A 72089-nucleotide genomic window follows, 5' to 3' on the forward strand; every position below is an offset into this window, starting at 1 on the left:
CAGAGGCCCCCGGTGACAATCAAGCCCAGAAATGAACAAAGATTTTATCCAGTAAGGCAGAGAGTGCTTAAAGCAGGAAGTGGATTACTCCCCAAGTAAGGAGACATCCCCACCCCTGTTATTATTAATAATAATAATTATTATTATTATGGTATTTGTTAAGCACTTATTTTGTGCCAAGCAATGCTCTAAGCACTGGCATAGTTACAAGGTAATCAGGTTGTCCCATGTGGGGCTCACAGTCTTAATCCCCATTTTACAGATGAGGTAACTAAGGCACCGAAAAGTTAAGTGGCTTGCCCAAGGTCACACAGCAGATACGTGGCAGAGTTGGTATTCATCATCATCATCATCATCAATCGTATTTATTGAGCGCTTACTATGTGCAGAGCACTGTACTAAGCGCTTGGGAAGTACAAATTGGCAACATATATATATATACATATATAGTACAAATTGGCAACATATATATACCCAACAGTGGGCTCACAGTCTAAAAGGGGGAGACAGAGAACAAAACCAAACATACTAACAAAATAAAATAAATAGAATAGATATGTACAAGTAAAATAAATAAATAAATAAATAAACAGAGGAATAAATATGTACAAACATATATACATATATACAGGTGCTGTGGGGAAGGGAAGGAGGTAAGATGTGGGGGTGGAGAGGGGGACAAGGGGGAGAGGAAGGAAGGGGCTCAGTCTGGGAAGGCCTCTTGGAGGAGGTGAGCTCTCAGTAGGGCCTTGAAGGGAGGAAGAGAGCTAGCTTGGCGGATGGGCAGAGGGAGGGCATTCCAGGCCCGGGGGATGATGTGGGCCGGGGGTCGATGGCGGGACAGGCGAGAACGAGGTATGGTGAGGAGATTAGCGGCGGAGGATCGGAGGGTGCGGGCTGGGCTGTAGAAAGAGAGAAGGGAGTTGAGGTAGGAGGGGGCGAGGTGATGGACAGCCTTGAAGCCCAGGGTGAGGAGTTTCTGCCTGGTATTAGAACCCACATCCTCCGGCTCCCAAGCCTGTGCTCTTTCCACTAAGCCACACTGCTTAGAACCCTGATTTATGTAAGCTTCCTCTATCTTGGTTTATTATGGAAAAACCAAGATGAGTGGTTCTCCTGCATTTGACTTGTCTTGTTCCTGAGCCAATTCCATGACTGTTCTTTTCCGGGCAGCCTTGCGGCCAGACCTGATTGATTTACAGACTGCATGGAGCAGAGAGATGATATTTCCTGAAAGTCTGTCAGTGGTTCACAGGGGACTGCAGGGAGCAGCTGGGCTAGTGGGCAGGCCAGCTCTAAGAGCCCACAGGGTCTCATTTCCTGAGCAACCGTAGCCCTGGTGTCTTCAGGTGTGCTTTCTGCCCATCACATCGGCTTGGCCATGCTAGACAGAGACCCTAGGGCACCCACAGTCTTGCTCTAAAAAATCGGCCCACCCTTTCTGCTGCAATCCAATTGGTGTGCCCCTGCTTAATTACCACTTCTGCTAGGGGTCAGAGTTGTTTTCTGCTCCTGGGGAATACTCTGTGCTTCTGCTGTTGGCATCCGGTGTCTGCTTTTCTGAGCAGAGTTCACTCAGTTTCTGTTGGAGAGAAGCAATTTGGTCTGCCCTCGGAAGAGAGGTAGATAATAATAATAATAATAATAATTGTGGTATTTAATACTGATGGTATTTGTTAAGTGCTTACTATGTGCCAAGCATTGCCCTAATTGCTGGGGTAGATTGCTGGAGAGAAGCAATTTGGTCTGCCCTCGGAAGAGAGGTAGATAATAATAATAATAATTGTGGTATTTAATAATGATGGTATTTGTTAAGTGCTTACTATGTGCCAAGCATTGTCCTAATTGCTGGGGTAGATACAAGATAATCAGGTTGGCCCGCATGGAGCTCACAGTCTTAATCCCCATTTTACAGATGAGGTAACTGAGGCACAGAGAAGTTAAGTGACTTGCCCAAAGTCACACAGCTGACAAGTAGATGAGCTGGGATTAGAACCCATGACGTCTGACTCTCAAGCCCAAGCTCTTCCCACTAAGCCACACTGCCAAGCATGGTACTAAGCAGTGGGATAGATACAAGATAATCAGGTCACACAAGGGGGTCACGGTCTAAGTAGGAGGGAGAACAGGTATTGAATCCCCATTTTGCAGATGAGGGAACTCAGGCCCAGTGACTTGCCCATCGTCACATAGCAGGTACATGGTGGAGCCAGGGTTAGAATGCAGGCCCTCTGACTCCCAGATCTGAGCTCTTTCCACTAGGCCACACTGCAAGTTGTTCTAAGTCAGAAGCAGCTGCAGACTTGGATACTGAGAGGAGCACTTTGACAAGCCATGTTTGAGGTTTTCATTCCAGATGAACTTCCTCTGACTCTTTCCGAGGCCCTTCTTTGTCCATGCTGGCTTCCAGGGGTTTTCAGTATGTGGCTCAGAGGCAGTCAGCTGTCGGGGGCAGCTCATCCTAGAGCCCTGCCCACATTCACTCCAGATAACTAACCAATCTGGTGAAAGGGAACAAACACCAAACTGGAAGAGCAAAGAAACAGTTGAAAGTGTTGAAAAATCCTAGATAGTCATCAGCAGAACTTGATGAAATGCCCTCAAGGGCAGAGAGCAGCACAGGGACCACATTTAGCCACTGCTCCGACCCAGGTTGCACAGAGGTCTATCTGTACTTGCCAGACCCGCCCTGCAACTCAGCTGCCAAGAACCATGGGTGAACTGAGAGGAAGTGAGCTGGTCTGGGTGGCAGGAGTGCAGGGAAGATGGCAAGTTACCTACCACCAGGTCTCCCCGACCTCATGTGACCCCGGCCCACTGGCTAGGTCTCCCTACTACATGTCTACACAAAACCTCTTCCTCCACTACCTCTCTCTGGCTACCTGTACCTCTGCTACTTCTCCCAATACATGTCCCCTTGCTGTATGTCCCCTGACACATGCCCCTCTGCTACATGTCCCCAGATACATGTCCCGCTGCTACGTGTCCCCTTGACACATGTCCTCCTATGTGTCCCTCGGTATATGTCCTTTTGCTACATGTCCCCCCAATACATGTTCCCTTCATCTTCACTCCTTCAAAGCCTTATTGAGGGTGCATCTTCTCCAAGAGGCCTTCCCAGACTAAACCCCTCCTTTCCTCTTCTCCCATTCCCTTCTGCTTCACCCTGCCTTGCTCCCTTTGTTCTTCTCCACTCCCAATCCCAGAACACTTATGAACATATCTACAATGTATTTATTTGTATTGATGTCTGGCTCCCCAACTCTAGACTGTTAGGTCATTGTGGGCAGAGAATTTGTCTGTTTATTGTTATACTCTCCCAAGCACTTAGCACAGTGCTCTGCACAGTGTAACAGTTCAATAAATATGATTGAATGAATGAATGAAAACATGTCCTCCTGCTACAAGGTCATCGTGCCCCCCCCCACCCATATGTATTCCCCTGCTAAGTGTGGCTCAATAGAGAAGCAGTGTGGCTCAATGGAAAAGAGCATGGGCTGGGGGGTCAGAGGTCATGGGTTCAAATCCCAACTCTGTCAATTGTCAGCTGTGTGACCTTGGGCAAGTCACTTAACTTCTATGTGCCTCAGTTACCTCATCTGTAAAATGGGGATTAAGACTATGAGCCCCACGTTGGACAACCTGATCACTTCGTATCCTCCGCAGCACTTAGAACAGTGCTTTGCACATAGTAAGTGCTTAACAAATGCTATCGTTATTATTATTATATGTTCCCTTCTCCTGGAAACATTAACTAGTAGTGGGAAGGGAATGTATCTGTTATATTATACTTCCCTAAGTGCTTAGTACAGTGCTTTGCACACAGTGAGCTCTCAAAACACGACTGAATTGAATTGAATTGAACTAAGCACTTGCTAGGTATCAGGCAATGTTTTAAATCTTGGGGTAGATACAAGTTAATCAGGTCAGACACAGTCCCTGTTCCACATGGGGCTCACAGTCTAAGTAGGAGGCAGAACAAACAATTGGATTCCTCATTTTCAGGTGAGGAAACTGAGGAACAGAGAAGTGAAGTGACTTACCCAAGGTCAAAGAGCAGGCAAGTGATGGAATAGAATTAGAACCCAGCTCCTCTAGCTCCCAGGCCTGTGCTCTTTCCACTAAGCTGCACTGCTTCATGGCTTCTCCTCCTACCTCTGTGTCTGCTCCTTCTCAGTCTCTTTCACAGGTTCCTCTTCTTCCTCCGAACTGTGAGATTCCCTCATGGCTCAGTTCTGGATCCCCTTCTATTCTCCATCTACACTCACTGCCTTGGAGAACTTCATTCATTCACTCATATTTATTGAGGCCTTACTGCATGCAGAGCATTGTACTAAGCACTTGGGAGAGTACAATATAAAAATAAACAGACACATTCCCTGAACTTGATGATGATGATGATGGTATTTGTGAAGTGCTTACTAAGTGCCAAGCACAGTTCTAAATGCTGCAGTAAATAAAAGGTTATCAGGTTGTCCCACATGGGGCTCACAGTCTTAATCCCCATTTTACAGATGAGGTAACTGAGGCCCAGAGAAGCTAAATGACTTGCCCAAAGTCACACAATTGACAAGTGGCAGAGCCAGGAGTAGAACCCACAACCTCTGACTCCCAAGCCAGTGCTCTTTCTACTAAGCCATGCTGCTTCTCAATCAGCCCCTCAGCTTCAACTACCATCTCTAAATAGAGGACTCTCAAATCTACCTCTCTAGCCTCAGCTTCTGTCCAGCACTGCACACTCACATTTTCTCCTGCCTTCAGGACATCTCCTCCTGGATGTTCCACCATCACATCAAATTTAACATGTCCAAAACTGAACTCCTCACCTTCCTATTCAAACCCTCTCTTCTTCTCTCCCTGACTTTCCCATCTTTTCTCCATCTACACCCTGTTGACACTGTTGATGTCAAACCACCATCCTCTCTGCCTTACAAGCACACAAGCTTGGCAATAGAGGGGGAAATATGGAGGGGAGATGAGTGATTTGTCAGGGACAGCCTCCTGGAGGAAATGGGATTTCAGAAGTTACTAGAAGATGGGGAGACTGGTGGTTTGATGACTATGAAGAGGGAGGGAGTTTCAGACAGGAGAGAGAGGGAGCACAAGAGGTCGATGGTGAGAAAAAGAACAGGGCAGACATAGTGAGTAGGTTAAGATTTAGTGTGAAAATTTTATATCGAATTTCAGGTTTGGAGATGTTTATATACAGGAGTGTGTTTAGAAGAGGCAGTCAATCTGGAGTAGGAGAAATGAATAAACAGGTGGAGATGTTTGGGGAAAGATACTGTTGCATAAATCTGCATTCAGAAGGCATTCAACAAGCCAACAACTCTACAGTCTAAGGCGGTGTCCCATCCAGCAGTCAGCTGGGCCCTGAATTCACTGCCCAAAGAGTGTCTGTGGCCTAATCTGAGGTAAACTGAAAATCAAAACAACAGTTTTTTATGCTTTTGCAACTCACTCTCCTAGAATAATATTAATAATAATAATGGTATTTGTTAAGCTCCCCCTTCTAGACTGTGAGCCCACTGTTGGGTAGGGACCGCCTCTATATGTTGCCAATTTGTACTTCCCAAGCGCTTAGTACAGTGCTCTGCACACAGTAAGCGCTCAATAAATACAATTGATTGATTGATTAAGCGCTTACTATGTGCCAAGCACTGTTCTAAGCGCTGGGGTGGATACAAGGTAATCAGGTTGTCCCACGTGGGGCTCACAGTCTTAATCCCCATTTTATAGGTGAGGTAACAGGCACAGAGAAACAGGGGTCGAACTCATGGCCCTTAACGCTCCCAGATTTCAAACTTGATGGGGAGCTTGTTCCATCGAATGGTCCTAAGGCAAATCAGGGTCTGGGTCTGGAAAGGGTTAAGGGCTCAGCACTGCAGCAAAGGAGTGCTGGAAGGGCAGAAATTGAGTCCTGCGTCTTTAACAGGGCGCGCCCACCCCACTTGCTGCAGTCTGCTGCAGTGAGCTGCTGCACATCGGCCCGCAGCCATGCAGGACCTGCCAGTCAGGACGGGGCTTTACAGAAACCTGCTGGGTCAGAGGCAGATCCTGGAGCCCTCTCCCCTGCCATGAAGGCCAGCTCCCCATCGATCCTTTGTTCCTATCAGTGCCGCAAAGGGGGCTCCTCATTTCACACGCCCAGGAGATTAATCTCTGTGCCCCTGCTAAAGGGGAGGAGTGAGTGCTAAAGCAGTCCTCAAACTGCTCATCTTTGACCATGCTAAATTCTTTTGATAATCAATCCATAAGGGGCTTATTAGGAGGGAATCAGTCCCCCAAGGGGAAAGGGGTGAGAGCCTTCAGAATAACCTCGGGTGCAGTGGACATAGGTACCTGCAGATCTATAATGATCAGGATGTGACCCAGTTAAGCTTGCTTGAAATAGCAAAGTCTTTTCCAGTTTTTCTAATGTGGCTGCAAAGTGTTACTTTCTTGGACTTTGGGGCTCTGGAGAGAACTATCATAATGCACCCACGACTGCATTGGGTAACCACACAAAGTACACCCACAGTGTTATTCATACAGCTCTTTTCCCATTTTATCTCAATTCTATGAGGTCCCACGTCTTGAGAAACAGCTGAACACCACAGTCTCTGCTCCTTCTGCCCCTTAGGTCTTTCAGGGTTCCCAATCTGACTCTGATTGCCGGGAAGAGCACAAGGAAGCCTGCAGTCAAATGTGAGGACGCCAACTTCCATTTCATTATGGCCTTTGTTGCCAAAGGATGCCTCTTAGAGACTGACTGGTGCCTCTTCCGCGCCAAGGGGAGAGAGTTCGAGGTGACATGAAGCCTCCTCTGAGGCCTGTTTTTCCTTTGGGCTTCGGTTCGCTACTGCCCCCCTGTGGTCAATATAATACAATGCAATGCATCATCAGCTGTATTTCGGTTGATTTCTTTGCTTTTCGGGGACGAACAGGGGAGGCTCCTGTCTCTGGAACTGGAAATGAAAAAACCTACTATGAAATGGAAGAAAGCATACTTTCTTCTGCCCGGTTACCAGATATCTTGTGAGGAGGAGTGAGGGAACGTCGGTGCAAGCCCCGTGAGGCCTCGATAAGGAAGAAACGATTGCTAGTGTTTGTGGTTACAGAAGTCAGTGTTACAGAAATTCCAAATCCATTATTGTCATCATGATTGTCTTAGTATTGGTAGTAATTAGGAGAACTCTCCTATTTCTGGAATCAAGTGATGGGATCAGAAGGTAAAATGCAGGCTTTGAGCTCTTACTTTTGAGTATTCTTTAACTAGTTAATGAGGAAACCCAAATACCCAGAATCTGAGGTTGCAGGGTAAGCAGTCAGACAGCCCCGGACCCCGATCTGAAATCCTTTCGGACTGCTGAGTTTCAGTGGAAGGACATCAAGTATTAGGAAGCACAGGGACTGTGGCCAGGAGCTCAGAGTCCGAGGCTGCCCAGCCCAATCTTTGTGAGATTTGGGGCTTCTGATCAACCGGGTGTTTCCCACCATGGTTGTGGTGAGTTGCAAAATGCCCTGTTTGGTCCTGGATTTTCGGAGCTTCTCAAAGGACAGGGGGCTGGGCCGTGGGCCAGGAAAGCTGAAGGTTATAATGGATGAGGCAATGTTCTTTTCCTGGAGAATCCCTGCCAAGTCTGCAGTCATTAGAGACCAAACCCAGCTCCTCTGTTACAGGTGGGAGGGCCCTTAAAGGCTCAGAAAAATTCCCTCTGACAGAACCATTTTCCCATTTGTTCTTTCCTGTTCTATCGGTATAGGGGTAGAAAGGGCAATTTGTTACTGCTTAAACACTTTGATGTTCGCCCCCCCCCCCCCAGTACTTATGTTCAGATCCATCTTTAATTCGTTTTAATGTCCATATTTCCCATTGGATTGTAAGCTCCTTGTGGGCAGGGATCATCTTTTCCAACTCCATTGACTCTATTGAACCTCTCTCAGGTTTTCTGCACACAATAAATCCTCAAGAAATACCATTCACTGATTTCATTCATTCATTTGTATTTATTGAGTGCTTACTATGGGCACAGCACTGTACTAAGCGCTTGGAAAGTACAATTCAGCAATAGAGACAATCCCCGCCCACACCGGACTTACAGTCTAGAAAGGGGGAGACAGACATTAAAACAAGTAAACAGGCTGTAAACAGGATTTCTTCCAAAGCCATTTTATTCCCCTCTACCTTATACAACCAATCTCCCAAGTTACCTTTGCTGAGACTCTATCCCAGATCACTATGGGATCACTGCATCATTGTGGCAAACGCTCCCAGCATGCTCCCCCAACCAAAATCCCATAATGCACCTCACACCTGTAGAAATGACAAGGAAAAATGATGCACTTGTTTTTTTCATGCTATGAGACTAGGTGTCAGCCCAGCACAACTCCCTCCAGCCCCATCTTTTTGTCCCTGACCAAATTCAGAGTAGCTGGGGCTGGGGGAGTAACTCTTCCCTCCTAAACTGGTCTCTTTCCTTCCAGCTCTCATGTTAAATAGTCACTTAGTCCAAACTACTCATGAACCAGGGATGGGGAAGACAATGCTTCAAGATGGCAGTCTGACTATAACAGGAATTGCTATTTTTGTAAAGTTAAATACTCAAGTGAACTGCCATATACGGCTAAGGGGTTTTTTAGTTAATCTGGGAATGCCCCGGTTTGCATGTCACTAGAATAAATGTGCATACATGATTCAAAAGGCCCTAAACTAAGACTGTAAGATAAATGAAATGACAGTAATTAATTTGCTCCGTCAAATGCAATCATATTCAAACATGATATTCAGTACTTGAAACACCTGAGTATGAAACAGATTTTCAAAGAGCCAGTAGAAGAACAGTAGCAGAGCAGAGTAAGATGCTCTCCCTTTTCACCCTGTCCCTTGCAAAGTAAAAATGCTTTTCTTTTTTTTAATGGCATTTGACTGGAGGCAAATGCTTGGCTGGAGCAGGAGCCCAACAAGATGAAGGCCAAGGCTGTTGTGTCCTTCTTTCCAGGCTCAGCAGGGTAGGCAGGGGTTCATCCTAGCACCTGAAACAAGTGGATGCAGGAGGATGAATTTGGGGCAAGAAAAATTCCCATTTTGGCTCAAGTAAAACAATCTGAGAGTCCTACCTGAGACAATTGCTGTAGCTGAGCTGATGAACTCTACCAAGCACTTGGCACAAAGGTTAGGACCTAGTAAGTGCCTAGGAAATACCGTCATCATCATCATCATTCTTTCAATCGATCAGTAGTATTACCTGAGCACATACTGTGTGCAGAGCACTTGGGAGAATGCAATATAGAGTTAGAAGACGTAACCCTTGCCCTCAAGAAGCTCACAGTCCAGTGGGAGAGACAGACACTAAAGTACGTTTCAGATAGGAGGAAGGAAGAAAAGGAATCTGTAGAGGAGTTAACATTTTGTCCTGTTTTGTTACCATCCAAAGATGAAGGTAAGGTAGCGCAGGGATAGAAATCCCGATAAATGTCTGGTAAACTGCGGACCAATTCCTGACCCGAATCTAAAGGGCTCTGGGAGGCCCAGCCTTCAGAGGGGGCCTTGGTTGGCAGCACAAACTCAATCCTCCCTGACTTTTTACCTACATGAGAGCAGGGCTGACTAGGGCCCCAGACCTCTGCCAGGAAGGATGCGGGCAGCTGCAGTTAGCTCTGCAGCAAAACAAGGGCTCGGCTACAGACTCACCACACCTCTGTCATCATCTCCGTGATCCCAGAGTGACATCTAGCGTTTACACAGTGCAGTGAGCCACACCTAGGGTTTACAGAGCGCAGTGAGCCAACCCTAGGGTTTATAGAGTGCAATGAGCCACAGCATTTAAGGAGAGGAATATAGGGTGGGTAGATGAGAGATTACCCCTCTCGGGGTCGCACCTGGAGAGTTTCCATTACTCTACCAGTCTTGACTATGGGAGGGAGAGTCAAGCAGAGGCCTACCCATTCCATTCTTAGCTTGGGCAGTGTTTAACAAGTGGAAGGTAATCTGCTACAAGTCAAAACCCACCTGTGCTGGGCAGCAGCGGCACTGGAGAGAGTCAAGGATGGATACTCAAGTTTACTGCACAGAAGGAGCCAGTGGTAAAGCGCTTCCATATTTTTACCAAGAAAATTCTATGGACACACTACCAGAACGACTGCAGATGGAGTTGGGGCATTCTGGGAGAGATGTGTCCATGATGTCACTATGGGTCAGAGACGACTCGATAGCAAAAGACAAAAAAGACAAGATGGGAGATTATTCAGGTAAGGCCTCCTGGAGGAGATGTGATTTCAGAAGGGCTTTGAAAATGGGGAGAACAGTGATTTACAAAATCACAAGTGACTGCTTCAGGAGGAGGACCTGAACTCTGACTTTTAGCTACAACAAGGTGGATATTCAAAGCTAAAAGTCCAAAGGAAAGAAGTTCTCGCATTTCCTTTTGGTGACAATTCACAGCAAAACTCACATGGCACCAAGATTTACACTACTGAGGGCTTGTCTGAAAGGCTGGCAGTATTTGTGTTTAAGAGTCTACAGAGAACTGAGAAATATAGTCACAGATTTTTGTGAAGATCTAAATTGGGAATTAGAAGGGCAAGCAGATGAGAAGAAATACATTTTAGGTTCAAGCATTTTCACCAGTTGCTCCTCTAACAAAATATTGAAGAAGATAGGGTAGCCCTCAATCCATCAAACAGCATTGAAAAGCAAGTTGCTTTTCACTGGGGAAACTAAATCTAATCAGGTTGGACAAAGTCCCTATCCCACATGAGGCTCACAGCCTTAATCCCCATTTTATATATTAGGTAACTGAGGCCCAGAGAATGTCTCACATGAGGCTCATAGCCTTAATCCCCATTTTATATATTAAGTAACTGAGGCCCAGAGAACTGACATGACTTTCCCAAGGTCACACAGCCGACAAATGGCGGAGCCAGGATTAGAACTCGGGTTCTTCTGACTCCCAAGCCCATGCTCTATCAAGTAGGCCACACTGCTTGTAGCATCATCTTGCAGTTAAGAAGCAGGGATGTTCTAGAGTGAATGGGGCAATACCCACTTTACAAAATTTACCTATTCTACCCATGCAATGGGCTGGGACTCAGGAGGCATCCACCTCGTTTTTTTAAAATGGTTTTTGTTAAGGACTTAGTATATGCCAGGTACTGTTCAAAGCACTGGGGTAAATACAAGGTAATTAGGTTGGACCCAAACCACGTCCCACATGGGGCTCACAGTCTTAATCTCCATTTTATGGGTGAGGTAACTGAGGCATGGAGAATAATAATAATTATTATATTATTTGTTAAGCCCTTATTATGTGCCAAGCACTGTTCTAAGCACCAAGGTAGATACAAGATAATCAGGTTGTCCCATGTGGGGCTCACAGTCTTGATCCCCATTTTACAGATGAGGTAACTAAGGCACCAAGAAGTTAAGTGGCCTGCTCAAGGTCACACAGCAGACAAATGGTGGAGATGGGATTAGAACCCACATCCTCTGACTCCCAAACCCGTGCTCTTGCCACTAAGCCACACTGCTTCTCCAAGATATGTCCACAGAGATGTGGGGTTGGGGGTAGTGTTGTGGGATTTGCTGTTGACCCAAAGGCAACCACTTCAATCAGTCACTCAATGGTATTTATTGAGAGCTTACTGTTGTAGAGCACTGTATAAAGCGCTTGGGAGAGTACAACAGAGTTGGTGGACATGTTTCCTTTCCACAGACAGCTTACAATCTAGAGAAGAATCGGAACTCACTGGAGGAGGAGGAAGAAGAGGGAGAGGAGCAGGAGGAGCAGTGTTAAGTGTAATGTAAAGAGCTCAAGCCTGGGAGTCAGAGGACCGGGTTCTAATCCTGGCTCCACCACTTGTGATAATAATAATTGTGGTATTTGTTAAGCACTTACTAAGTACCAGGTACTGTACTAATCGCCGGGGTGGATACATCAAATCAGGTTGGATACAGTCCATGTCCCATATGGGGCTCACTGTCTTAATCCCCATTTTACAGGCAAGGTAACTGTGGTACAGAGAAGTGAAGTGACTTGCCGAAGGCCACACAGCAGACAAATGGTGAACTGGGATTAGAACCTAGGTCCTTCTGACTCCCAGGCCCATGCTCTACTCATTACACCATGCTGCTTGTCTGCTCTGTGACCTTGGACAAGTAACATCACTTCTCTGTGCCTTAGCTAGTTCATCCATAAAATGGGGATTAAGACTGTGAGCCTCATGTGGGGCATGGACTGGGTCCAACCTGCATCCATATACTCCAACACTTAATATAGTGCCTGGCACAGAGTAAGCACTTAACAAATACCATAAAAAGGGAGGAGGAGGCCATAGACCTGGCCAGAGCACAGACCTGGCCCTGGAGCAAGATGTGCCCTGTGAATGTTGGGGGCTCCGAGGCTTTGGGAGATCACAGTCTTCAATAACTTGACCAACTGGATCATTTGTTGGGGGGTGGGGGGTAGATATGGGATGCATAAAAAATCAATGATTCCTTCCTAAATTTGGGTTTCTGATTGTATGGCAATATAATTCCCAGCAAACAGTTCTTTCTCTTTCCACTAGATGACCAAGTAACAGCCCTGGGAACCCTACCATCCTCATATTACAACAACCATGTAAGTCACTCTCCGCTGCCCTTACCAGGTGCCCTGCAGTAACAGTGTCCCTTCCCCATGCCACCGGGGCACTCTGCCCTAGCCTGGGGAAGAATCTGACCAGAAACAGCCATGTGAGCCGGCCACCACTCCTCTTACCCAGGACAACCCCTGGAACCAGAGTGCATGGGTAGGATGCTGCCAATCTCCCATGCCACTGAGGTGCCCATCTCTCAATAAATCAATGGCATTTATTGAGTGCTTACTGTCAGTCAGTCGTATTTATTGAGCACTTAAAACTGTGTGCAGAGCACTGTACTAAGCACTTGGGAGAGTACAATACAATAAACAGACACAGTCCCTGCCCACAATGAGCTTACAGTCTAGAGGGGTAGGGAGACAGACATTGATATAAATAAATTACAGATAAATTCATAAGTGCTGTGGGGCTGCAAAGGGAGATTAATAAAGGGAGCATGCCAGGGTGACATAGAAGGGAGTGGGAAAGAGGAAAAGAGGGCTCAGTCAGGGAAGATCTTTTGGAAATGTGCCTTCATTGCAGAGCACTGTATTAGGTACTTGGGAGAGTACAAAGGAGTAAAGAGACAAGATCTCTGGCTTCAAGAAGCTTTCAATATAGCAGGAGAAAGACAGAAAGAGAGAGGGGACATTAAAATAAATCATACGTAGGGGAAGCAACCGGATATAGAGTCTTACATCAATACATATACCTGTACATCTCCCATCAATCTCTACTACACCCTGGGAAAGGACTGGACTAACAGCAGCTGTGGGAGCCAAGCACCACTCCCCTTTCAGCCGACATTCAGGGCCCAGTTGCCCAGGTGAGTCACTGCCCTTTCCCAAGCCCACCAGGACTCCCATAAACTCCTGCTTCAGCCCAGGAAGGACTCATCCAATGGCAACGTAAGACCGTTGGGAAGGTCCCCATTGGAACTGTAGCTCTGACTTCGGTAAATATTGGTCCGAGCCATGAAGAGCCTGAAATCTGTTGCTTCCTTTGTGTTTGTCCTCATCTGTATCTCCTGTATCTTTGTTCAGCTTTCTTTAAGTGCCTGTTTCCAACCCTCTCTCCTGCCCCACCGCCCTCCCTGTATCACCCTTAGATTGTGAATGCCTTTGGAGGCCATGTCTATACCTCATCTATATGCTCCTTTCTCAGTGTTTAGTTTGGTGCTTTGTACACACTAAGTATTAATAAATAATAAAGTCCCTGTCTACTAGGCTTAATAAATGTTATTACTCTTACTCCTAGGTACATGATCTTACTGCTAGGTACATGATAGGGTGTATCTTGCTAATATATGACTCCCTTGACAATGAATAGTTTTCAAGCAACTTTTGTTTTTCATATTCCACCAATTGAAAGGTTGATTGATTTGCCATCTTCCTTTCCTGCCCTCTCTTCTGATTGCTTCCCTCAGGCCGGATTTGATTGGTGAGCAAATCTGCCTGCCGAATGCTCCCCACACTTGGGTTGAATCTGAGTGGTAGGAGAATCTGCCTATTGAGTCACCTGCATCAGGGATGCAACCCCCTGTGGTCAAGTAGTGGAGGAGGTGTGGCAGATGGCAGTGGGGTGGGGGGCAGAGGATGGGACAACTTATACCAGGCTTCCAGTGGCTCTTTCTTTCACTCTCACAGACTGTCCCCTTAAATGCCCTTCCCTCAAACAAACATATCGGGACTTTATTCTGGCCTGCCCTCTATTATACTTAGCACCCACTAAGTCCTGCTTCTCTCAGTGGCAGAAGCTGTCAGACTCCCAAGTCTCTTCCCTGCCAGTCTTCTCCCTGCTGGTTCTATGCCCTCTCTGAAGGACTTCCAAAAGCAAAAACTCTGGAAAAAGGGACATGAGGAGCTGTGGTTGCTGGGGTAGGGAAGCAGACTGGATAGGATCACTGGAATTGGGGTTGAAGGAAGCTCTTGTTAGGCAAGAGGGACCGGAAGGTGAGTCTGAACTGAGTCACAGTCATTCAGGACCCAGGCTTCCAGGTTCAGGTCAACTGGGGGGAAATGGGTGGACTCTGGGGAGGGAAGGGCAAGGAGGCAACAGCCCTGCGGGTGGTGGGGAGCTGTTTTCCCTCCATTATTCCCATGACTTTCCCATCACTGTATCAGAGATATTTATTGAGTGCTTACTATGGGCAGAGCACTGTACTAAGCACTTGGAAGGGTTCAGTATAACAGAGTTGGCAGAAACGTTCATGCCCACAACAAGCTTACAGTCTAGAGGGGGAGACAGATATTAATATAAATAAAAATGAATAATTTATAATATACAAGCTAAGAATACGTACATAAGTGCCGTGAGATTGAAGATAGAACCATCATTCTCCCTGTCTTTCATTGCCAGTTATCTTAGACTCATCTTTCATTCCACCCACATATTCCATCTGTCACCAAATCCGGTTGGTTCTACCTTCATAACATCAAAAAAGTCTGCCCTTTCCTCTCCATCCAAACTGTTACTATGTTAATGCAAGCATTTATCCTTATCCTTAATCCAGGCACTTAGATAGCAGTGTGGTTTAGTGAAAAGGGCACGGGTTTGAGAGTCAGAGGACGTGGGTTCTAATCCCAGCTCCACTACCTGTCTGCTGTGTGACCTTGGGTGAGCCACTTAACTTCTCTCTGCCTCAGTTACCTCATCTGTAAAATGGGGATTAAGACTGTGAGCAGCACATGGAGCAACCTGATTACCTTGTATCAGTGAGGCCTGGAGATCGGGCAGAGGCAGTTTAGGGAGAAGGGTTAGAGAAGCAGTGTAGCTCAGTGGAAAGATCCCGGGCTTGGGAGTCAGAGGTCCTGGGTTTTAATCCCAGCTCAGCCACTCATCAGCTTTGTGACTTTGGGCAGGTCACTTTGCTTCTCTGGGTCTCAGTTACCTCAACTGGAAAATGGGGATTAAGACTGTGAGCCCCACGTGGGACAACCTGATAACCCTGTATATATCCCAGAGCTTAGAACAGTGCTTGGCACATAGTAAGTGCTGAACAAATAACATCATCATCATCATCATTATTGTTATTATTATTATTATCTACCCCAGTGCTTAGAACAGTGCTTGGAATACAGTAAGTGCTTAACAAATACCATAATTATTATTATCCTATCCCATCTTGATTACTGCATCAGCTTCCATGCTGACCTCCCTGCCTACTGTCTCTTTACACTTAAGTCCAAACTTCACTCTGCTTCTCAGATCATTTTTCAACAAAACTGTTCAGTCTGTGTTTCCCTATTCCTCAAGAACCTCCAGTGGTTGCCCATCCACCTCCCATGGCAAACAGAAACTCTTCTAGACTGTGAGCCCACTGTTGGGTAGGGACTGTCTCTATATGTTGCCAACTTGTACTTCCCAAGCTTAGTACAGTGCTCTGCACACAGTAAGTGCTCAATAAATACGATTGATTGATTGATTTACCATACACATTAAAGTACTCAATCATCTTGCCCCCTCCTATTTTACCTTGTTGATTTCCTACTACAACCCAGCTCGCACACTTCATTCCTCTAATGCGATCCTACTCATTGTACCTCAATGTCATCTATCTTGCTGCCGATGCCTCGCCTACATCATCATCAATCGTATTTATTGAGCGCTTACTGTGGGCAGAGCACTGTACTAAGCGCTTGGGAAGTACAAGTTGCAACATATAGAGACAGTCCCTACCCAACAGTGGGCTCACAGTCTAAAAGGGGGAGACAGAGAACAAAAACAAACATACTAACAAAATAAAATAAATAGAATAGATATGTACAAGTAAAATAAATAAATAGAGTAACAAATATGTACAAACATATATACATATATACAGGTACTGTGGGGAAGGGAAGGAGGTAAGATGGGGGGGATGGAGAGGGGAACAAGGGGGAGAGGAAGGAAGGGGCTCAGTCTGGGAAGGCCTCCTGGAGTAGGTGAGCTCTCAGTAGGGCCTTGAAGGGAGGAAGAGAGCTAGCTTGGCGGATGGGCAGAGGGAGGACATTCCAGGCCCGGGGGATGACGTGGGCCAGGGGTCGATGGCAGGACAGGCGAGAATGAGGTACGGTGAGGAGATTAGCGGCAGAGGAGCGGAGGGTGCGGGGTGGGCTGGAGAAGGAGAGAAGGGAGGTGAGGTAGGAGGGGGCAAGGTGATGGAGAGCCTTGAAGCCCAGGGTGAGGAGTTTCTGCCTGATGCGCAGATAGATTGGTAGCCACGAGAGATTTTTGAGGAGGGGAGTAACATGCCCAGAGCGTTTCTGGACAAAGATAATCCGGGCAGCAGCATGAAGTATGGATTGAAGTGGGGAGAGACACGAGGATGGGAGATCAGAGAGAAGGCTGATGCAGTAGTCCAGACGGGATAGGATGAGAGCTTGAATGAGAAGGGTAGCAGTGTGGATGGAGAGGAAAGGGCAGATCTTGGCAATGTTGCAGAGCTGAGACTGGCAGGTTTTGGTGACGGCTTGGATGTGAGGGGTGAACGAGAGAGCGGAGTCAAGGATGACACCAAGGTTGCGGGCTTGTGAGACAGGAAGGATGGTAGTGCCGTCAACAGAGATGGGAAAGTCAGGGAGAGGGCAGGGTTTGGGAGGGAAGACAAGGAGTTCAGTCTTCGACATGTTGAGTTTTAGGTGGCGGGCAGACATCCAGATGGAGATGTCCTGAAGGCAGGAGGAAATGCCAGCCTGGAGAGAGGGGGAGAGAGCAGGGGCAGAGATGTAGATCTGGGTGTCATTAGCGTAGAGATGATAGTTGAAGCCGTGGGAGCGAATGAGGTCACCAAGGGAGTGCATGTAGATCGAGAACAGAAAGGGACCAAGCACTGAACCTTGAGGAACCCCCACAGTAAGGGGATGGGAGGGGGAGGAGGAGCCTGCAAAAGAGACTGAGAATGAACGACCAGAGAGATGAGGAGAACCAGGAGAGGACGGAGTCTGTGAAGCCAAGCCTCTGGCCTGGAATGCCCTCCCTCTTCATATCTGACAGACAATCACTCTCTCCACTTTCAGAGCCTTATTAAAAGCACATATCCTCCAAAAGGCTTTCCCCAACCAACCCCTCATTTCCTCTTCTCCTACTCCCTTCTGCATCCCTCCTGCAATTGGATATACACCCTTTATTCACCACCCACTTCAGCCCCACAGCACTTATGTGCATATTCATAATTCATTTGCATTAATTATTGTCTCCCCCTTTAGATTCTAAGTTCCTTGTAGGCAGGGAATGTGTCTACCAACTCCATTATATTGTATTCTCCTAAGCTCTTAGTATAGTACTCTGCACACAGTAAGCCCTCAATAAATATGACTTACTGATTGATTGAAGGGAACCTAGAACAAAGCCTTGAGGTACCCCCCGCAGTTAGGGGATGGGAAAGCTAGGGAGAGGCAACAAAAGGAAACACAAAGGAATAGCTGGTGCTCTGGATACAATAGGAGCTTAATAAATACGACTGATTGATTGACTGATTGGCCAGAGTAGCAGGAGGAAAACCAGGAGAGAACAGTGTCAGTAAAACCAAGGTTTGATGGTGTTTCCAAGGAGAGTGGTCCACAGTTTCAGAAGCAGCTGAAGTAGAATCTACTGGATTTTCCAAGGGTGATGTCACTGGTAACTTTGGAGTGACCAATTTTAGTGGAGTGGATGAGGCGGAGGCCAGACTGCAGGAGATTGAGAAGGGAGTTGGAGGAGAGATAGTGGAGGCAGCAGGAACAAAAACAACACTTTTTAGGAGTTTGAACAGGGACGGTAGGAGGGAGCTGGGGTGAGGGCTGGAAGGGACAGTGGGATTGAGGGAGCGATTTTTAGGATAGTAGACACAGGGGCATGTTTGAGAGCAAGACAGGAAGGAGCCGTTGGAGAGTGAGTGGCTAAGGACAGCAGTGACAGAGGGAAGAAAGGTGGGTGCAAGTGTTTTAATACGGCCCAAAGAGTTGGGTGGGAGGCACAAGTGGAGGAAGTAGATTTTGGAAGGATTGGGAGATGGCTGGGAAGGAAGGACAATTCACTCCTCAGCACTGACAATAAGAAAGGAGGTTGAGAAGGATAGCAAGGCAATAATGATTTGAACTTTTCCGCTCAGCTTGCTTGGGGATTTGCTCTAGTGAGAACACAGTTTTGTCCAGAAGGCACAGTTCCACAGAAGGGTTTATGAGCCCAGAAAGCAGCTGCGGCTTCCCTGTTCTTCCTTCCCAAGGGAGTCAGGAAGAAGAGAAATGCCTTGTGCTGTGTTGGTGATCGGTCAGGGTAAGGTTACCCCCAGCCGTGTCTTCAAGAACTTCCAGATGTCAAGCTGGAAAGGGCTTCACATTTCTGTGGAATTCGAGGGGGTCACATAACTGAGCTATTTGTAACATGGATATTAGTTTCATTGCTCAATACAGTCGTGTTTATCCAGCTCAGGTGGTCAAGAGCAAAGGAAATCCAAACTATCCCGATACACTGGAAAGAGCCCGTTGTTGGGTAGGGACCGTCTCTCTGTGTTGCCGATTTGTACTTCCCAAGCGCTTAGTACAATGCTCTGCATACAGTGCAATTGAATGAATGAATGGATGGATGGATGGATGAATGAATGAATGAATGAATGAATGAAAGGGCTCTCCAACAGCCAACCTGGACAATGTGCTTGAGTTACATTGCATGGCATCTACAGCAACTTAGGAACAAACTCCATGTCTCACCACCTTTGCTGTGAGGAAGGAAGGTTAGGGTGAACAAAAGCTCAAGCAACTTAGAAAACAGACACAAACAGTGATATTTTCATTCCATCAAAAACCTGAATTAGCACAGAGTTTTTTGTTTACATGTGCAACATTAGCAATTCAATGCATTAAAAAAATGCATTTTGTTGCCGAATTGTACTTTCCAAGGGCTTAGTACAATGGAATGCCCTCCCTCCCAACATTCGCCGAACTAGCTCTTTTCCTCCCTTCAAAGCCCTACTGAGAGCTCACCTTCTCCAGGAGGCCTTTCCAGACTGAGCCCCCTTTTTCCTCTCCTCATCCCCATCCCCCCGCCCTACCTCCTTCCCCTCCCCACTACACCTGTATATATGTTTGTACACATTTATTACTCTATTTTACTTGTACACATTTACTATTCTATTTTGTTAATGATGTGCATCTAGCTTTACTTCTATTTATTCTGATGACTTGACACCTGTCCACATGTTTTGTTTTGTTGTCTGTCTCCCCCTTCTAGACAGTGCTTTAAATTGCCTGGTTGTTAATTACCTTCACCCCTCCCGCGGTCCCCCCGCCCCCCCCCCCCCCCCCCCCCCCCCCGACATATATACCTTATTGTGGGCTTCTAGACTGTGAGCCCATTGTTGGGTAGGGACCGTCTCTATATGTTGCCAGCTTGTACTTTCCAAGCGCTTAGTACAGTGCTCTGCACACAGTAAGCGCTCAATACGATTGAATGAATGAATGATCTATACACAGTAAGCACTCAATAAATACGATTGAATGAATGAATGAAAACAGCTTTTAAAATCTGTAATAAATATTTTGAGCAGCTGATGGTGCTCAAACTCTATTTCCAGAACTTACCCACTGGATGGGATCTAGCCCAGAACAGAAGTTTTTTCTTGGAATAGTAGGTCTTTTTTCCCCAGTAGAAAAAAGAAAATCATTGTTTTATACAACCTACAATGATTTTAAGAAGCCTACTAGGGCTTTGAAATCCAAAAAGGGGTATAGAGAAAAATAGTGCAGTGATTTTCAGTGGGTTTCTTTACTTGCAGGTCAGTTGTATTTTTTAAACGGTATTTGTAAGCACTTATTATGTGCCAGGCAGTGTATTAAGCACTAGAGTAAAAAAAAGATAATCAGATTGGACACATCCATGGCCCTCATGGGGCTCACAGTCTTAATCCCCATTTTACAGTTGAGGTAACTGAAGCACAGAGAAGTTACGTGATTTGCCCAAGGCCACGTGGCAGACAAGTGGTGGAGTCAGGATTAGAGCCCAGGTCCTCTGACTCCTAGGACCATGTTTTATCCACTAGACCATGCTGCATTCATTCAATCACTCACTGTGTGCCAGGCACTGTACTAAGCACTTGGAAAAGTACAATACAACAGAATTGGTATGCTCAATCCCTGCCCACTAGGAGTTTGCAGTCTACAAGGGAGACAGAAAATAAAAATAGTGATAGGGGAAATGGAGCATGGGTCTGGGAGTCAGAGAACGTGGGTTCTAATCCTGGCTCCACCACTTGTCTGCTGGGTGACCTTGGAGAAGCCACGTCACTTCTCGGTGTCTCAAGTGTTTCATCTGTAAAACAGGGATTGAATTCCTTTTCTCCCTCCTACTTGGACAGTGAGCCCCAGGCAGGACAGGGATTGTGTCCCACCTGATTGACTTGTATCTGCCTCAAAGCTTAGGACAGTGCTTGACATATAGTGAACACAACAAATACCATTAAAAAATAGTAGTCTCCCTGCTCTTTCACATTAATTTCTGATGGCAAAGTCTTATTTCTGGTGACAAGACCATATGGCTAGGAATGGTCACACTTTACAGGACTGGGGAAGAAGTAGAAGCCAACCAGATACCGTGATCCCCAGGAGTAAAAGAGAAACATTTTCCTGAAACTCTTCTCCCTCCGTGAATTCCTTTGCAACTAGTATATTGTGTTGAGTCATTATAAAAAAAGAGTTTCACTAAACTAGGTTGTTCACACTTAAAGTGTCAGGTGCACTAGGCAGCATGGCCTAGTGGAAAGAGCACAGGACTCAGGAGACCCCTGCCCCTGCCCCGCCCTGGTCTCTTCCTGGCTTGACTAAATCATTTAACTTCCCAGGGCCTGGGTTTCTTGATGAACTGCTCTCCCACCCTCTTAGATCCTCTTAGATTGTGAAGGTGTGTAGGACAGGAACTGTTTATCCTGATCTAACCAATCAGTCAACCAATGGTACTGAGTGAGCACTTACTGCCTGCACAGCACTGTATTAAGAGCTTGGGAGAGTACAATGCAACAGAGTTGGTAGACATGTTCCCTGCCCACAGCGAGCTTACAGTCTACAGTCAGAGAAGCAGCATGGCTCAGTGTAAAGAGCATGGGCTCTGGAGTCAGAGGTCATGGGTTCGAATCCCAGGTCTGCCAACTGTCAGCTGTGCAACTTTGGGCAAGTCACTTAACTTCTCTGTGCCTCAGTTACCTCATCTGTAAAATGGGGATTAAGACTGTGAGCCCCCGTGGGACAACCTGATCACCTTGTAACCTCCCCAGTGCTTAGAAAAGTGCTTTGCACATAGTAAGTGCTTAATAAATGCCATCATTAGAGGGCGAGACAGACATGAAAAGAAATTACAGATATGGACGTAGAGGGCAGGGTGACTATAAAGTGCTTAAAGAGAAGCAGTGTGGTTTAGCGGGAAAGAGCACGGGCTTGGGTCAGAGGAAGTGGGTTCTAATCCCGGCCCCGCCACTTGTCTGCTGTGTGACCTTGGGCAAGCCATTTAACTTCTCTCTGCTTTAGCTACCTCATGTGTAAAATGGGGATTAAGATTGTGAGCCCCACGAGGACAACCTGATTACCCCAGCACTTAGAACAGTGCTTGGCACATAGTAAGTGCTTATCAAACACCATAGTCATTATTATTATTATACAGATCCAAGTGCATAAGCAACACAGAAGGGAGAGGGAATGGGGGAAAAGACCTCTTGGAGGAGATGTGAACTTAACAAGGCTTTAAAGATGGGGAGAGTGGAACCTTGGATCTAGTCCAGTGCTTAGCACCAAGCCTGGAATCTAGTATGCACTTAGAAAAATCATTTTTATTATCTTATGATTTTTCATAAGGATTAATAACTCCTTAATTGGGAGCTGCTTAATCTTATATTTCACTGTTGCTAACAAACACAGAAGCAGTGTAGCCTAGTGGAAAGAGCATGGGAGTCCAAGGACCAGGGTTCTAATCCCAACTCTGCCAATTGCTAGCTGTGTGACCTTGGGCAAGTCACTTAACTTCTCTGTGGCTCAGTTCTCCTGTTCTCCTCCTACTTAGACTGTGAGCCCTGATGTGGGCTAGGGACTGTACCCAACCTAATTAACTTGTACCTACCCCAGCATTTGGCACATAGTAAGTGCTTAACACATAATTTATGAAAAAAAATTGTATCCACTTTTCACAGGGAAAGAGGGAAACTTTGTTGCTACCCAGATGCTGTATTTTTAGACATTTTCTTAGTACTGTTATACCACTTTAGCTATTTCTAGCCATCAACATCAAAACATTTTGATAGATTTCTCTTGGGGAGGAACTGTTTGTAAAGGCCAAGTTCATGGGCTATTACAAAATCTTTTCCAATTCTTGACTCAGGAATAAGAGATTAATCAATCACTGGTATTTATTGAGTGCCTACTGAGGGCAAAGCACTGGCTTAAGCATTCAGAAAGGTATAGCAGAAGCAAAGCATCTGTTCCCTGTCTTTCAGAAACTTATACTCTAGTGGATGCCGAGAGATGCTATCAGGCAATCCATTTCAACTGTTCTTTGGTCTTTAGTTATTGAATTTCAAAATGCATAAGAATCCTTATTAGATTGACTCCCTCCCTTCCTTTCCCCACAAGGCTCCTCTGCTGTGGTCTTTCTCTTTGCCTCCTCCCAGTGCCCTTTTCCTCCTATCTCTCTGGCTCATTTTCAGCCTCTTTTGTGGGCACCTCCTCTGCCTCCCACCTTGTAACTGTGGATGTCCCTAAAAGCTTAGTTCTGGGTCCCCTTCACTCTAGCTACACCCACTCCCTTGGAGAACTCATTTGCTCATATGGTTTCAACTACCGCCTCTATGAGGATGATTCCCAAATCTGTATCTCCAGCCCTGATCTCTCTCCCTCTCTGCTGTCTCGCATTTCCCCCTGCCTTCAAGACATTTCTACTTGGATGTCCCACCGTCACCTCAAACTTAACATGTCTAAAACAGAACTTCTTATCTTCCCACCCAAACCCTGTTCTCCCACTAACTTTCCCATCCCCGTAGACGGAACCACCTTCCTTCCTGTCTCACAAGCTCATAAACTTGGTACTATCCTTGACTCCTCTCTCTCATTCAACCCATGTATTCAGTCCATCACTATATCCTGTCAGTTCTGCCTTTACGACAGCACTAAAATCCACCTTTTCCTCTCCATCCAAACTGCTACCACATTAATCCAAGCACTTATCCTATCCTGCCTTGATTACTATATCGGCCTCCTTGCTGACCTCCCTTCCTATGGTCTCTCTCCACTCCAGTCCATACTTCACTCTGCTGCCCGGATCATTTTTCTACAAAAACGAATAGGCCATGTTTTCCCACTCCTCAAGAACCTCCAGTGGTTGCCCGTCTACCTCTTAACCATCGGCTTTAAAGCACTCAATCACCTTGCCCCGCCTATCTCACCTCACTGTTCTCCTACTACAACCCAACCCACATACATTGCTGCTCTAATGCAATCTTCTCACTGTACCTCGATCTCATCTATCTTGTCACTGACCTATTGCCCACGTTCTGTCTCTAGCCTGGGACGCCCTCCCTCTCCATATCCAACATACAATGACTCTCCAACATCACACCGCGTGGGCCCCTGCTGCTCCTGGAAGGATCCTCTCCTCAGAGCGCCGCCACAGACGCCCGGGACTCCATCCCCAAGAGGCCTGGCCGCCCGCCCGCCATCACACCGCACAGCTTTGCTGCTCCCGGAAGGACCCTCTCCTCAGAGCGCGCCGCCATAGACGCATGGGATTCCGTTCCCGAGAGGCCCGCCAGCCCGCCCGCCATCACACCAAGCGGCCTTGCTGCTCCCGGAAGGATCCTCTCCTCAGAGCGCCCCTATAGACGCCCGGGACTCCGTTCCCGAGAGGCCCGCCCGCCATCACACCGCGTGTCCCCCGCTGCTCCCGGAAGGCTCCTCTCCTCAGAGCGCCGCCACAGACGCCCGGGACTCCGTTCCCGAGAGGCTCGCCGCCATCACACCGCATGGCACCCGTTGTTCCCGGAAGGATCCTCTCCTCAGAGCGCCAGAGAGGCCCGCCATAGACGCCCGGGACTCCGTTCCCGAGAGGCCCGCCCTCCCGCCATCACACCAAGTGGCCCCCGCTGCTCCCGGAAGGATCCTCTCCTCAGAGCGCCGCCTCGGATGCCCGGGACTCCTCAAAAATCTCCAGTGGCTACCAATCAATCTGCACATCAGGCAGAAACTCCTCACGCTGGGCTTCAAGGCTGTCCATCCATCACCTCGCCCTCTCCTACCTGACCTCCCTTCTATCCTTCTACAGCCCAGCCCGCACCCTCCGCTCCTCCTCCGCTAATCTCCTCACCGTGCCTCGTTCTCGCCTGTCCCGCCATCGACCCCCGGCCCACGTCATCCCCCGGGCCTGGAATGCCCTCCCTCTGCCCATCCGCCAAGATAGCTCTCTTCCTCCCTTCAAGGCCCTGCTGAGAGCTCACCTCCTCCAAGAGGCCTTCCCAGACTGTGCCACTTCCTTCCTCTCCCCCTTGTCCCCCTCTCCATCCCCCCATCTTACCTCCTTCCCTTCCCCACAGCACCTGTATATATGTATATATGTTTGTACATATTTATTACTCTATTTATTTATTTATTTTACTTGTACCTATCTATTCTATTTATTTTATTTTGTTAGTATGTTTGGTTTTGTTCTCTGTCTCCCCCTTCTAGACTGTGAGCCCACTTTTGGGTAGGGACTGTCTCTATATGTTGCCAACTTGTACTTCCCAAGCGCTTAGTACAGTGCTCTGAACATAGTAAGCGCTCAATAAATACGATTGATTGATTGATTGATTGATTCCCGAGAGGCCCGCCCGCCATCACACCGCGCTGCCTTGCTGCTCCCGGAAGGATCCTCTCCTCTGAGCGCCGCCATAGACGCCCCCTGCTTCCAATCAATCAATCAATCAATCAATCGTATTTATTGAGCGCTTACTATGTGCAGAGCACTGTACTAAGCGCTTGGGAAGCACAAATTGGCAACATATAGAGACAGTCCCTACCCAACAGTGGGCTCACAGTCTAAAAGGGGGAGACAGAGAACAAAACCAAACATACTAACAAAATAAAATAAATAGAATAGATATGTACAAATGAAATAAATAAATAAATAAATAGAGTAATAAATATGTACAAACATATATACATATATACAGGAGCTGTGGGGAAGGGAAGGAGGTAAGAAGGGGGGATGGAGAGGGGGATGAGGGGGAGAGGAAGGAAGGGGCTCAGTCTGGGAAGGCCTCTTGGAGGAGGTGAGCTCTCAGCAGGGCCTTGAAGGGAGGAAGAGAGCTAGCTTGGTGGATGGGCAGAGGGAGGGCATTCCAGGCCTGGGGGATGACTTCCACCCCCCCCCTCAACTTAAGCGACCTTCCTTATAGTGCCCCCCAACCCCCCTTCCCGGTCCAGTCCTGACTGACTTCCCCCAACCCCAACCCCGGGAAAAAGGCCCTTGTTATCACCAAGTTACATCAGCGACAACCTCATTCGCACCTACTTAGCCGTCCTGTCCCGCCATCGACCCCTGGCCCACGTCCTCCCCCGGGCCGGGAGTGCCCTCCCTCTGCCCATCCACCAAGCTAGCTCTCTTCCTCCCTTCAAGGCCTTACTGAGAGCTCATCTCCTCCAGGAGGCCTTCCCAGACTGAGCCCCTTCCTTCCTTTCCCCCTCGTCCCCCCCTCCCCGCATCTTACCTCCTTCCCTTCCCCACAGCACCTGTATATATGTATATATGTTTGTACATATTTATTACTCTATTTATTTATTTATTTTACTTGTACCTATCTATTCTATTTATTTTATTTTGTTAGTATGTTTGGTTTTGTTCTCTGTCTCCCCCTTCTAGACTGTGAGCCCACTTTTGGGTAGGGACTGTCTCTATATGTTGCCAGCTTGTACTTCCCAAGTGCTTAGTACAGTGCTCTGCACACAGTAAGCGCTCAATAAATACGATTGATTGATTTCAAAGCCTTCTTGAAGACACATCTCCTCCAAGAGGCTTTCCCTTATATTTATATTATATGTATATGAATATACATTTATATATACATATTTGTATATTTATAAAGTCCTCCTTTCCTCTTCTCTCACTCCCTTCTGTGCTGCCTTGACTTGCTCCCTTGATTCATCCCCCGTCCTAGCCCCACAGCACTTAAGTACATATCTGCATACATATTTTTTAATATCAATGTTTGTCTCTCCCTCTAGTAGGCTCATTATGAGCAGGGAATGTCTGTTATATTGTCATATTTTGTACTCTCCCAAGGGATTTATACAGTGTTCTGCACACACTGTAAGTGCTCAGTAAATACAATTGACTGAAGGACTGACTGATTTTTCCAGTCCCTCCCCTCGCCCGGGCAGGGCAGAACAAATTTGTTCCAATAAGCACTGCTGTCATGGCTGGCTCTGAAGATAGTCAGATCTCGGGGCTCGGAGATGGGCAGAGGTGAGGGTGTCACTACAGCCCAACTCTCTCACCACCCCAAGTCCCATTTGTCTCAATGGAATTGGTCTGCCTCTATTAGGCTGTAAGCTCCTTGAAGGGTGGGATCACATCTGCCAACTCTATTGCACTGTACTCTCCCAGGCACTTACTACACTGCTCTGCACACACTAAGAACTTGATAAATACCATTGATTGATTGATTGACTCAAATAAAACAACTTCTCAAATCTGCCCTATTGAGTCCATCTTTTCCACATCCCGCTACCTCAGAACGCTACCCCCAGAGAAGTGGCATGGCATAGTGGATAGGCCATGGGCCTGGGAGTCAGTAGGGCATGGGGTTTTAATCCCACCCCCTCCACTTGTCTGCTCTGTGACCTTAGGCAAGTAATTTCACTTCTCCGAGCCTCAGTTACCTCATCTGTAAAATAGGGATTGAGAATGTGAGCCCCACAAGGGATAGGGAATGTGTCCAACTTGATTTGCTTGTATCAATCCCAGAGCATAGTACAGCGCCTAGCACACAGTAAATGCTTAAAAAATACCATTATCATCATCATCATTATTTATCTGCTGTATGATCTTGGGCAAGGGACTTCATTTCTCTGTGCCTCAATTCATTCATCCGCAAAATGGGTACTTAATGCCTGTTTAGCCTCCTGCTTAGCGATAAAGCCCCATGAGAGGACTGTGTTTAATTCACACCTGTGTATTTTCTCCTAGTGCTTAGTGCAGAGCTCTGCAAATAGTAACTTCTATTATTACTATTGATGATCTTGTATCTAGCCAGTGCTTAGTACAGAGCTTGACACATAGTAAGTTCTTAACAAATACTATTATTATTATTATTGTTAATAATAATCTTAATATAGAAGAGCTATGAGCAGGGGCTGTTCTGCAAATGGAAGATTAGAGCAAAGAGCTGGAGAGGAGTGACCAGATATCAATGGCCTTGGAGAGATTGGGCAAGAGAGTCCATTTCCACCCCCGCCTGCCTGAGTCTGACAGAGGGACTGGCTGCCCAGGGTCAAAGACAACAGCTGAGATAGTTTCAGAACTAGGATTGTGTCTGGGAAGAACACAGGAATTGTTCTCCTTGGGGAGGCTTGCTGCACTGAGGGCAGAGGAAATGGAGAGGCCAGGTTTTAGTGAAGGGCTGGGCTGGGCCGTTCAAACAGGAAGATTGCACCACGACAATATGACTCAGCAACGATGCAAGAAATGAACCCGGAGGGAAGCTTCTCCACCTGGAACCAAATGAACCCCGTGACCAGTACAACGTGTTCAAAGGTGCAGTGTCAGTTAGCTCAGGCTATATAGAATATATATAGAATAGAATTTTCAGACACTGCAAATGTCTCAGAGCTGAGTTGCTTGGAATCTTACCCAAGGAAGGAAAGCCTACATGCAATAAGGAAGTCACTTTTAATTTGGCAATAGAACTACTATCTTAAGGGAGATTTTTTATTTGTTTGTTTTAAAGGATTCAAGATCTCAATCAATCAATCCTGTTTATTGAGTGTTTACTATGTAAACAAAGGAAGGACTTGACAAATACTTTGGAAATTTGATATTGGCTCCATAGCACTTATGTACATATCTATAAATTATATATTATAAATTATTTATTTAAATTAATGTCTGTCTCCCCCTCAAGACTGTAAGCTCATTGTAGGCAAGGAACACGTCCACCAACTCTCCCAAGCACTTAGTTCAGTGTTCTGCACACAGCAAGCGCTCAGTAAATACCATTCATGATTGCTGATGATTGCCACAATTATTATTGGTTTGCACATAGAAAACTCATAATGAATACCATTATTATTATTATTATTACAATTATTATTACTTGTACTCCCACTAAATTGTAAGCTCCTTAGAAACAGGTATTGTACTCACCCAAGTGCTAAGTACAGTGCCCTGAATACAGTAAATTCTCAATGAATACTAGTGATTGATCAACTGTGGACTGACTGAAATCATTGAACGTGACTGCAACAGTCCAGCCTACAAGGAAAGGAAATGGTCAGTAATATCAATTTATGGTGAATTTGTGACAGGGGGAATCTCTCTCTCTTTCTCTCTGTCTCTCTCCTTTCTTTCCTTCCTCCCTCCCTCCTGGATACTGAAAGCTGGATGTCATCATGTGCACTGGAGTCACTATCTCACACACAAGAAATCACCTTGATTACTGCATCAGCCTCCTTCCTTCGGTCTCTCCCAACTCCAGTCCATACTTCTCTCTGCTGTCTGGATCATTTTTCTACCAAACCCTTCAGTCCATATTTCCCCTCTCCTGTAGAACTTTCATTGGTTGCCCATCCACCTTCACAACAAACAGAAACTCCTTACCATCAGCTTTAAAAAACTCAATCACCTTGCTCCCTCCTACCTCACCTCACTACTCTCCTACTACAACCCAGCCCGCATACTTCACTCCTCTAATGCCAACCTACTCACTTTATCTCAATCTCCTTTACCTCACCATCTACCTCCGGCCCACATCCTGCCTCTGGCCTGGAATGTCCTCCCTCTTCATAGCTGATGGACAATCACTCTCTTCACCATTGAGAAGCAGCATGGCTCAATGGAAAGAGCACAGGTTGTGGAGTCAGAGGTTATGGGTTCAAATCCCAGCTCTGCCAATTGTCAGCTGTGTGACTTTGGGCAAGTCACTTAACTTCTCTGTGCCTCAGTAACCTCATCTGTAAAATGGGGATTAAGACTGTGAGCACCCTGGGGGACAACCTGATCACCTTGTAACCTCCCCAGTGCTTAGAACAATGCTTTGCACATAGTAAGCACTTAATAAATGCCATCATTTTTATTATGATTATTATTACCATCAGAACTTATTCAAAGCGCATCTCCTCCAATAGGCCTTCCCTGACTAAACCCTCATTTCTTCTTTTCCCACTCCCTTCTGCATCTGCTCTAGTAATAATAATGATGGTATTTGTTAAGTGCTATGTGTCAAACACTATTCTAAGCACCGAGGGAGATACAAGGTAATCAGGTAGTCCCATGTGGGGCTCACAGTCTTTAATCCCCATTTAACAGATGAGGTAACTGAGGCACAGAGAAGTTAACTGACTTGCCCAAAGTCACACAGCTGACAAGTGGCAGAGCCAGGGTTAGAACCCATGACCTCTGACTCCTAAGCCCATGCTCTTTCCACTGAGCCATGCTCCTTCTCTCGTACTTGGATTTGCACCCTTTATTCACCCCTCCCTCAGTCCCACAGCACTTATATACATAACCATCATTTAATTACTTATTAATGTCTGTTTCCCTTCTAGATTGGAAGATCGTTGTGGGCAGGGAATGTGTCTACCAACTCTGTTATACTGTACTCTCCCAAGTGCTTAGTACAGTGCTCTAAACATAGCAAGTGCTCAAGCAATATGACAATTGTGAGACCACTGTAAGCTTATATCAATCAATCAGTGGTATTACTGAGCACTTACTATGTGCAGCACGGTACTAAGCACTTGGGAGAGTACAATAGAACAGCCTTTGCACTGACCACCTGGCTGAGATCCCTCATTTCTTTCCCAACTGACAACAGCCTAAAGCAACTGGGGTGAATGAAGCATGGATTAAACTGAACTCAGGAAATGGGGAAAAAACAATAGCAATCAGTCATAAAGCATTGCTGGGGTGATGTTGCCCTGGTGGTGTGAATAAAGGTCAGATTTAATAGTAATAATTATGGTATTTGTTAAGCGCTTACGATGTACCAAGCACTGTTCTAAGCATTAGGGTAGATACAAGGCAATCAGGTTGTCCCACGAGGGGTTCACAGCTTTAATCCCCATTTTACAGCTAAGGTAACTCAGGCATAGAGAAGCTAAGTGGCTGTAGTGACACCCTCACCTCTGCCCATCTCCGAGCCCCGAGATCTGACTACCTTCAGAGCTGGCCATGACAGCAGTGCTGATTGGAACAAATTTGTTCTGCCCTGCCTGGGCGAGGGGAGGGACTGGAAAAATCAGTCAGTCCTTCAGAAAAGTGGCAGAGTCGGCATTAGAACCACATCCTGTGACTCCCAAGCCCATGCTCTTTTGCTGCCCTGAGGTTAAACTCACAGTGCTCTCTGAGGACATTCAACCATGACTCTTTTGATGGTATTTGTTAAGTGCTTACTATGTGTCAGGCACTGTACTAAGTACTAATCAGGTTGGACACAGTCCATGTCCCACATGGGGCTCACCATCTTAATCACCATTTTACAGATGAGATAACTGAGATACAGAGAAAGTAAGTGACTTGTCTAAGGTCACCCAGCAGACAAGCCTTACCTCCTTCCCCTCCCCACAGCACCTGTATATATGTATATATGCTTGTACGTATTCATTACTCTATTTATTTATTTTATTTGTACATATTTATTCTATTTATTTTATTTTGTTAATATGTTTTGTTTTGTTATCCGTCTCCCCCTTCTAGACTGTGAGCCCGCTGTTGGGTACGGACCGTCTCTATATGTTGCCAACTTGTACTTCCCAAGCACTTAGTACAGTGCTCTGCACACAGTAAGCGCTCAATAAATATGATTGAATGAATGAAAGTGGTGGAGCTGGGACTAGAACCCAGGTCCTTCTGAGTCCCAAGCCCATGCTCACTCCACTAGGCTACACTGTTTCTCACTTAGTCTATCTGTCCCACTTTTACCTGGGTTCACTGGATTCTACCAACACTTGGTACATTGACAACTTTGGAATGGCAAGATCATCAAAACCCCCCCATGATCTCAGTGTATTTAGGTGACAGAGGAATCAGCCTCTTAAGTAGCACAACCTTCCTGGTATACTCTCTTGGGCAGTGGACTGTGCTTACCATAGATGAATCTGCTCAAGGACTAAATGTGGAGGCAAGGTAGAGAAATAGCATCACTTCCATTCTCCAGAAAGGAACAACTTGGACTTAAAGAACTTAACTGTTCCAGGCCCCCAAGGCATCAGAAGCAGGGCCAAGAGCAGAGCTGAGTCCACCTGACTTCAAATTGGACCATTCCAACTCACAGCCCTACATGCAGCCGAGTCCTGTTTGACTCTCTGATTTTTAGTCTCATTTTAATTGCAGAAAAGTTTGCATAGTCTTGCTTTTATTATTTAAATGGCCTTTCAACTAGGATTTCACCTTCTGATGGACAAAAGTGAGTGGAGTCTCTTGAGAAGGACTCAAAAGACTCCATTAAGCCACATGGCCTAATGGAAACGGCATGGACCTGGGAGACAGAGGACCTGGGTTCTAATCTCAACTCTACCAACTGCTTGCTATGTAACCTTGGGCCAGTCACTTAATTCTCTGTGCCTCAGTTATCTCATCTGTAAAATGGGGATTAAATCCTCCTCCCTCCCACTGAGACTGTGGGACAAGGATCGTCTCCAACCTGACAAACATGTATCTGCTTCAGCTCTTAGAAAAATGGTTGACACATAGTACGCACTTAAAACCATTTTTTAAAAAGCTGTAATTAAAATTATCCATTTTATTCTGATCCTCAAGGCAATTATAGTCAACAACCCACCAGAGAGGAAAATCCAAGAAACATGGCTCTGTGTATGCAAAATTGTGTAAATTGAACTGTCCTCCATAGTGGAAAAAGATGGCAATGGTGAAGCTTACCTGAAGGTGCAAGTGAGGCTGAAATCGATGAAATCTGACCCCACGATGTCTATGCCAGTATGTTTTCTTGGCATGTTATTGTGTTTGCAGTGCTTGGTGCTATTTTTGATTTTGCCTCTTTGATTCCTGAGGTTTTCAAGATTTTGGCTCTTTTCTGGATTGCAGTGCCCCAAGCGAGTCTGCCCTGACACAGCTGTCTCCCAGCTTTTTGGGTGGAAACAGAAGGCAGCAGCTCACCTCCTCCAGGAGGCCTTCCCAGAATAAGCCCCCCTTTTTCCCTGCTCCCACTTCACTCCCCCATCACCCTGTCTTGCTCCCTTTGCTCTACCCCCCTCCCTGCCCCACAACACTTGTGTATATAGTAATAATAATAATAATAATGCCATTTGTTAAGCGCTTACTATGTGCAGAGCACTGTTCTAAGCACTCGGGGGGATACAAGGTGATCAAGTTGTCCCACGTGGGGCTCACAGTCGTAATCCCCATTTTACTGATGAGGTAACTGAGGCTCAGAGAAGTTAAGTGACTTGCCCAAGGTCACACAGCAGACACGTGGCGGAGTTGGGATTTGAACTCATGACCTCTGACTCCAAAGCCCGGGCTTTTTCCACTGAGCCACCCTGCTTCTCTACAGTGCTCTGCACACAGTAAGTGCTCAATAAATTTCATTCATTCATTCATTCAATCGTATTTATTGAACACTTACTGTTTGCAGAGCACTGTACTAAGTGCTTGGGAAGTACAAGTTGGCAACATATAGAGATGGTCCCTACCCAACAACGGGCTCACAGTCTAGAAGGGGGAGACAGACAACAAAACAAAGTATGTGGTCAGGAGTCATCAGAATAAACAGAAGTAAAGCTAGATGGACATCATTGACAAAATAAATAGAATAGTAAATATGTACAAGTAAAATAAATAGAGCAATAAATCTGTACAAACATATATACAAGTGCTGTGTGGGGAAGGAGGTAGGGCGGGGGGGAGGGGGAGAGGAAAAAGGGGGCTCAGTCTCTGAAGGCCTTCTGGAGGACGTGAGCTCTCAGTAGGGCTTTGAAGGGAGGAAGAGAGCTAGCTTGGCGGATTTGCGGAGGGAGGGCATTCCAGGGCAGGGGGAGGATGTGGGCCGGGGGTCGATGACAGGACAGGCGAGAACGAGGCACCATGAAGAGGTTAGCGGTAGAGGAGGGGAGGGTGCACACTGGGCTGTGGAAGGAGAGAAGGGAGGTGAGGTAGGAGGGGGTGAGGTGATGGAGAGCCATGAAGCCAAGAGTGAGTTTTTGCCTGATGTGTAGGTTGACTGGTAGCCACTGGAGATTTTTGAGGAGGGAAGTAGCATGCCTAGAGTGTTTCTGCACAGAGATGATCCAGGCAGCAGCATGAAGTATAGACTGAAGTGGGGAGAGACAGGAGGATGGGAGATCAAAGAGGAGGCTGATGCAGTAACCCAGTCGGGATAGGATGAGAGACTGAACCAGCAAGGTAGCGGTTCGGATGGAGAGGAAAGGGCGGATCTTGGCGATGTTGCGGAGGTACGATTGAATGAATGAATATATGTACATATTTATAATTCTATTTATTCTTATTAATGATGTGTCTTTATAATTATATTTATTTATAATGCCGCTGCTGATGCCTGTTTACTTGTTTTGATGTCTGTCTCCCCCCTTCTAGACTGTGAGCCCACTGTGGGCAGGGATTGAGAACGTGATTGAGCATGTGAGCAGGGATTGAAGCAGCATGGCTCAGTGGAAAGAGCACGGGCTTGGGAGTCAGAGGTCATGGGTTCTATTCCCGACTCCACCACTTGTCAGCTGTAAGCTCCTTGTGAGCAGAGAACATGTCTGCCAACTCTGTTGTATTCCCAATCACTTAGTAAAATGCTCTGTACACAATAAGTACTTACTAAATACTGCTAATTGAGTGGAGATGCTTAGGGAGCACAGGTAGTTTTTTTTTTTTATCAGTGCTGAGTTCATTCATTAAATCCTATTCATTGAGCACTTGCTGTGTGCAGAACACTGAACTAAGCACTTGGGAAGTACAATTCAGCAACAGAGACAATAATAATAATGATGATAGTATTAAGCACTTACTCTGTGAGAAGCACTATTCTAAGCGCTGGGGGGATACAAAGGTGATCAGGTTATCCCACTTGGGGCTCACAGTCTTAATCCCCATTTTGCAGATGAGTTATCTGAGGCACAGAGAAGGTAAGTGACTTGCCCAAAGTAACACAGCTGACAAGTGGCGGAGTCACTTGCTTACAGTCTAGATCCAGTCTCCGGAGGAAGAAGTGACTCTCCTGAGGGGTGCCTGAGTTGGGGGTGAGGAACCCAGGGGGCCCCACCACTTCTGGAGCTCGGGTTCCCCTCATTTTAAGGCCTCTATCATCTGTGCTAATGGTGTGGTGGATACAGGGGCTTTGTAAGTTTTGCTATGTGACAGTGGGGCAGGTAAAACCTGGAGCTTTGAGTGAAGATCCTGGAGTCCTGGTTGGGGGGAGAGGGGGTATTACCCCTTGCAGCAGTGAATCCAAAAGGTGCTATTCTCTGCATACTCATTCATTCAATCGTATTTATTGAGCACTTACTGTGTGCAGAGCACTGTGCTAAGTGCTTACTCACACTCTCTGTGGAAAGCCTAATCCATACTTCTCTCTGCTGCCCAGATCACTTTTCTAAAAAAAAAGCTCAATCTATGTTTCCCAATTCCTCAAGAACCTCCAGTGTTTGCCCTTCCACGGTCACATCAAACAGAAACTTCTTACCATTGGCTTTAAAACACTCAGTCACCTTTCCTCCTCCTACTTCACCTCGCTACCCTCCTACTACAATCCAGAACATTCACTTTGCTCCTCGAAAACCAACCTACTCATTGTACCTCGATCATGTCCATCTCACTGATGACCCCTCACCCACATCCTCTCTCTGGCCTGGAACACCCTCCCCCATCGTTCATTCATTCAATCGTATTTATTGAGCATTTACTGTGTGCAGAGCACTGTACTAAGCGCTTGGAAAGTACAATTAGGCAACATATAGAGATAGTCCCTACCCAACAATGGGCTCACAGTCTAGAAGGGGGAGACAGACAGCAAAACAAAACAAGTAGACAGGTGTCAATACCATCAAAATAAATAGAATTATAGATATATACACATCATTAATAAAATAGAGTACTAAATATGCACAAATATACACAAGTGCTGTGGGGAGGGGAAGGGGATAGGGCAGAGGAAGGGAGTGGGGGCGATGGGGAGGGGAGGAGGAGCAGAGGATAAGGGGGGGCTTATTCTGGGAAGGCCTCCTGGAGGAGGTGAGCTCTCAGTAGGGCTTTGAAGGGAGGAAGGGAGCTAGTTTGGCAGATGTGTGGAGGGAGGGCATTCCAGGACAGAGGTAGGACATGGGCCAGGCATCAACGGCGGGACAGGCTGAATTGCAGACCCAAGTGTTCAAGGAGATGCCACTAGACCCATTGTGTGCCTCACCTTCCCACCTGCGAGATGGCGAAGGATCAACTGTGCCCTGTGAGGGGAGGAGGCTGAACTGTTTCCGGGGTCAGAGAGCATGGTGAAGGGAAGGGAGGCAGGCTCTCCTCACATCCCAAGTTACCCTGCAGCACCATCTGCCCAGTGGCTCCCAACCTCTGACCACGGGGAGAAGAGGGGCAACTGGGCACGGGGGCAGGAGAGTAGCCCTTTCCCCCTCAGCCCCCCCAAACTCCCAATATTAGCCTCAGCTTCCCTCTCACCTTCTTCCGCAACTCCCTATAGCTGCTGCAGTAGAAAGCAGCATGGCTTAGTGGCAAGAGCCCAGGCTTGGGAGTCAGAGGGCTTGGGTTCTAATTTCTACTCTGCTGTGTGACCTTGGGCAAGTCACTTCACTCCTCTGTGCCTCAGTTACCTCATCTGCAAAATGGGAATTAAGACAGTGAGCCCCACGTGGGACAACCTAATTTTCTTGTATTTACCCCAGTTCTTAGCACCTAGTAAGGGCTTAAACAAATACCATTATTGGTATTATTAGTAGCAGCAGCAGCTGCAGCAGTAGGAACAGCTGCACCAGCAGCAGCAGCAAACGCGAACCGGGACCAAAGGACTCACGTGGTTCACGCAAACCGGGAGGGCGGGAAAAAAACAGTAAAATACCTGTTATTGTTCTATCGTACTCTCCCAAGTGCTCAGCACACAGTAAGCGCTCCATAAATACGATTGAATGAATGAATAAAGTACGACTGGGCCCCAGGGCAGGGGAAGCCTAGCAGCGGGCCGGCGAGACAGGGCGGGGCTGGAGTGGGAGCAGAAGTAGTAGTAGTACTTATTGAACGCAGAGCGCTGTTTCAAGAGCTTGGAAAGAACACCCAGGTGGGAATTCCCTTCCCTTCCCCACAGCACCTGTATATATGTTTGTACATATTTATTACTCTATTTATTTATCTTGTACATATCTATTCTATTTATTTTATTTTGTTAGTATGTTTGGTTTTGTTCTCTGTCTCCCCCTTCTAGACTGTGAGCCCTCTGTTGGGTAGGGACTGTCTCTATGTGTTGCCGACTTGTACTTCCCAAGCGCTTAGTGCAGTGCTCTGCACACAGTAGGCGCTCAATAAATACGATTGATTGATTGGTTGAATTGGACACGGCTCCTGGCCCTCGAGCTCGCAATCTCAAAATAAAAAGGGAGCGGAGGGGACTGGCGACAGCCGCATGAGGAGGGATGAAGCAAAACCGTAAGCCGGAATGGAAGACGAAAACAACTGCCCGCTGGGCGCCGCGTTACCGGGGCAGAATTCCAGGCCAGGCGCGGCTCAGAGGACACAGGCGAGGGTGGAGCGGGAGCCGGGGGCCGGGGCTTGGCTCGGGGTGCGGCTCGGGGGCGGAGCTGCAGCGGGGGCGGGGCGGGGCGCGCCGTCCGGGCCGGCTCAACCGGGGTCGGGCCGTCGGCGGCGGAGCGCCCGGGGCGGGGCCATCCCATCCCGATGGGCCGGGCCTCCGGAGGCGGGGCGGGGCGCGGCGTTGGCCCCGCCCGCCAGGTGACCGGGAGCCAGGCCGGCGGCGGCGGCGGCGACTACGGGCTGGGTCCGGCGAGCAACCGAGTGAGAGAGAGAGAGAGAGAGAGAGCGGGGAAGTTGGCGAGGGCGGAATGAAGTTTTCTTGCTAAGCTCTGCAGCCCCTAACATGGCGGAAGGGCCCGGGGCGCGGAGGACTGAGAGGCGGCGGCGGCGGGCGGAGCGGCCGGAGCCGGCGGAACTGTAACCGCCGGGACCCGCCGAGGGCGTGGCCGGAGCAGGAGGCGGCGGCGGCGGCGGCGGCGCGGGGGCCGAGGCCACCATGGCTCTCTGGATTCCGTCCAAAAAGCATAAATACGGGGTTGGTGAGTATTCCTCTCCCTCCAGATCTCCCCCGCAGCCCCCCGCTCCGGCTCTTCTCCCCCCCCCCCCCCCGCCCATCGGTTCTACTCTATTTATTTATTTTATTTGTACATAAATATTCTATTTATTTTATTTTGTTAGTATGTTTGGTTTTGTTCTCTGTCTCCCCCCTTTTAGACTGTGAGCCCACTGTTGGGTAGGGACTGTCTCTATATGTTGCCAATTTGTACTTCCCAAGCGCTTAGTACAGTGCTTTGCACATAGTAAGCGCTCAATAAATACGATTGATAATGATGATGATGATGATCGCCCCCTACCCCCGCGGCCTCCCCCAGGAAAGTTTGCTTCGGGTCAATCAATCAATCAATCGTATTTATTGAGCGCTTACTGTGTGCAGAGCACTGTACTAAGCGCTTGGGAAGTACAAGTTGGCAACATATAGAGACAGTCCCTACCCAACAGTGGGCTCCCCGTCGCCTCCTCCTGACCCGCAGAAGGGCACCGAAAAGTGTTCCATTCGCCCTGCCCGGATTCCCGCCGCCTTGCGATCCGGTCCCGCCTGCAAGGCGGGAATCGAGTGGATAAGGGATCCTGCTTTGGGACTCTTCGGGCATGCATGCGCACATCATCATCATCATCAATCGTATTTATTGAGCGCTTACAATGTGCAGAGCACTGTACTAAGCGCTTGGGAAGTACAAATTGGCAACATATGGAGACAGTCCCTACCCAACAGAGGGCTCACAGTCTAAAAGGGGGAGACAGAGAACAAAACCAAACATACTAACAAAATAAATAGAATAGATATGTATAAGTAAAATAAATAAATAAATAGAGTAATAAATATGTACAAACATATATACAGGTGCTGTGGGGAAGGGAAAGAGGTAAGTTGGGGGGGATGGAGGGGGGACGAGGGTGTGTGTGTGTTGCGGGGGGGGGGGGGTCCTCCGGGCAGGTGCTGGTGCAGTACGGGGTCCGCGGAATCGCGAACGAGAAGGTGGAGGCCGGGGGGCGGGGAGGAGGGAGACTCCGGGCTTCTGGTGTCCGCTCGGGCAGCTGCCGGGTCTGGGCCGATCCTGCAGCCTTCACGACCGTTGCCAACGCTCCTTGGGGTCTGCAGGGGGGCGAGGCATCGCCAGTCCTGGAGCCCCTGCCCCCTTTCCTTCCCTTCCCTCCCCGTCTCCCGCCTGCGGCAGCCAAGGGGGAGCCCCCTCCACGCCCAACACCCAATTGGGGGGTCCGGACACAAGCCTTCCGGTGCGTCTCAGGCCTTTTCATCCCCACCCGGAGGAAGGGCCGGTGGCTGGAGAGGTCCGCCGGGGAGGGAGAGATGCAGAACGGTGGGGGTCGGGCCGGGGCCAGGACTGGCGCGGGCAGGCCGGCAGGGCCGAGCCGCACAGAGATTTGGAGTCGTTGGAACTGGACACCGCGATCTTGGGCAGGTCCCTGGCCCGGCGGGGAGGGTGTGCCTAGAGCCCCTGGATTCGGTCCAGGATGCCAGGGGGGCAGGCCTTGGCTGCCGTCCCTTGGAGGCCAGGGTGGAGAGTATCCGTACCTGTACTCCAGTGCTTAGAGCAGAGCCTGGCACGTAGTAAGGACTTAACAAATGTCATAATAATGATTGCCGACCGCCATTCCTTGGGGGAAGTTTACGGCCCCCATTTCTCGTTTCTGCCCCCGGATGGGGGTGGGGTGGGGTTTTGCGTGAAGGTGTTTCAATGTTCCTGGTGATCAGCACTCGAACAACTACTGTTCCGGATGACGCTGGTGTGTCTGAGAGGATGATCCCATCGCTTCTTCTTTAGCCCCATTCAGTGTTTGGGCTTTTTGAAATTAGCCGCCACCTCCCTTTCTCCCTGTTCCACCCTCGCCCGACAAACCAGAGGACTGTCCCAAATCTCCCTAATCCAAAGTAGGAGGTTGGCTCTGTCAAAGCGGTCGTTCCCAAATATTTGTGTCACCGGCCCTTTCTGGTTACTCACTAATCCATCAGTGGTATTTACTGAGCACTTACTATGTGCACCATATCAGGAGCTTTGGCGAGTACACTACAGCGTAGTTGGTAGACACATTCCCTGCCCACAAGTTTAGTCGGGAGGGAACTCGCCCCTCGCACCTTCAGGGGATCCTTTTCTTAGCTTAAATTCCCGGTAGTTTTTTCTTTCCCCCTATCCTGGCCCCAGAGATGGTGTTCCTTTCCCATTTCAATGTCCCCAGGCTCTCGTGTCTGCTCTCTGTCCCTTGAAAATAAGTGTAGGACCCTTCAGGCTATCACCCAGACACATTGCACTCCAGGAACGGGACTAGCTGGGAGGAGAGAGTGGAGAGGCCCTGTGCTCACCCCCTAGCACTGTATTCAGTTCCTCTCAAGTAAGCTTCCATACTTGGAGGTATGGAAATTCAATGTATTTATTGAGTGCTTACTGTATGCAGAGCACTGTACTAAGCACTTGGGAAGTACAAGTCAGCAATATATAGAGACGGTCCCTACCCAACAATGGGCTCACAGTCTAGAAGGGAGGAAATATGGAATGCTTAATGAATTTGCATGTCATCCTTGTGCAGGGGCCATGCTAATCTTCTCTGTATCATTCCAATTTTAGTATATGTGCTGCCGAAGTGAGCACATATTACTTGTTGATGACTTCCTAGATGCCAAGTAAAACGCTGGGGTGGATACAAGACAATCAGTCTGGACACAGTACTTGTCCCACATGGGGCTCACAGACTAAATAGGAGGGAGTAGGATTTACTCCTACTTGTTAAGAAGCAGTGTGGCTTAGTGGAAAGAGCCCTGGCTTGGGAGTCAGAGGTCATGGGTTCTAATTCTGGCTCCACCACTTATCAGCTGTGTGATTTTGGGCAAGTCACTTAACTTCTCTTTGCCTCAGCTACCTCATCTGTAAAATGGGGATTAAGACTGTGAGCCCCAAGTGGGACAGACAACTTGATTACCTTGTATCTACTCCAGTGCTTAGAACAGTGCTTGGCACATAGTAAGTGCTTAACAAATACTATCATCATCATCATTTAATCCTCAGTTTATAGATAAGGAAGCAGGCACTGAGAAGTTAAGTGACTACTTGTCCAAGGTCACACAGCAGATCAATCAATGAATGGTATTTACCAAATGCTTACTATATGCAGAGCACTGTACTAAGTGCGTGGGAGAATACAATTAACAGATATAGCAGATATGTTCGTGCCCCAAAATGAGTTTACAGTCTAGAGGGGGAGACAAATGTTAATATGAGTAAGTAACTTACAATATATAATTTAAGGGTATGTACACAAGAACTGTGGCATTGGGGGTGGGGGGAATATCAGGTGTCCAAAAATAAGAGGCAGAGCCAAGATTAGGACCCAGGCGCTCTGACTCCCAGGTCCATGCTCTTTCCACTAGATCTAGACTGTGAGCCCGTTGTTGGGTAGGGACCATCTCTATATGTTGCCAACTTGTATTTCTCAAGTGCTTAGTACAGTGCTCTGCACACAGTAAGTGCTCGATAAATACGATTGAATGAATGAATAGATCATGCGGCTTCCCTGTTTCCCTATCGGTTGTTTGGGTCATGGTTTTTCACCATTTTGTTAGAGCCAGCCTTTCTCAACTTGGGACAACTTCCCTTCCTTAAGTGCTAGTATGCTGCTCTGCACACAGTAGAGCATTCAATAAATACCGATTGCTTTCTTTTTCTCCTTCTCCCTTAACAAAAGTTTCTGGCAGTGGTGACCCCAGAAGTATTTCTGGTGTAGGTTTTTGGAAATACATTGTATCTCACTCAATGGCACACTTTTGATAATCAACCTCATTCTCAACTGCATTGACTGAGCAGCCCCAATAGGCAGGGTTTGGCCCAGAATGCATGGTAAAGTACAGTATGAATAAATAATGTCAAAGTAAATGATGTGGTCCCTGCCCTCGAGGAGCTGATGGTCCTGTTGATGTAAGTGGAATCTCCCTTACCCCTCCCTGTGCCACCATGATAATCATTTAACCGGTGGCCCGTCTCCAGAGGGGACTTTGACCAAGGAGCCAGGATGTGGTGGTTGTGGTGTATGGGAATGACACAGACATTTCCTTGCTTTGAACCAGATGGATAAAGAGTGAATTCTTTTATGACATTATAGTAGCCTGTCCCCATTAGTATGCCAGCACTGTCAGGCCCCATACCCGGAGGGAATTTTTGCCTTCTGTCCTAAACATGGGGCACTCGGAACCTGGGGATGCCATGAGACCTCATCCACGTGGTCTGTGGGCCAAACCTGGAGATAGTTTTGAAAGGAAATGCCATCTCCTCTCGAGGGCTCTTAATAATAATAGCAGTAATAATGATGGTATTTAAGCGCTTATTATGTGCCAAGCACTACTTCTAAGTGCTGGTTGAGAGGCATCATGGCCTGAAGGAAAGAGCCCAGGACGTGGAGTTAGGATACCCAGCTTGTGGAGTTGTGAGTCAGGGTACCTAGCGTGTGATCCTAGCTCTACCACCACTGGCCTGTAAAATGGGGCTAAGATCCCTGCTCTCCAAAACTTTAAGGTTGGTAACTCTGAATGGGACAGGGACTGGGTCCAATCTGATTATTTGTCCTTGGCACATAGTAAGCACTTATTATGTATTTGGCACATGGAAAACACTTCATGCACGCTATATTTGATACTATCTCATGTATGGAACATCTGAAAAGTTGGGTTGAAAGAAAGCTTTTTTGCATGAATACTATTTCTTGGTATATTACACATAGGGTGCCAGACGTACTAATTGTATACACCGGGAAAAGGAATTTGGGGTATAAGAATCTATTTCAGGGCAAAGTTCATTTACTTGGATTCAGGGTTGTCTTTTGGTTCGAAGACAACTGCCGACACTGTGATTTATCCGAGGGTGTGTGTCAAGCTGACTATCTCTTGTACTCACAGTGTATGTGAAAATGCAGTTGAGCATCGCTTCTGCTCCCTTGAATTTGGAGGAGGAATGCTTAACCATTAGTGATTAAGAGGGGAAAGGTATGTCCTATTGCCAGCAAGACATTTACTTAAGGGTTTTTTTTACAGTAATGGTAATGGTTTGCACTGAATCATTTCCCCCATTCTCACTCTTCTCCACTATGCCCTGCTGCCCATGTTGGAAGAGAGTGGGAGAGGGAACAGGTGCAGTCTGTGGCTTCAGAGCAGAATATTTGCCCTTGTGGGCAGGGATCACATCTACCGACTCTGTTAAATTGTACTCTCCACAGTACAGTCTACACAGTAAGCATTCAATAAAAAGCATTGATTTACTGATTGATCCAGAGACCTCAACAGCAGCAAAGCACCTCTCTGGCCTCTGCCATTTGGTAACCATCCCCTTCATCATCCAAAACTGCTACCATTGTGGTTCAAGCACCTGTCTCTTCCAAGTGTTTAGTACAGTGCTCTACTCATAGTAAGCGCTCAAATACCATTGATTGAATTGATTGACTCGGCTACTGCATAGCCACCTTACTGACCTCCCTGCCCTTATAAAGATCTTTTAGAAAAATGATTGAAGCAGTAGAATGAAGAAGTATGGATTCGAGGGGGGAGGAGGCTGGAGACAGGTCAGCGAGGATGCTGATGCAGTAGCTGGCACAGGCTATGACAAATGCTTGGATCAGCATGTTAGCAGATTAAATGAAGAGGAATGGACCAAATCTAATGTTGATCCTCTCCAACTTGTCCAATCTCAGTGTGTGGGTGAGCCTTTCTCTTCTCACTCTCTCTCTTTCCAACACACACACGTATACATATGCACACACGATATATAAAACATGTTTTTATATATATATATATGTTGTGTGTGTGTGTGTATATATATATGTATAAGAGCAGGGAATATGTCTACCAACTCTGTAGTATTATACTCTTCCAAGTGCTTAAAACAGTGTTCTGCGCACAGTAAATCTCAATAAATAGGATTGATTGACAAGAGCTTATAGCCTAGAGGAAAGAGCATGAGCCTGAGAGTCAGAGGACCTGGGTTTTAATCCCAGTTCTGCCACTTGCCTCTGGGTGACCTTGGACAAATTGCTTAACTTCTCTGTGCCTCAGGGAAGCAGCATGGCTCAGTAAAAAGAGCGCAGGCTTTGGAGTCAGAGGTCATGGGTTCTAATCCTGGCTCCCTCACATGTCTGCTGTATGACCTTGGGCAAGTCACTTAACTTCCCTGAGCCTCAGTTACCTCATCTATACAACGGGGATTGAGACTGTGATCCCCACATGGGACAAGGTGATCACCTTGTATTCCCCCCCCCCCAGCGCTTAGAACAGTGCTTTGCACGTAGTAAGCGCTTAACAAATGCCATTATTATTATTATTATTATTATTATTACCTTCATCTGTGAAATGAGGATTCAATACCTGTTCTCCCTTTTACTTAGACTGTGAGCCCTACTGGTACAGGAACTGTGTCCGATCTGATTAACTGGTGTCTACCCCAGTGCTTAGAACAGTGCTTGTTAAGGGCTTAAGTAATACCATAATTTTAATTGTAATGTGTTCTCTCTCTCTCTCTCCCCCCCCCCCCACCCTTATTCTATGACCTCAGAGAGAAAGGAGCAAATCCTTGTTTCATTCATCCCTGTTTCAAAGTTAAAGTGGAACCATCCTGATTGGAAGTTGATATGACATACCACAGAATCACCATTTCAGTGGAATGTTCTCCCTTTTACATTAAGGCCCCATTCACCAGCATGAGATCTTTAAAAATGGAATGTGTTTCTCTGTTCCTGCTCTGGAAAATCAGCTTCTTCTGTGGTCTTTGTCATATTAAATGGTCCTATCAATCAATTAAATTTATTGAGTGCTTACCGTGGGTGGAGCACTGTACTAAGCACTTGGGGGAGTATAATACAACAGAGTTGGTAGACACATTCCCTGCCCACAGGAGCTTACAGTCTACAGTGAGAGATACATAGAAATAAATTATGGGTATGTACAGACGTGTCATGGGGTTGAGGGTGGGGTGAATAGCAGGTGCCCGAAGGGTAAAGATCCAAGTTCATAGGTGTCAGAGAAGAGAGAGGGACCAGGGAAAGAGGGCTTAATTGGGTAAGGGCTCTTGGAGGAGATAATAATAATAATTATGGTATTATTAAGGCATTGTACTAAGCGTTGGGGTGGATACAAGCAAATTGAGTTGGACCCAGTCCCTATCCCATATGGGGCTCAAAGTCTCAATCCCCATTTCACAGACAAGGCAGCTGAGGCACAGAGAAGTGAAGTGACTTTCCCAAGGTCACTCAGCAGACAAAGGGTGGAGGTGGAATTAGGACTCGTGACCTTCTGACTCCCAGGCCTGTGCTCTATCTGCTATGCCATGAGATGTGATTTTAATAGGCTCTGAAGGTGGGGAGAGTTGTGGTCTGCCATATATGGAGAGAAGGGGAGTTCCAGGTCCAGGTAAGGATGAGTTCTGTGAAATGAGAGACATTAGCTATTTTGTCCAAAATCAATGAGAATAAACACTGCACCAGTTGTTGTTCAGAAAGCTGGGGACTTTGATTTCAAGATTATACTCATGGTCCATGAAGCCAACAAACTGCTTTATCTCTGTTTCTGCGTCTTGGAGCTACTGGTGCTCCCTGACTTAGCCTAGAAATTGACCTGGAGAGGCTGAAGTGCAGTCTGCTTAGCCCCTGTCTCTTTTTCTAAGATGAGACCAATGACCCTCACGTGCAGGGGTGTGAACCAGGCCTGGGCTGTCTGTGGTGTCGGTCAGATCGGCGAGCTCCTCTACCTGCTCTGGTGCCTCAGTCCGGTCAGTCAGTCAGTGCCACCCTTATGCTGCTGTGGCTTGTGAGTCTCCTTGGGGTGTGGTTGCATCAGAAGATGCAGGGTGGAAATCCTCTGCATGATTTCATTTTAAAAGTTTTAGTCTTCTAGAGCCCATATGTTTCTGCTTGGAATACAGTGGGTCCTGAGGGCTGTGGCATGGGAAGGAGAAAAAAATGTCTTTGGGAGCAATTCACCTGCCTCTACTGCCTGCCATACCTTTTGTATGTTTGGTTTTTTATGGTGTTTAAGGACCATAACTTATCTATGTGTTAAGCGTTGCTTCAAGGGCTGGGGTAGATACAAGTTTTATCATGTTATGCACAGTCCCTGTCCCACATGGGGCTCATAGTCTAAAGTGGAGGGAGTAGGATTTAATCCCCATTTTACAGTGGAGGAAACTGAGGCATGGAGAATTTAAGTGTCTGGCATGGAGAATTTAAGTGCCTTGCCCGAGGTCAAACAGCAAGCAATTGGCAGAGCCAGGATTGGAACCCAGTGAGCTTGTTGCGGACTGGGAATTGTTGTTGTATTGTATTCTTTCAAGCGCTCAGTAATAATAATAATGGCTTTTACTAAGTGCTTACTATGTGCAACACACTGTTCTAAGCTCTGGAGAAGTTACAAGGTGATCAGGTTGTCCCCCATGGGACTCACAGTCTGAATCCCCATTTTACAGATGAGGTAACTGAGGTACAGAGAAGTTAAATGACTTGCCCAAGGTTACACAGCTGACACTTGGCGGAGCTGGGATTTGATCCCATGACCTCTGACTCTAAACCCCGGGGTCTTTCCCCTGAGCCACGCTGCTTTTCTGCAGTGTTTTGCATACAGTAAATGCTCAATAAATACAATATGAGATCTTCTGACTCCCAGGCCCATGTTCTTTCCGGAAGGCCAAGCTGCTTCTCATCTGTCACTTGGATTAGCTGCCTTCTGCCCCATCTCCCCTCTCCGCGCCTCCCCGGTGTGGTGTGATTTTGTGGCTGTAAGTGATCTGTCCAGCTGGGCTATGTCTTTTAGAACCAGACTCTCAAACTGGTGGCTCCCAACTAGTCAGCACCCATGAAGGAGTAACTCCACCATTAAGTGACTCTTGCTGTGGGGATAAAGTAAGTAAGGGCTATGGATTGGTGTCTCTAAAAATTGCCACATTTGCTTCTAATTTCACCCTTTCAAGGAACCCATAAAATGACTCTTGGTTTAAGAGGAACAATCCCTACTCTATTAAAGCAGGAAGGAAGTAGTGTGATTGTCCAAACATTCCCACCTGCTGCCTCCTACAGGCCAAGCCTCTCCTTGGCTTGGCAGGAGAGCAGTGAAGAGATTGGTACCCTTGGGTCTCCTGGCCTTCACCAGTTCTTCCTCCCCTCCCCAAGCTCTTGCTGGCTGACTCTCCGACCTTCCCTCCCTCACTTTTTTTTTAATGGTATTTAAGTGCTTACTATGTGCCAGGCACTGTACTAAGCACTGAGGTAGATGTGAGGTTTTAGGTTGGTCTCAGTCCTTATGCCACATGGGACTTACAGTCTTAATCCCCATTTTACAGATGAGGTAACTGGAGCAAAGAGAAGCTAAGTGACTTACCCGGGGTCATAGAGCAGACCAGTACTGAAGCCTGGATTAGAACCTAGGTCTTCTGACTCCCAGGCCTGGGATGTTACCACTAGAACACTCTGCTTCTGGCTCTTGTCAGTCTGTCAGTTGTATTTGAGTGCTTACTGTGTGCAGAGCACTGTACCAAGTGCTTGGGAGAGTACAATATAGCAATGAGCAGACACATTCCCTGCCCACAACAAGCTTATAGTCTAGAGAGGGAGACTCCAGAACGTTTGATGGGTGATGGAGCCCTTAAGCTGGTTTTCATGATCCCACCCACCAAAAAATAGATGTGGCCAGCGAGAGCGATACCATGTACAGAACTGAAATCCTGATTACCAGGAGCTGAACCTAGAGGGTGGAATGCCCTCCGTAGAGAGAGTTCTAAATACACAAAGTTTCACCAAATGATCGGTTGGGCAAGGGATTTGTTTTGTTAGATGGGGAAATAGCAGTCCTTGTGAGCTGGTGGATGGGAAGTTACTGGAAATTAGGTTGGGGTAAAGAGCCCCCCGACTCTTTTCTCCCAGTCAATCATTTGTATTTACTGTGGTCTACAGTGGTTTACTCCTTGCAGGTCACTGTACTAAATGATTGGGAGAGTATGATACAACAGAGTTGGTGTAGATGATCCTGCTCCCAAGGAGCTTACAGACTACAGGGGGAGACAGACAGAAACAGTGAGGTCTGTTAGAAAGAGTCAGAGGCCCTGGGCTATAACCACAGCTCCACTGCTTGCCTGCTAGGTGACCTTGGGGAAGTCAGTTAACTTCCCTGTGCCTCAATGATCTCATATGTCAAATAGGGATTCAATACCTGTTCTTCCTCTCCCTTAGATTGTGAGCCCCATGAGAGACAGGGACTGTGTTTGACCTGATTACCCTGTATAATAATAATAATAATGGCATTTGTTAAGCGCTTACTAAGTGCAAAGCACTGTTCTAAGCGCTGGATCTACCTCATCATTCACTATGGTGCTTGGAATAAAATAAGTACTGAAACAAATACCATAATTATAAGCGTCTGAGCGGGTCAGCACTGCCCTGGATAGGGAGAGATCTCCAATCAGGGATCAGTCCATCTGGTGGTGGGATCAGTGGGTGCCTATCCACTGGACCAAATAGCTCTGCCAGCAGTGAGGGGATTAGGCATTGGCTCCTTGGTCTGCAGAACTGTCCCTCCAAGGCACTAAATTCTTATTCGTTCTAACTGTATTTCTTTGGTCTCGAAAAACCCGATGTCCGAGTGAATGCAGATAAAGATGGGCTGATTCTCTGAGCCAGTGCAGGAGTGGCAAATCTAACTGGTTGTAGGGGAGGTGATTGGCTTCAGCCCTCCCTACAGGGGGTGATTGGCTAACCCCTCCCTGTGGAAGTATCTTCAGCTTTGGCCGGTGCATAGGAACTTTAGCGTGTGGCCAACGTGCTTGTGTTGGGCCCTCGGTGGATGGCTGCATTTTCTAATGTCAAACAGCCCTTGAGGTTCCAGTTATTAGATTTGTGGCAGCACATGTTGAAGAGGAGGCCAGAAAGGGGTGAGGAGGGAGAGGAGTGTCAGTTCGTTCCGTGCAGTGTTTAGACTGGGTCCATTGGCAGTTGGTTGGGCAGGACTGAAGCTATTGTCTTCGCTTCTGGCATCTGGTTTCCTCAGAGAAAGCCACAGAAGTGGGCTTTGTCCGCCCCACAGTTCTGGGCAAGTCCTGCAGTTGGGATCCTGTTTTTCCAATGGCTGGCTCCGTGTTCCGCCTCCATTGCCAGCTCGGATTGCCTTTCTCTTGAGCTTTGAATTGATCAGTCGTTTTTGTTGAGCACTTACTATGTGCAGAGCACTCTACTAATTTCTTGGGAGAGAACACAACAGTATAACAGACACATTGCCTGTCAACAACGAGCTTAGGCCTGTGAAGCTGAATAAAGCAATAGCTCTAGCAACTCTCAAGTTAGAGGCCACCTATCTAGAGTCAGGGAGATTGTTCGGAATCAGCCAATTTTGGGTGCCCTTGGAGCGAGGATGGGCTAGGTGGAAATTAGCCTTAAAATCACCTGCAGTCCTTCCTTCTTATTCACTCCCCTTCATTTCTCCTCCCTTCTCCTCATGGTTCCAAAAACGCATCCCTTAGTTCTTCCAGGGCAGATTCCGGGTCTGCCCTGGATGACAGCAGTGGTTGGACTCTCCCAGGTGCCCAGTGCTGTGTTCTGTCTCATTAGATGCTCAGGAAATGCTGCTGTTGAGTGAGTGAGTGAGGCACCTACCCCCTCCCTTTCCCCTTTGCTGCCGTCGATTGGAAAATTCTCATCATCCTCCTAGAGGGTCTTTCTGGTGGGGGAGGAAAGGGCGGGAGTGGAGGAGAGGAGGAAAGGCTGCACAGCACATAAAATTGGGTTCAGCATCTCCCCTTTGGACCTCCCTCACCATAGCCCCCTGGCCCCCTCACCACCACCACAACCCTGGCACAAACCCATCAATCAGTGGTATTAATTGAGGGCTTACTGTATGCAGAGCACTGTACTAAGAGCTTGGGAGAATACAACAGAAAGGTAGACTCTTCTAGACCGTAAGCCTGATGTCAGCAGGGATTGTTCCTATTGCTGAATTGTACTTTCCAAACGTTTAGTTCAGTGCTCTGCACACAGTAAGCACTTAAATACGACTGAATGAATGAATGGTAGACACATTCCTTGCCCATAAGGAGCTTCCAGGCTAGAGGGGGAGACGGAGATTAAAATAAATTATTGATATGCAAATAAGTACCATGGCGGGTGAGGTAAATAACGGGTGCAAATCCAAGTTCAAGGGTGATGCAGAAGGGAGAGGGAGTAGGGGAAATGAGGGCTTTGTCTAGGAAGGCCTCTTCGAGGAGATGTGATTTTGCTAAGACTTTGAAGGTGGGGAGAGTGATGGTCTGTTGGATATGGAGGAGAGAGTTCCAGGCCAGAGGCAGAACGTGGACAAGGGGTCAGCAGCAAGATAGAAAAGATCGAGGTACAGTGAGTAGGTTGGCATTAGAGTGAAGCATGCGAGCTGGGTTGCAGCAGGAAATCAGAGAGGTAAGGAAGTAGGGGGTAAGGTGATTGAGTGCTTTAAATTCTTTCATTCATTCCCACATATTTATTGAGCACTTACTGTGTGTAGAGCACTACTAAGCGCTTGGGAGAGTACAATACAAAGCTTACATGGTAAGGAGATTCTGTTTGTTGCAGAGATAAATGGGCAACCACTGGAGAGTTTTAAGGAATGGGAAAATATGGACTGAACATTGTTTTTTTTTTTTTTAAATGATCTGGGCAGCAGAGGGAACTATGAACTGGAGTGGGGAGAGACAGAAGTCAGGGACGTCAGCGAGGAGGCTGAGGCAGTAGTTCAGGCCGGTTAGGTTAAGTGGTTGCATTAACATGGTAGCAGTTTGGATGTTGAGGAAAGGGTGGATTTTAGTCATATGTGAAGGTTGAACTGACAGGAGTTGGTGACAGATTGAATTTGTGGGTTGATTGAGAGAGTTGAAGATAATGCCAAGGCTATGGGCTTGGGAGACAGGGAGGATGGTAGTGCTGTCTCGAATGATGAGAAAGTCAAGGGGACGATAGAGTTTCAGTGGGGAGATGAGGAGTTCTGTTAAGTTTTGGTAAAACTTAAAACATGCTAAGTTTTAGGTGTCGGTGGGACATGCAAGTAGAGATGCACTGAAGTCAGGAGGAGGTACAGACTTCAGAGAAGAAGAAAGATCAGGGCTGGAGCTGTAGATTTGGGAATCATTCTCATAATAATTGTGGTATTTGTTAAGCGCTTACTATGTGCCAGGTACTGTTCTAAGTTCTGGGGTAGATACAAGCTAATTGGGTTGGACACAGTCCCTGTCCCACATAGGGCTCACATTCTTAATCCTCATTTTATTGCTGAATTGTACTTTCCAAGGGCTTAGTACAGTGCTTTAGACCACCCAGTAAGTGCTCAATAAATACAGTTGAATGAATTTTACTGATGAGAACTGAGGCAAAGTGACTAGCCCAAGGTCGCACAGCAGAGAAGTGGTACAGCCAGAATAGAACCCAGATCCTTCTGACTCCCAGGCTCATGCTATATCCACTAGACCAAACTGCTTCTAGAGATGGCTGTTTCTTCTAGAGATGCGTAGAGATAGTTGTTGAAGCCTTGGGAGTGAATGAGTTCTCCCAAGGGAGTGGCTTTATATGGAAAATAGAAGGGGACCCAGAACTGAGGCTCAAGGGACTCTCATAGTTAAGAGTGGGAGTCAGAGTAGGAGCCCCCAAAAGAGATCAGCTTGTATCTACTGCAGCGTTTAGTACAGTCCCTGGCACATAATAAGCACTTAACCCACATCATAAAAAAAAGACAGAGACAAGGAATGAGCAGCCAGAGAGATGGGAGGAGAACTGGGAGAGGACAGTGTTAGTGAAGCCAAAGTTAGATAACGTTTCCCGAATAAAGGGGTGATCCACAGTGTCGAAGGCAGCTAAGAGGTTGAGGAGGATTAGGATAGAGTAGAGGCCATTGGATTTAGTACAGTGGCTGGCGCATAGTGAGTGCTTAACAAATACCATAATTATTATTTGCTAAGAAGATTACTGGTGTCCCTTGAGAGGGCAGTTTTGGTGGAGTGAAGGGGGCAGAAGCAAGATTGGAGGGGGTCAAGGAGAGAATTGGAGGAGAGGAAGTGGAGGCAGTGGGTGTAGACAAAAGGAGGTAGGAGAGGAGTGGTAGGAGGGAAAGAGGACAGTAACTGGAGGGAGCCTTGGGGTCAGAGAAGGGCTTTTTTAGGAGAGGGAAGACATGAACATGTTTGAAAGCAGTTGGGAAGAAGTCATTGGGGAGTAAACAGTTGAAAATGGCAGTCAGGGAGGGAAGAAGGGAGGGAGCAAGAGCTTTGACAAGTTGAGAAGGGAGGGAGTCATAGGCACAGGTGGAGTGAGTGGATTTTGGGAGGAGGCGAGAGATCTTCTCTTCAGATGCTGCTGGGAAGCATGGTGGAGTCGCAGGGCCTGGACCCTGCTCCCTTACCACAGCCCTCTGCCCCCCTCACTACCACTCCATTCCTCCGTTCTCCTCACCACAGCTTCTGCCCCCGACACCTCAGCCCTCTGCCACCTTCACCACCACTCTTTCCCTCTGTTCACTCACCAAAGCCCCCCCTCCACTCTTCTCACCACAGCCCCCTGCCCCCCGCCCCCCCCAAAAAGTACATCCCTCCTCTCTGTTCATTCCTTTGCCCCCTCACCATCACAACCCCTGCTCCTGCCTGCTTGTCTCCTCCCCCCCCCCCCCCCACTCCCCGAACCCCCCGCTGTGAGGCTCCCACCACCCACAAATACTCGTCCCCACCCCGGCTTGCTCTTGCTAACGATTATTTTGACTTGCCTTGCCTCACTTACAGTGGTGAAGATCTCAGTTTAATCCTGTTGGAGACCGTTGACTTGGAGGGAGCCTGGATTTTGTCTTTGTTCAGGGATAACTTGAAGGTCCCCCAGGGGTTCAGTTATTTGTCTTATTTGTCTTAGGTCACGCAGCAATCACTGAATTGCTTCTTGACTGTGAGCCTGTTGTTGGGTAGGGACCGTCTCTATATGTTGCTGATTTGTACCTCCCAAGCGCTTAGTACAGTGCTCTGCACACAGTAAGTGCTCAATAAGTACGATTGAATGAATGAATAAATATGATTGGATGAATGAATGATTGAGTGGGGGGTATTTTCTTGATTTTTAGAGAAGCAGCATGGCCTAGTGGAAAGAGCAGTGGCCTGGATGTCAGACCATCTGGATTCTAATCTTGGATCTGCCATTTGCCTGTTGCATGACCCTGGACAAGTCACTCAACTTTTCTGTGTTTGTTTCCTCAATTATAGATGGGATTTCAATACCTGTTGTTCCTCCTACTTAGACTGTGAGCCCAGGACAGGACAGGAACCACATTTGATCTGATTAACTTATATCTACCGTAGTGCCTAGAATGGTGCTTGATACACAGTGATTATTCAGTTGTATTTATTGAATGCTTACTGTGTTTAGAGCACTGAAGTCAGTCATACTTAATAATAATAATAATTATAGTATTTAAGTGCTTACTATATGCCAAGCACTGTTCTAAGCACTGGGGTAGATTCAGGGTAACTGGGTTGTCCCACGTGGGGCTCACAGCATTAACCCCCATTTTACAGATGAGGTAACTGAGGCACAGAGAAGTTAAGTGGTTTGCCCAAGGTCATACAGCAGGCAAGTGGCGGAGCCGGGATTAGAACCCATGTCATCTGACTCCCAAGACTGCTCTTTCCACTAAGCCACGCTGTTTATTGAGTGCTTACTGTGTGCAGAGCATTGTGCTAAGTACTTGGGAGAGTACAATATAACAGAAGCAGCATGGCTTAGTGGAAAGTGCACGGGCCTGGGAGTCTTGAGTTCTAATCCCATCTCTGCCACTTGTCGGCTGTATGACTTTGGGCAAGCCACTTCACTTCTCTGTGCCTCAGTTACCTCATCTATAAAATGGGGATTGACTAAGAATCCCACGTGGGACAACCTGATGACCTTGTATATACCCCAGTGCTTTGAACAGTGTTTGGCACATAGTAAGCACTTAACAAATACTATAGCTGTAAATTATTATTATTATTAGTAGTTGTACTAATAATAATGGTACTTGTTAAGTACTTAGTATTTGCCAAGCCCTGGTTTATCTTCTGGCATGGATATAGGTTAATCAAGTTAGACATAGTCCCTGTCACACGTGGGGCTCTAGCCACTAAACACACTTGCTTCTCAACTAGTATTAACAGTAGCTGCTTAACAAATGCCTAAATGATTATTCATTGATCCGGTCCAATCTCCTGGACTCTCCTGGTTACCTTGTACTCCCCTGGTTACCTTGTATCTCAGAGAACAGGAAACCAACTGTGCTGTGCCCCGGTTTTGGTGTCATGTCAGCAGGAGACTGTCTGGAGGCCTGGGGTAGGAGGAACTGTGTGTGTGAATGTGTGTGTTTGTGTATGTGGCTGGGCTGGGCCAGGACGGGTCCCGTGGGCCGAGCTCCATGGTTGTTCCACCTCCACCTCGAACTGTGACCCAATTATCCCTTGCCTCTTACCCTTACTGAATGTAAAGCACTTGGATGGAGCAGCATTCGAGTCCTGTGCACTTGCTGCCTGTGGCACTGGTCACTTTCAGAATGGCAGTGAACCTTCCTGATGAAACTCTAGCTCAAGGATGACATGTACCTCACTTGGAACTCCACAGCAAGCCTGGGCTTTCCAAGCGGCTCTGGCCTGAATTCCTGTGGGTCTCCTCAGTTCAGGCTCTTTGACTTCTCTGGAGCCGGCACATGGAAAGCAGCATGGCATATTGGGTAGAGCATGGGCCTGGCAGTCAGTTGTGGGTTCCAGTCCTGGCTCTGCCACTTGTTTGCTCTGTGAGCTTGGCCAAATCACTTCACTTCTCTGTGCCTGTTTCTTCGAATGTAAAATGAGTATTAAGACTGTGAGCCCCGTATGGGGCAGGGACTGTGTGTCCAACCCTATTTGCTTGTACCCACCCCAGAGCTTAGTCCAGTGCCTGGCACCCAGTAAGCACTTAACAAATACCAGAATTATTATTACCCTGAGGAGTTTGTGCAGAGCCTGAGGACACAAGACCACATAGTGTCCTCCCTCACCAGGGATTGGCTACCACACACTTGTACATGTCTATTTTATTTATTTTATTTTGTTAGTATGTTTTGTTCTCTGTCTCCCCCTTTTAGACTGTGAGCCCACTGTTGGGTAGGGACTGTCTTTATATGTTGCCAATTTGTACTTCCCAAGTGCTTAGTACAGTGCTCTGCACATAGTAAGCTCTCAATAAATACGATTGTTGATGATGATGATGATGATGATGATGATTGGAGGGATGTGCTTCCATGGCATCCTCCTCTGCCAGGGATTAGTCACCAAACTGTTACTGCAGGGACATGGGTCTTGCTACCTTGGTACCAGCAATGATGTGCCAGCCTAAGACAACATATAAGAGAAGTAGCAAGCCTTTAAGGCTAAGTCCACCCTGTTCCTTTGTGTAGCTTGCAAGTCTAATTTAAGGAGCTGTTGTTCCCAGTGACAATAAATCAAAGAGCTCTCCCCAAATTGTAATTACGATATGTATTGAGTATTAACTAGATGCCAGGCACTGCCCTCAGGGCAAGACTAGTACAAGATTGCCATACAATGGTATGGAATTGGCCTGGACTGCTTTGGGCACCAGGTCTTCACTCCAGCTCTGTTCCATAGGCAGATTTGAGGCCTCTCCCCACCCTGTTCTCCCTCCTGCTCCCTGTCTCCACACCCCACTTCCACCCTCTCTCCCATCCTGCTGCCTCCTTCAAAGAGCAAAAATCAACTTTAATAAGGAATTGGCTAGGTTGCAAGTTTCTGTAAAATTGGGTTTTTCTAGTTCCCTGTTCCTACAGCTATTATTATCAAGAAATGGCAGATGGAGGAAGTATAAATGCTATCTAAAATGAGACATGCTAGCAGCGGTAATATAGGTCTTTATCATCCTGCCTCTATCAGCCTACTGTGACAGAGTTTTATATTTCAAGGAGATTAAAAGGTGTATTTACTTGTTGCAAAAGAAACCATCCCATTGTTCCTTTAACCCCTTCTATTTTTAATAGCTCATTGCACTTTAACGATCACCTGGTTGAATTAGGTGGCAGGAATTTTGTATTCGCTGAAAAAATTTAAGCAGGCATATTAGTATTTTGCATTGCTGGGTCCACAGGGCAAAAATGCCTCCAGATAAGGGTCCCAATTTTGCCTTGGAATGGGAATTGGGAAGATTGGGTCCTTATCCCTGGTCCTGCCACTCATTCGCTCAAGTTCCATCATCAGAGAAGCAGCATGGCCTAAAGGAAAGGGCACGGGCCTGGGAGTCCCAGGGCCTAGGTTCCAATCCCGACTCTGCAAATTGCTTGCTGTGTGGCCTTGGACAAGTCATTCATTCATTCATTCATTTATTCAGTCGTATTTATTGAGCGCTTACTATGTGCAGAGCACTGTACTAAGCGCTTGGGAAGTACAAGTTGGCAACATATTGAGACAGTCCCTGCCCAGCAACGGGCTCACAGTCTAGAAGGGGGAGACAGACAACAAAACATATTAACAAAATAAAATAAATAGAATAGTAAATATGTACAAGTACTTCTCTGGTGCTTCAGTTACCTCATCTGTAAAATCGGGATTAAATCCTCCCCTCTCCTACTTAGACTATGAGCCCCATGTGGGACAGGGACTGTGTCCAACCAGTGCTTAAGGCTGTGCCTGACACATAGTAAGTGCTGAACAAATACCAGAAAAAATACTATCTGAACCTCTGCTACTACAAGAATGCTGCAATGAGAAGTGGTGTGGCTTAGCGGGTAGAGCATTGGCCTAGAAATCAGAAGGATCTGGGTTCTAATCCTGAATCTGCCACTTGTCTGCTGTATGACCTTGGGCAAGTCACTTCACTTTTCTGTGCTTCAGTTATCTCGTCTGTAAAAGGGGGATTAAGATTGTGAGCCACATGAGAGATATGGGCTGTGCCCAACCTGATTAGGAGAAGCAGTATGGCGTAGTGGATAGAGCACGAACCTGGGAGTCAGAGGTTATGGGTCCTAATCCCGGCTCCACCACTTTTCTGCTGTGTGACCTTGGGCAAGTCACTTTACTTCTCTGGGCCTTAGTACCCTCATCTGTAAAATGGGGATTGAGACTGCAAGCCCCACATGGAACAGGGACTGTGTTCAACCCGATTTGCTTGTATCTACCGCAGCGCTTTGTACAGTGCCCAGCACATCGTAAGTGCTTAAATGCCATAGTTTATTATTATTATGATGATTATTACTATTATTATTGTTAGTTTGTATCTACCCCAGTGCTTAGCGTGGCTTAGTGCTTGGGAGTCTCAGGTCATGGGTTCTAATCCCAGCTCCACAGTTTATCAGCCGTATGACTTTGGGCAAGTCACTTAACTTCTCTGTGCCTCATTCATTCATTCAATCGTATGTATTGAGTGCTTACTGTTTGCAGAACACTGTACTAAGCACTTGGGAAGTACAAGTTGGCAACAGATAGAAACGGTCCCTACCCAACAACGGGCTCACAGTCTAGAAGGGGGAGGCAGACAACAAAACAAAACATGTAGACAGGTGTCAAAATCGTCAGAACAAATAGAATTAAAGCCATATGCACATCATTAACAAAATGAATAGAATAGTAAGTATGTACAAATAAAATAAATAGAGTAATAAATCTGTACAAATATATACAAGTGCTGTGAGGAGGGGAAGGAGGTGAGTAAAATGGGGACTAAGACTTTGAGCCCCATGTGGGGACAACCCAATTTCCTTGTTATCTATCCCAGCACTTAGAACAGTGCTCCTCTAACAGTGCCAATAACGAGCTTACAGTCTAGAGGGGGAGATAGACATGAATATGAAATAATTTATAATATATAATTTAGAGATGTGTACATAAGTGAGATTGGGGGTAGGGTGAATATCAAATGTCCAAAGGTCACTATTATCTAAGTGCATAGATGACACAGAAGAGAGAGGAGCCAGGTAAAAGAGGGCTTAATCGGGAAAGGCCTCTTGGAGAAGATGTGACCTTAATACTGCTCTGAAGGTGGAGAGAGTCGTGGTCTGGCATATATGGAGCGGGAGGGAGATCCAGGATATGGGGAGGACGTGGGAAAGGGGTCATCGATGAGAGAGATGAGATGGGGACAGTAGCGTAATGAGTGCGAGTCCGCACAAGGTTTTCGATTTCTGGGGGCTCTTTTAGAAGGGGATCGGGCAGCTCTCACACCATATAATGACAAGAATTGTGGTATATGTTAAGAACTTACTTTGTGTTGAGCACCATTCTAAGTGCTGGGGTAGATACAAGATAACTAGGTCCCACATGGGGCTCACAGTCTAAGTAGGAGGGAGTACAGATGTTAAATCCCCATTTTGCAAATGAGGCAACCGAGGTACAGAGAATTTAAGTGATTTTCCTGAAGTCCCACAGCAGGCAAGTGGCAGAGCTGGAATTGGAATCCAGATCCTCTGACTCCCAGGCTCATGGTCTTTCTGTTAGGCCAAACAGCTGCAGAGCTGATCTTGTGCAGAGGGGCTTAATGGGAAAGCTGCCCAGTCCCTCCAGTAGTGGCCTGTGGAGGCAGAATGGTCTGGTCTAGAGGGAAGATGGGAAATGATGATGGTGGAGATGATGGTGGTCCGGGGCAAGATGAGGTTTAGCCTGTAACACTGTCAGGAAGGGCTAACTAGCAGGTCAGGTTGTAGCACTAGCAGTTTAGGTTGTAACACTATTAGGAAGGGCTAACTAGCAGTTTAGCTTGTAACTCTGTCAGGAAGGACTAACTGGCAGTTTGGAGTTTGGGAACTCTAGTGTCCCAGACTGTTCCAGGGTAAGGAATGATGATTGTAAGAAGGGACCAATTCTAAACTATAAAGTCAGGCAGTGGGAGGGTCTTTGGTGAGGCGGAAAGAAATCCTCCTAAGGGAGACAAGAAGGGAACTTGAGGTTTTTCAGCCGTCACAACAGAGGGAGTAACTGACAGCATATTGGTTGTGTACACAATTCTTTAGAATAAAACTGGAAGTTTAGAATGGATAGTGTTTTCTGTGCTGAAGATTATCTATGCTGGGAAAAAGAGAGGAAGGAAGAGGGGGAGAAAGCGACAGGGAATTGACGAGGGCTAAGTTTCCCAGGACTGAGCCCTGCCTCTGCAGATTAATCAGCATCTCTTCTGCAGTGTAATGCTAGAAATGATAAGAAGCAGCATGACGTAGTGCAAAGAGCACGGGGTGGGAGTCAGAGGAACTGAGTTCTAATTTTGGCTCGGCCATTTGCCTGCTCTGTGACCGTGGGTAAGTCACTTAACTTCTCTGAGCTTCAGTTTTCTCAGTGTAAAATGGGGATGCAATACTTCTCCCTTGTACTTAGTTTGCACCCCATGTCTGATGGGGACTTTGTCCAACTTGTCGGTCTCAACATCATAACATTGCTAAAATTCGCCCTTTCCACTGCATTCAAACTGCTACCACATTAGTACAGTCACTTATCCTATCCCTCCTGGATTACTGCATCAACCTTCTTGCTGACCTCCCAGCCTCCTGTCTCTCCCCACTCCAGTCTGTACTTCACTTTGCTATGCAGGTCATTTTTCTACAAAAACATTCAGGACATGTCACCCCGCTCCTCAAAAAACTCCAGAGGTTACCCATCCATGTCCACATCAAACAAAATCGCCTCAACTTTGTCTTTAAAGCACTCCATCACCTTGTCCCTCCTACCTCATCTTGCTATTCTCCTACAACCCAGCCCACACACTTCGCTCCTCTAATGCTGACCTTCTCACTGTGTTTCGATCTCACCTATCTCACCATCCACCCCCAGCTCATGTACCTCCTCTGGCCTGGAATGCCATCCCTCCTCAAATCTGAGAGACAATTACTCTCCCCTCTTCAAAGCCTTACTGAGGGCACATCTCCTCCAAGAGACCTTCCCAGTCTAAGCCCTCCTTTCCTTCCCCCCTCCCACTCTCCAGTACTTATGTACCTATCTGTAACTTATTTATTTGTATTGATGTCTGTCTCCCCTACCAAACTATAAACTCGTTGTGGGCAGGGGCTGTGTCTGTTTATTGTTGTATTGTACTCTCCCAAGTGCTTAGTATAGGGCACTGCATGCAGTAAGCACTCAATAAATACAGTTGAATGAGTGAATGAACTTGTATCTACCCCAGTACTTAGAACCAAGCTTAACACATAGGAAGTGTTTAACAAATATAATAGTAATAATAGTAATAATGAAGAAGAATTGTGGTGTTTATTGAGAGTTTACTGTGTGCCAAGAACTGGAGTTGATACAATAAAGCAGATTAGCCACAGTACCTGTCCCACATGGGGCTCAGTAAGAGAGAGAACAGGTATTGAATCCCCATTTTACAGGTAAGGAAACTGAAGCACAGAAAAGTTGAGTGACTTGCCCCAGGTCACCCAGAAGACAAGTGGAGGAGTCGGGAATAGAAACCATGTCTCCTGGCTCCTAAGCCTGGGCTCTATCCATTAGAACACACTGCTTCTCAACATATTCCATGGCATCTCCTCTTGCAAGGAAAGAGACAATCTCGCCTGATCCAGGTCAGACTGAGTGAACGACCATGTTGCAGCAGCAGTGCGGCGGCAAACAGGTCTGTGAGTGCTGATGCAGTCCTCTGCCCCGGCCCATGACACTGGGGTCTCTTCCTCTTGGCTCAGGGAGGGATTTGCCAAAAACGTTCTGAGGATCTGGATGAAAATTAATTTGCTAACATCTAGATCATTAATGCAAGCACTTATCCTATACTGCCTTGATTATCGTATCAGCCTTCTTGATGACTTCCCTGCCTCCTGTCTCTCCTCACTCCAGTCTATACCCCATTCTGCTGCCCAAATCATTTTCTTTCAAAAACATTCAGACCATGTTTCCCCACTCCTCAAGAAACTCCAGTGGTTGTTCATCAAACAAAAACTCCTCACCATTGACATTAAAGCATGTAATCACCTTGCCCCCTCCTACCTCACCTCACTACTCTACTGCAACCCAGTCCATAAACTTCGTTCTTCTAATGCTAACCTTCTCACTGTACCTCAATCTTGTTTATCTTGCCATCGGCCTCTTGCCCACATCCTCCCTCTGGCCTGGAACACCCTCCCTCATATCAGACAGATAACTGCTCTCCCCCAGTTCAAAACCTTATTGAAGGCGCATCTCCTCCAAGAAGCCTTCCCTAAGCCCCCCTTTTTTTTCTTCCATTCCCTTCTGTGCCAGTTTTACTTACTCCTTCATTCATCCTCCCAACCCTACAGCACATATGTTTACATTTGTATATATATATATATATGTATATATATATAAATCTGTTTATTTATTTGTCTGTTTGTATTAATATGAGTTTGTGGGCAGGAATGTATCTGTTCATTGTTATATTGTACTCTCCTAACTGCTCAGTACAGTGCTTTGCATGCAGTAAGCGCTCAATACATATGATTGAATCGATCCATTTTCGTGCCCGAAGTTTCATGCAAGCAAAATACCAGAGGATGTTGCTGGGGACAATGAATAAACGAGGTCATTTATAAAACATTTGAAGGGTAAACCCAGACACAGGGTGAGAGGGAAGGACTGACAATGAACTTGAATTTTTCAAGAAAAGAAAGGAGCTTGTGTGCTTGTCTGTGTGTGCGCGTGTGGGGGGGGGGAGAGAGAAAGGGGGAGAATGTGTCTCTTCACTGTTATATTGTACTTTCCCAAGCGCCTAATAATAATAATAATAGTAATAATAATGTTGGTATTTGTTAAGCGCTTACTATGTGCAAAGCACTGTTCTAAGCGCTGGGGTAGATACAAGGTGATCAGGTTGTCCCACGTGGGGCTCACAGTCTTCATCCCCATTTTACAGGTGAGGGAACTGAGGCCCAGAGAAGTGAAGTGACTTGCCCAAAGTCACACAGCTGACAAGTGGCGGAGCCGGGATTTGAACCCACAACCTCTGACTCCAAAGCCCGGGCTCTTTCCACTGAGCCACGCTGCTAATACAGTGCTCTGCACACAGTAAGCAGTCAGTAAATGTGATCAAATGAATGAACAAATGAATGAATGGATGGCACTGCCACCCTCTTCAAGACCTTCAGTGCCAAATGCCACTGGGCTATGCCCGTCCACCAGGACATTGTTCCTTTCCTCAGCCTCTCTATATTTGGACTCCTAGAGTGAGTCATCTACACTCGCTGCCTCGAATTCCTCTCCTCCAACTGTCTCTTGGACCCCCTTCAATCTGGCTTCAGTCCCCTCCACTCCACCGAAACTGCCTTCTCAAAGGTCACCAATGACCTCCTTCTTGCCAAATCGTACGGCTCCTCCTCTATCCTAATTCTTCTCTACCTCTCAGTTGCCTTTGACACTGTTGACCATCCCCTTCTCCTCAACAAGTTATCCAACCTTGGCTTCACTGACTCCGTCCCCTCCTGGGTCTCCCCTTATCTCTCTGGCCCTTCATTCTCAGTCTCCTTCGGGGGCTCCTCCTCCCCCTCCTATCCCCTAACTGTAGGGGTTCCTCAAAGGTCAGTTCTTGGTCCCCTTCTGTTCTCCATGTACATTCATTCCTTTGGTGAACTCATTCGCTCCCATGGCTTCAACTTTCAGCTCTATGCAGATGAACAGACTGAACTCCTTATTTTCCCTCCCAAACCCTGCCCTCTCCCTGACTTTCCCATCACTGTTGACGGCAGTGTCATCCTTCCCGTCTCACAAGCCCACAACCATGGTGTCATCCTCGACTCTGGTCTCTTGTTTACCCTCACATCCAATCCGTCACCAAAACCTGCTGGTCTCACCTCCGCAACATCGCCAAGATCCGTCTGTTCCTCTCCATCCAAACCGCTACCCTGCTCGTTCAATCTCTCATCCTTTCCTGACTGGATTACTGCATCAGCCTCCCCTCTGATCTCCCATCCTCCTGTCTCTCCCCACTTCAATCCATACTTCACGCCACTGCCTGGATCGTCTTTGTGTAGAAACGCTCTGGGCATGTTACTCCCCTCCTCAAAAATCTCCAGAGGCTACCAATCAACCTACACACCAGGCAAAAACTCCTCACCCTCGACTTCAAGGCTCTCCATCACCTCGCCCCCTCCTGCCTCACCTCCCTTCTTTCCTTCTACAGCCCAGCCTGCACCCTCCGCTCCTCTTTCGCTAATCTCCTCACCGTGCCTCTTTCTCGTCTGTCCCGCCATCGACCCCCCATCCCACGTCATCCCCCTGGCCTGGAATGCCCTCCCTCCGCACATCCGCCAAGCTAGCTCTCTTCCTCCCTTCAAGGCCCTGCAGAGAGCTCACCTCCTCCAGGAGGCCTTCCCAGACTGAGCCCCCTCCTTCCTCTCCTCCTCCTCCCCCTCCCCATCCCCACCACCTTACCTCCTTCCCCTCCCCACAGCACCTGTATATATGTTTGTACGTATTTATTACTCTATTTTACTTGTGCATATTAATTCTATTTATTTTATTTTGTTAATATGTTTTGTTGTCTGTCTCCCCCTTCTAGACTGTGAGCCCGCTGTTGGGTAGGGACCGTCTCTATATGTTGCCAACTTGTACTTCCCAAGCGCTTAGTACAGTGCTCTGCACACAGTAAGCGGTCAATAAATACAGTTGAATGAAAGAATGAATGATGATACCCAAATCTACATCTCCTCCCCTGTTCTCTCTCCCTCCCGCCAGGCTCGCATCTCCTCCTGCCTTCAGGACATCTCCACCTGGATGTGCTCCCGCCACCTAAAACTCAACATGTCCAATACTGAGCTCCTTATCTTCCATCCCAAACCCTGTCCTTTCCCTGAGTTTCCTGTCACTGTAGATGGCAGTGCCATTCTTCCCGTCTCACAAGCCCACAACCTTGGTGTCATCCTTGACTCCGCTCTCTCATTCACCCCACATATCCAATCCGTCACCAAAACTTGCCGGTCTCACCTTCACAACATCACCAAGATCTACCCTTTCCTCTCCATCCAAACCATTACCTTGTTAGTACAATGACTCATTATATCCCCAACTGGATTACTGCATCAGCATCCTTTCAGATCTCCCAACATCCTGTCTTTCCCCACATTAGTCTGCACTTCACCCTGCGGCCCAGATTATCTTTCCACAGAAACGCTCTGGGCATGTCATCCCCTCCTCAAGAATCTCCAGTGGTTGCCTATCAACCTTCGTATGAAGCAAAAACTCCTCACTATTGGCTTCAAAGCTCTCCATCACCTTGCCCCCTCCTACCTCACCTCCCTTCTCTCCTACAGCCCAGCCCACACACTCCGCTCCTCTGGTGCTGACCTCCTCACTGTACCTCGTTCTCACCTGTCCTGCCGTCAACCCCTGGCCCACGTCCTACCTCTGGCCTGGAATGTCCTCCCTCCTCACATCTACCAAACTAGCAGCCTTTCCCCTTCAATGTCCTACTGAGAGCTCACCTCCTCCAGGAGGCCTTCCCAGACTGAGCCCCCTCCTTCCTCTCCCCCTCATCCCGCTCTCCATCCCCGTCTTACCTCCTTCCCTTCCCCACAGCACCTGTATATATGTATATATGTTTGTACATATTTATTACTCTATTTCACTTGTACATATCTATTCTATTTATTTTATTTTATTAATATGTTTGGTTTTGTTCTCTGTCTCAATCAATCAATCGTATTTATTGAGCGCTTACTGTGTGCAGAGCACTATCTCCCCCTTGTAGACTGTGAGCCCACTGTTGGGTAGGGACTGTCTCTATATGTTGCCAACTTGTACTTCCCAAGCGCTTAGTACAGTGCTGTGCACACAGTAAGCGCTCAGTAAATACGATTGATTGATTGATTGCTCCTTCTTCCCTCCACATTGCCCTGACTCCCTCCCTCTCCTCTACATCCCTCCCCACCCCACAGCACTTGTGAATATAGGTACATATTTATTATTCTATTATTTTAATTAATGATATGTATATACCTATAAGTTTGTTTGTATTGATGCTGTTGATGCCTGTAAACTTGTTTCGTTTTGTTGTCTGTCGTCCCCCCTTCTAGACTGTGAGCCCATTGTTGCTTAAGGATTGTTTCTTTTTGATCCTGAATTGTACTTTCCAAGCACTTAGTACAGTGCTGTGCACACAGTAAGTGCTCAATAAATACGACTGAGTGAATGAATGAACCGTGGTCTCAGAAAAGTCTCATTTGCTCCCACCCTCCGACACTGGATCCCAAGGGACGGGGCGGGAGTGTCGGTAGTCCATTTCAGCCCTTTGGGTTCTCCAGTGGCTGCGGTGGGGGATGGGGCTGGGGTGCTGGGGGAAGAGGGCTGTTGTTGGGGGGCTGTGGATGGGGGTGGGTGTCATGAGAAAGTCTTTGAGTGAGGTCCAGAGAGGCCCATTGAGGTGAGCAGTTGGGGGTTTGGGGTGGACTCAGAGCGGGAAAGTTAAACATGAGGCGTAATGAGAGGCTAATGACAAGCAGATGTTTGGTTCAATTCAATTTGGCCCAGGCGGCTTCCCCATCCCTGAGTTTAAATGAAATAACAATATGGAGAGCTGGGTGAGAGATACGGGACTCTTCCTGGAGCATTTCTTCTGGATTCACAGCTTTCCAACCTGGATAACCTGTTTATTTCCCTACAAAAGTTGGGAGGAGAGAAAACAAACAAATGTAATGAGCTTAGGTCAAGAGTCTTATTCATTCATTCATTCAATTGTATTTATTTAGCACTTATCAATCAATCAATCGTATTTATTGAGCGCTTACTGTGTGCAGAGCACAGTACTAAATGCTTGGAAAGTACAATTCAGCAATAAGGAGAGACAATCCTTGCCCTCACTGGGCTTACAGTCTAGAAGGGGGGAGACAGACATCAAAGTAAGTAGACAGACATCAAAGTAAGTAAACAGGCATCAATATAAATAAATAGAATTATATATATGTACATATATATACACAAGTGCTCTGGGGCATGGAGAGGGGGGTAGAGCCAAGGGAGTGAGCCAGGGTGACGTGGCGGGGAGGGGAAGCTGAGGAAAAGCGGGGCTTAGTCTTGGATGGCCTCGTGGAAGATGTGAGCCTTCAGTAGGGCTTTGAAGGGGAAAGTGTGATTGGTGGATTTGAGTGTTGTGAGTGAGTCTTAGTGTTGTGGCAGATACCTGCTTTTGATGATTTAGGGAAACTGCATGGCCTAGTGGAAAGAGCATCAGCCAGGGACTCGGACCTGGGTTCTAATTTTGGTTCTGGTACCTGTCTTATGTGTGACTATGGGGAAGTCACTTTACTTGTCTGTATCTCAGTTCTTCATCTGTAAAATGGGGATTCAGTGCCCAGTCTCCTTCCACCTTACACTGTGATCTCTATGAGGGATAGGGACTCCGTCCAACTTGATTATCTTTTACCTACCCCAGTGCTTGATATATAATTAAATGTTTAGCAAATATTATTCTTATTAGTATTATTATTATTCCTTTACCATAGCCATTGGCTGCCATCTCTCTTTTCCTAGTGACTTTAAGAAAAACTGGGAAATGTTTTGGGTGACATTTCTTGTTCATTTCTCAATCAATCCATCAGTAGTGCTTATTGAACACATACTCTCTCCACAGCACTGTCATATCTGGAGCATGAGCCATTTAGGTGTGTGGGGGGTTCTGGGCGGGACTTGGAGCAGACACCCTGCCCCGTTCGTGCCATCAGGGGGATCGAGGGCTGACCGAGCCCCACTGATGCGGGTTGGGAAGTTAGACGTCTCAACGGCCCTCTTTGGTTGAGATGCCCATAGGAACGTTCCTTGGAGAAGCAGCGTGGGCCCTGGCTTTGGAGTCAGAGGTCAGGGGTTCAAATCCCAGCTACGCCACTTGTCAGCTGCGTGACTTTGGGCAAGTCACTTCACTTCTCTGTGCTTTAGTTCCCCCATCTGTAAAATGGGGATTAAAACTGTGAGCCCCCCTTGGGACAACCTGATTACCTTGTAACCTCCCCAGCGCTTAGAACAGTGCTTTGCACATAGTAAGTGCTTAACAAATACCATTATTATTATTATTATTATTATTATTATTATTATTATTATTATTTCACTAACAGTGCCTGGTTTGGATTGAGGGGACAAAATGTCCCCCTCTAGACGGTAAACTCCTTATTCATTCATTCATTTAATCGTATTTATTTGACTGTGAGCCCACTGTTGGGTAGGGACTGTCTCTATATGTTGCCAACTTGTACTTCCCAAGCGCTTAGTACAGTGCTCTGCACACAGTAAGCACTCAATAAATACAATTGATTGATTGATTGATTGATCTGTATCTGTAAAATCACAGCTAAAATCTTAACTCCTCCAAGGAGCTTTCCTGGACTGACCATTCAACTCCCAACCCTCTTTTCCCTTCCTTCTGCATTACCTATGCCCTTGGGTTTGAATCCCTTAAGCACTTTGATAATCTCCCCATAGCATTTATTTCCTTATCCTTATGCAGTGCCATTTCCCTAATTGTAATTTATTTCAACATCTGTGTCACCCATTAAATTGCAAACTCCTTGAAGGCAGGAATTGTGTTCTGACGATTTTGACCCCTGTCTACATGTTTTGTTTCGTTGTCTGTCTCCCCCTTCTAGACTGTGAACCCGTTATTGGGTAGGGACCGTCTCTATATGTTGCTGACGTGTACTTCCCAAGCGCTTAGTACAGTGCTCTGCATACAGTAAGCGCTCAATAAATACAAATGAGTGAATGAAAGACTATTGTACCGCACTCTCCCTAATGCTTAGTACAGTGCCGTACACACAGGAAGCACTCAGTAAAAACTATTGCGGGTGTGTGGTTGGAAAGACCAATGCAAGAGCGGTGGGCCAGACTACAGTTGTACATACCCACGGACTGTCTACTGTTGTGTGGTCGTGTTTGTTTGCATAGCCTGGTGCTGTTTTTGCTTTTTCCTCCTTGTCTCCAGCTGTTTATGAAGCTCCAGCTTAAAACGAGGGGCCACAGTACACCGTGCCAGTCTGTCTGTCTTTCTGATGGCCCCAACTGACTCTGCGACCATTTTCATCTGGGATGCAGGATGGTTTGAGGCAGATCCCGGTGCTAGGGACTTGGGAGAGTTCAGTTAGAATTGCAAGAAAAGATCCCTGCCTTGGAGGAGCTACATTTTAGGATTGGGTTAAAAACATTTTATTTCGCTTCTTTAAAACAGAGGCTCCAACATGGGCACAAGTGGTTAATTTGGAGATTTAGCCTTCTTCGTGTTTTTTTTGTTTTTGAAGAAGGGTAATTCTCATATTCGGAAGTACAACCATTTTAATCCCCAAATCACTGGCCCATGTATCTTTTTATACAGTTGCACTGGAGCTAGAGTTTTGGGGCTTCTGGTATCCAGCCTGTGACTATGATGTCAAAAGACTCAAGTGTTTTCCCAAAAATTATTGAAGTTTTATGCTTGGCCAGTTAACCTGTTCCACAAACCTCTAAATCTACTGCATCTACAGCTTTGAGGATATGTTCTTCCCTTTGCTGCTTCCTCTTTTGTACTTAAAATGTGTGGTTTTGGGTGCTTATGAGTTGTTTAGCCGAAGGAGGAGTTGTAAAGTGGATTCACGCTTGTGAGAGGGGGAGTGCTAGAGGGAGGAAGCAAAGATCCCTTTCTCTTCTCCACTCCTGGGTGTTCATTTTCTTCAGTAATGCTTAGCATGTAAGCTCTCTTTGGGCAGGAAATTAGTCTTTTACTTGTATTGTACTTTCCTAAATGTTCAGTAATAATAATAATTGTGGTATTTGTTAAGTGCTTACTCTGTGCTTACCAAGTGCTTAGAACAGTGCTTTGCACATAGTAAGTGCTTAACAAATCATCATTATTATTATTATTTGTCAAGCAGTGTATTAAGCTCTGGAGGAATACAAGCAGATTGGGTTGGACACAGTCCCAGTCCCACGTGGTGCTCACAGTTTCAATCCCCATTTTGCAGTTGAGGAAACTGAGACCCAGAAAAGTGAAGTGACTTGCCCAAGGTCACACAGCAAACAAGTGATGGATCCAGGATTAGAGCACATGACCTGATTCCCAGGCCCATGCTCTGTCCACTATACCAGGCTGCTTCAATGCTCAGGACAATGCACTGCACTCAGTCAATCAATCACTAGTATTTATTGAGTACATACTGTGTCAGAGCACTGTACTAAGTTCAATGAATCCCACTGCTACTATTATTTTGTGCCTCTGAGTAATTATCTGAATCAGCAGATAAGCACTTAGTGCAGTGCTCTGCACATAGTAAGTACTGAGTAAAATACCTTTATGACATCAACTACTGCCTCTCTGCTGTTATTGCCCCATCTCCCGCTAGACTGCAAGCCCAGTGTGGGCAGGGATTGTCTCTTTATTGCTGGATTTTCCAAGTGCTTAGTACAGTGCTCTGCACACAGTAAGCGCTCAGTAAATATAATTGAATGAATGAGTGAATGAATCTCCCTCCCACCCATCCTCTCCAAACTCTTTGAGCGAGTTGTCTACCCCTGCTCTCTCAAATTCCTCTACTCTAATTAATTAATTCATTCATTCATTTATATTTATTGAGTGCTTATTGTGTGCAGAGCACTGTTCTAAGCGCTTGGAAAGTAGAATTCGGCAACAGATAGAGGCAGTTCCTACCCAACAGCGGGCTCACAGTCTAGAAGGGGGAGACAGAAAACAAAACAAACACGTAGACAGGTGTCAATATCATCAAAATAGGTAAATAGAATTATAGATATTCACATCATTAATAAAATAGAGTAATAAATATGTACAAATATACACAAGTGCTGTGGCGAGGAGAAGTGGGTAGGGCAGAGGTAGGGAGTGGGGGGCAAAGGGGAGGGGAGGAGGAGCAGAGGAAAAAGGGGGGCCTAGTCTGGGAAGGCCTCCTGGAGGAGTTGAGCTCTCAGTATGGCTTTAAAGGGAGGAAGAGAGCTAGTTTGGTGGATGTGTGGAGGGAGGGCATTCCAGGCCAAAGGTAGGACATGGGCCATGGGTGGGCCAATTCTCCTTGACCCCGTCCAGTCTGGCTTCTGTCCCCTTCACTCCACTAGAGACTACCCACTCAAAGGGCACAAATGATCTCCTTCTTGGAGAATCCAATTGTCTCTACTATATCCTAATCCTCCGTGACCTCTCCTTCAACACTGTTGACCACCTCCTCCTGGAAACATTATCCATCCTTGGCTTCACTGACACTGTCCTCTCCTGGTTCTCCTCTTATTTCTCTGACTGCTAACTCTCAATCTCTTTCGCAGGCTCCTCCTCTGCCTCCCAGCCCCTAACTGTGAGAGTCCCTCAAGGCTCAGTTCTGGGTCCCCTTCTATTCTACATGTACACACACTCCCTTGGAGAACTTATTTACTCCCATAGCTTCAACTACCATCTCTTAGTGGATGTTTCCCAAATCTGCATCTCTATTCCTTGTCTCTCTCCTTCTCTGCAGTCTCGCATTTCCTCCTGCCTTCGAGACATCTCTTCTTGGATGTCCTGCTGTCATCTGAAACTTATCATGTCTAAAAAAGAACTCATCTTTCCACCGAAACCCTGTCCGCCCCATGATTTTTCCATCACGGTAGACAGCACCACCATCCGTCCAATCTCACAAGTCTGTAACCTTGGTGTTATCCTTGACTCCTCTCTCTTTCAATCCATACATTCAATCCATCACTAAATCCTAACGGTTCAACCTTAACATCCCTAAAATCTGCCCTTTCCTCTCCATCCAGACTGCATTTATCCTATCCCTTTCTGATTACTGCATCAGTCACCCTGCTGACTTCCCTGTCTCCTGTCTCTCCCGACTCCAGTCCGTACTTCACTCTGCTGCCCTGATCATTTTTCTACAAAAACATTCAGTCCATGTTTCCCCTGTGCTCAAGAACCTCCAGTGGTTGCCCGTCCACCTCGGCATCAAACAGAAACTCTTCACCATCAGCCAACGCACTCAGTCACTATGCCCCCTCCTACCTCATTTCATTACTCTCTTACTACACCAAACCTGCACACTTTACTCCTCTAATGACAACCTACTCACTGTACCTCAGTCTCATCTATCTTGCTGTCAACCTCTTGCCCATGTCCAGCCTCTGGCCTAGAACCCCTCCTTGATATCTTACAAACAATTACTCTCCCTTCCCCCCCCTTACTCCCCCACCCCCAAAGCCATATTGAAGGCACATCTCCTTCAAGAAGCTTCCCTGACTAATCCCTCATTTCCGTTTCTTCCACTCCCTTCTGTGTCACCCTGACTTACTTCCTTTATTCATTCCCCACTCCCAGCCCTAGAGCACTGATGTATATATCTGTAATTTATTTATATTAATGTCTGTCTCTCCATCTAGACTGTAAGTTCGTTGTGGGAAAGGAATGTGTTTATTATATTGTACTCTCCCAAGTACTTAGTACAGTGCTCTGTATCCAGTAAGTGCTTAGTAAATACAATTGATTGATTTATTGCCAAGTGGAATGGGTGAGTCAGTCCATCAGTAAGTATCTCAAACCTGACTGCAGCCTCCATTCCCTACCCTTCTGACTTAATTTTGCTCTCGTAGCACAAGATTGGGGAGTCAGCTGCCCCTCCCTGAAGGGAGCCCCTTGCCCGGACCTGTTCTCTGTCCGCTAGCCCCAAACTCCTGGCCACTCATTAATGGTGAGCTGGAGATTGGCACCTTGGGTTCTGTCCTTTGCAAGGTATTACTGCAGGAATTACTTTATTCATTCATTCATTCATTCAGTCGTATTTATTGAGCGCTTACTGTGCAGAGCACTGTACTAAGCACTTGGGAAGTACAAGTTGGCAACATATAGAGACAGTCCGTACCCAACAGCAGGCTCACAGTCTAAAAGGGGGAGACAGACAACAAAACAAGACATATTAACAAAATAAAATAAATAGAATAAATATGTACAAATAAAATAAAGAGTAATAAATACGTACAAACATATATACATATATACAGGTACTGTGGGGAGGGGAAGGAGGTAAGGCCGGGGGGATGGGGAGATGGAGAGGAAGGAGGGGGCTCAGTCTGGGAGGGCCTCCTGGAGGAGGTGAGCTCTCAGTAGGGCTTTGAGAGCTAGCTTGG

General features: G+C 46.9%; 2 non-coding genes across 2 annotated transcripts; one reads left to right on the plus strand and one right to left on the minus strand.

The window, feature by feature from the left end:
* The first annotated feature begins 9843 nt into the window (after positions 1-9843).
* LOC119929161 lies at positions 9844-9981 on the plus strand. Its single transcript, XR_005451299.1, has one exon. It is a non-coding gene; the product is annotated as a small nucleolar RNA SNORA7 (small nucleolar RNA).
* A 30573-nt stretch (positions 9982-40554) lies between these two features.
* Positions 40555-40661, minus strand: LOC119929167. Its single transcript, XR_005451305.1, has one exon. It is a non-coding gene; the product is annotated as a U6 spliceosomal RNA (small nuclear RNA).
* Positions 40662-72089: the final 31428 nt, after the last annotated feature.

The sequence above is a fragment of the Tachyglossus aculeatus genome, chromosome 5, assembly GCF_015852505.1.
Source record: "Tachyglossus aculeatus isolate mTacAcu1 chromosome 5, mTacAcu1.pri, whole genome shotgun sequence".
In the NCBI taxonomy this organism is placed as follows: Eukaryota; Metazoa; Chordata; class Mammalia; order Monotremata; family Tachyglossidae; genus Tachyglossus; species Tachyglossus aculeatus.